Source organism: Prionailurus bengalensis, chromosome D1, assembly GCF_016509475.1.
Source record: "Prionailurus bengalensis isolate Pbe53 chromosome D1, Fcat_Pben_1.1_paternal_pri, whole genome shotgun sequence".
Classification (NCBI taxonomy): Eukaryota; Metazoa; Chordata; class Mammalia; order Carnivora; family Felidae; genus Prionailurus; species Prionailurus bengalensis.
This window is the reverse complement of record NC_057346.1, coordinates 98365956-98436101: the sequence shown is the minus strand read 5'-3', so window position 1 is coordinate 98436101 and position 70146 is coordinate 98365956. Positions and strand designations below refer to the sequence as shown.

The 70146-nt window shown below is 52.9% G+C and overlaps 1 protein-coding gene across 4 annotated transcripts; it reads left to right on the top strand.

Annotated features, from left to right (window-relative positions):
- The first annotated feature begins 12082 nt into the window (after window positions 1-12082).
- CHST1 (carbohydrate sulfotransferase 1) lies at window positions 12083-29871 on the top strand. Of its 4 annotated transcripts, none has more exons than XM_043581035.1 (4): window positions 12083-12440; window positions 25350-25471; window positions 26368-26464; window positions 27699-29871. In XM_043581035.1, the coding sequence occupies exon 4, from the start codon at window positions 27741-27743 to the stop codon at window positions 28974-28976; it is 1236 nt and encodes a 411-aa protein (XP_043436970.1). In that variant the 5' UTR covers window positions 12083-12440; window positions 25350-25471; window positions 26368-26464; window positions 27699-27740; the 3' UTR covers window positions 28977-29871. The 4 variants fall into 4 exon arrangements, with proteins under 4 accessions (XP_043436970.1, XP_043436973.1, XP_043436971.1 ...); XM_043581038.1 differs by having other exon boundaries at window positions 25344-25471; XM_043581036.1 differs by having other exon boundaries at window positions 25132-25471.
- The last annotated feature ends 40275 nt before the right edge of the window (window positions 29872-70146 follow it).

The following is a 70146-nucleotide window of genomic DNA, read 5'->3' as shown; positions in this document are numbered from 1 at the left end:
AGGCTCAGCCCCTGCAGGGAGGGTGGCAGTGTGGGTGAGTGAGTGCCGTTTGGAGAACTGGAGCCTGCGCGGGGGTCGCTGGGGCCTCAGAAGGACAGCAACACAGACGCTGGCATTTGGGTCTGTCCCTTTTCTGTCTCCCTGAAATGAAGGAGGCAGTGGTCGGCGTGGTGAATAACAGACGTGCTTGTTTGCAGTCCTGGGTGCAGGGTTCTGTCCCTGGGACAGGAGGGTTTCTCCCCCAGCAAGTGTCAGGCTGGGACTCTCGGTGCCCCGAAGGATGGACAGACGGCAGGGTGTGCTGGTTCTGCTTTGGGGTCAGTTGGAAGGTCTCACTTACCAGGTCACGTGGACCTCTCATTCTGAGGTCTTGTTCCAGGTCACTTGGCGGGTTAGTGCCTGCCTACCATGAGCCCGGTGCTGAACTGGGCCTGGGGTTTCCAGAGATGAGAAATAAGCCAGGGCCCTGACCTCCAGATGCTCCTAGTCTAGTGGGAGAGGCAGGTGCCCAGACTTCGAAAGGGGCAAAATGGTAACAGAGGGGGGTGTGCAAGGTACAATGAATGCTACTCAGGCGGGAGCTGGGGCAAAAGCCTGGAAGGGGAGGTGACCCGAAGTGAGATATCAAAGCTGAGTAGCTGCTCTCCAGACGGATGAGGGAGAGGTAGACACAGCGGGGAAGTCACCAGGTCAGGCTGCGGGGCCTGGGTTGACACAAGGAAGGGGTGGCCTGGAGCAGGAGGCGGTGTAGAAGAGCAGTGGGCCAGCCCAGACTCAGCCCTGAGCCAAGGACAGCCCTGGGGGCTGTGTCAGGGTTAGCCCGGGGTCAGAACAGGTGCCAGGGTCACTACTGAAAGCCAGAGTGCTCAAGCTCGTATTTTAAAAAGGCAGATGGAGCATGAGGGCTTGCCTGTCGTTTATTCTGGTCCCTGGGCTGCTTAGCGGGTGCAATGGGACTTAGGATTTGGCCTTCTGGGGGACGGTAGCCTAGCAACGGGCCCTGGGGTCCCTGTGCTGTCCCGGAGCACCAGAATGCGAGCAAACCAGACGGGAGGCAGCTCATCCTGCCTTAAGGAGCGTGCCCTGAGGGGTTTCCCCCCTGCCTCCTCCAGACGTTGTTGAGGGAGCGATGAGAGCTGGGCTTGGCTGGGAGGCTCCAGGAAGGTCCCCGTCACCAGGCCCCTCGTTCTCTGGCCGTCCGCAGCAGGTGCTCACAATTCTCTCTGCATGACCATAACCCGCTCCTCCCTTGTCGAGGCTCACTTCTTTTCTCTCCCCTCCCCGCGGGACAGACTTGAAGCCAAGGCCTCCACTGGCCGCGCTGGAGCGCGCCTTTGTGTGCGCCTCCTCGGACCTGGCTTTGACTGGTCTTCTAATTTTGTGGCCATCTCTCTCCCATACACCTGTCTGAGCCCCGCGCTGCTCACCCAGCTCCTGCCATGCTGGACGCTGGCCCTTATCTGCTGCCTGCAGCGGTCCCTGGGGACCCAGCCCCCCTCTTTCCCAACCCCCTCTCCTCCACTCTCCGCTTTTGGCTCCCAAGGCCTTGCTCATCTCCACGCAAGGCCTGAAATCCCCATCCCAGAGGCCCAGATTTCTTGTTTGTTCGTTTGTTTGTTTGCAAGGTTGAGCAGACATGTCACTGGTGGGTGGGTGTCAATAATTGGGAGGAAGTGGGGAAGGAGGTGGCTGAGAGACGCTTCTCAGGCAGTCCGGAAGCTAAATAATAAAGCTCATAATGATAATAACTGGCGTTTCTTGAGTAGCTGCCCTGTGTTTGCTACTTTGTTGAATGCTTTATTTAATACACTTACTTCCTTTACTCCTCCCAACAACCCAAGGAGGTATATACTATTACCACCCCATTTAAAATGGGGGGCCCAGACGGGGTGAGAAGAGCGAGCTGTCTACCTGCTTCCTCGCGCAGGGGAGCGCTCTCTGAAGGCCCGCGAGGGCCTCCCTCTGCCTGCAGCCAGGACTGCCTCGGGAAAACCTGCTGGGGAGCGCTCTGGACCAGGCCGAGGGGTCTTGTGTAAAAGCTGTTTCTTCACTCCTTTTTGGTGTCTTGTTCTCGGTCCCTGTCAGAAGGTTGTTCTTGTGGCCTGACACCCTTCTCCCGCCTCCCAGTATGTTCCCGGAGTGCCAGCAGGGCCTGGGTTGGCCACTGGAAGGAGGGACAGCACTTTTTTCCGTTAACAGGTTCTTGACTTCGGTCCCCACCTGCTCAGTGGGTGGCAGCAGGGGTCTGTACCTCAGAAACCTTTCCCGGGGACCCTACCTCAACGCTCTTCCTTGGGGTCACCCCTTGGCCCCGATGTCCTCCCTCTGCGGCGGGAGCTGGATCCCAGGCCTGGGGCGCCCCGTCCCCTCCACACTCACGGGCCGGCCAGGAGGCCAGCAGTGCCCGCTCTCTGGCCCGAGGACTGGGGCGGGGAGCTGCTGGGGCACTCTGTACCCCAGAGTGGGTGCCTCTCTGCTGTTTCTACAGCCTGGCTGAGGGCCCCGCGGGCTGTGGTTGGAAGGGTTTGCCCTTTAAAAAGATGTCTGTCTTTGAGAGGGTGAGGAGGCAATCATGAATGTGAAGAGACCCTTCTAGGGACAGATGGGTTCTGGGCTTGCTCAGAGACTGGTTGAGCAAAGTTGAACCACTTCGGAGAGGGGCAGAGATAACTCACCTCCAGGGGAGATTTTTTTTCTGGAATATCCAGAAAACCAGGTGGGCTGGCTGCAATAACCCTGGGTGTTCACCGCTCCCCCTGCCTCTCGGACTCTAGGGGGCTGCTTAGACCTAGTGAGAGAGAGCCTCCCCAGGGGCTAGGCACTCAGTGAAGCTTGATGATAATCATAACAGGGGTCTTTTGGAGACAGCATTTCTAGTGTGGAGTTGAGCAGGGGGTGAGTAAAGATGAGAAGTGGGGCTGTTTTACGGCCTGGGGAGACTCACCCCTGCGAAGGGACCGCCTATGGCTCTCACCTGCCAAGGAATGACCTCAGGTGGTAGGAAGTTCTTACCCGTACAAAGGAGGCAGGGCCGGGCCAGTGACAGTTGGGGGGGATGCGGGGGGGTGGCATCCTGGGGTGGGGATGTACCAAGTGCTGGGGAGCAGCCTGTCCTGGGAGTGGGGGCTCTGGGCACCCATCTCTGTGATGATCTCCCTCTTGGAGTCGTGGGGTGCTTACCTATAAAACAGAGGTGTTACTATTTGGCCCTCCATCCTGCCTCCTCTTGTGGCTCCCGGAGATGACAGAAGCCATTGATTTGACACTCAGAGCAGACCTGCGCCAGGGAACTTGGGGACCCCTTTTCTTAGCAGAATGAACCTCTTTCCTCCGTGTTCCACTTTTGATCACCGTGTGGCCTGGTCTGTCACTTTCTGGCTTGTCCCCGTCATTTAGGGGAGCTTGTTCAGGGCAGGGCTGCCCCCTGCCTGTGGCTGCCTCCCCTGCGCCTGGCATACACCCTGGACAACGGACGTGGAGGTGACCGCTCCTTAACGTTGCCCAGTGAAGGCTGCAGTGGGCAATGAACTTCACCTCTTACAGGGATTAGATCCAGGAGCGAGGGAGGCGGGACACCTGTGTGATCCTTTACAGATAGGAAAGATGGGGTTCAGAGATCCAGTGACTTTCCCAAAGCCACTGAGCCTTCGGTCTAGACCTGCCGTCCGTCCCAGCCTCAGGGGTCTAATGCGGTGGCGGGGGGTGGGAGGGTGAGCAGCGCCCGAAAACCCGGAGCGCAAAGGATCAGGTAAGACAGGGAAAATCAAGTGGGTGACACTGCTGAGACACCACACTGACACCTGTCCTGCCTTTTCTTCCTTGTGGTGACCCTTGGAGACCTGAAGGTGGCCCCAGCGCCCCATGAGCCTTCCTACCTCTTGGCACTGAGATCTGGAAACCAGTTTTCCAAGCCCCTCGACATCCTCCCTCTGGGTCACCCCCTTCTGGGAGGCACTTGATAGCTTTTTATATGGCTCTGCCTGGATGGTGCCACTCAGTGGAGGTGAGGAGTTCTCCCCAGGCTCAGGGCTTCAGCACCTCCGCACCTCATTCCCCCCACAATCATCCTGGCGGCCAGGATACCTCATCGTGTTCCATTTCGAAGATGAGGAAACTGAAACACAGAGCGATGAAAGGACTTGCCTGAGGTCCCACGTCCAGGAAATGGCAGAGCTGGGATTTGAACCCAGGCACTTTTGGAGCCGGCACTGATCAGCGGCAGTGAGCCACAGCCTTGCACTTCTCCACAGAGGGCTGCCTGTCGCTGCCCTCCTGCGGCCAAGTTGGGCAGATGACCTGGGTGCACCTGTGGGCCTCCTTGGGCAGGGGCCTTCCTGGGTTTCCCTGGAGAACATACGAGGCAGTGACAGCAGAGGGAGGAGACAGGGCCGGTAGGGGGGAGTTCTGGACAGGAGCCCTCAGTTGGAGGGCAGGCCTACAGCACCCGACCTCGTTCAGGGGCCAGCGGGGAGCTGGCCTCTGTGATGTCAGCTGCCACTCTGCGGCCCAGTGGGGCCAGCCTCCTGACTCTCAGGCCACAGCGGGTTTTGCACAGTCCATGGTGGAGCCCAGCCATGAACTTTCCCCAGCTGGGCAGCCACAGCCGGCTGCAGTCTGGCAGAGTTGGAGGAGTGGAGACAGGCCGGAGACAGGGCCGTTTGACTTTGGAATTAAATGCACCGAAGCAATGGACGTAATCAGCAACTCTGGCGCTCTTTCGCCACTTAATTTCTCTCGCTTTTTGAGTAAGTAATGCACTCCCGAGGGGTAAGAAAAGGGTTTATTGCGAAAGGTCTTCCTCCAGCCTATGTGTCCAGCAGTGTGACTCCTCTTCCCAGGGGCAGCCGTGGTTTCTGTGTGTCTCCAGAGATGATCTAAACACACACAAATGGATATGTATAGAGAGCATTTTAAAACATGCTTGCGTACTATCTGGGAAACATGGTTTTGCCCTTTGCAATTTTTCATTCAACGGCGTATCTTGGCAATCTATATTGGTATACAAAGAGCTTCCTTGGTCTTTAGTTACAGTGGGTAATATTCCATTCTATGGATGTACTTCCATTAAAAAAAAATGAAATATAATTTACATACAGCAAACTGCACAAATCTTCAGCGGACACAGCGCAACGAATGTTTGCCTACGTCTACACCCGTGTGATCACCACCCAGAGTACTTTCCGTTGTCCTGACAGTTCCCTTGGGCCCCTTCTCAATCAGTACCTCCCCCCAAGAAGTCCCCATTATTCTGACTTCTAACTTCTCAACTCACCCCAGTTTCCTTATCTTTAAAATGGGCTCGATGTTGGAACTTGCCGGGCACATGGTAATTGTCCAACAAAGGAAGGATGTCAGGTAGGGATTCTTTCTCTCATCTCTGCATGGGCTCTCCAGTTACCTTCAGATTCTCTCTCTCTCTCTCTCACACACACACACACTCACTCACTCACTCACACCCTCACACATCGTCTAGCCACAGAAACAGACCAAGAGGGTCATTGTGCAAAGTCCAGGCTATGTGAATGGCTCCATTGTTCCAGGTCTGAGTTCCCAGAGCCAGCCGGTACGGCACTGACCAGGGCTGGGCTGTCCAGTGGGAGGTGCCCATGGGCCCCTGACCAAGGGCTGACCACACCTGGCAGGACACCCACTTCCCCTCCTTCACCAGAGGGAGGAGGGAAAGAACCTTAGTTTGATCTACCGCTGGTCAGGGGGAGCCTAGAGGATGCCTCCCATTCTCTGCTTGGCCTCCTGGCTCTGGAATGCCAGCGCCTGGGGCACCTGCCGATGGACATTCTGAGCTGGCACCTTGGCTCCATGAGGTGGGGGCAGCAGATGAGGGATGGGGACAAGGTGAGAAAAGGGAAGTGGACATTGAATGCTCACTTGCCCCTTTTCCCTTCTTGGTGAGCATGAATGTGGGCACCCTGAGGGTCTGGGGGATGAACTGGCCCATAGGGAACCACCTAGAGGCAGGCCTCCCCTGCCAGGTGGCTCACACCCCAAGAACTGGTCCAGGAGGCAGGACTTGTGGCTGCCTTTGAACCAGACTTCCCGGTGTAGGACTTCTGTGTGCTGGTGTGAAAGATGAATCTGTACACCTACCTGCTGGGCGTCTCCTAGATTCCACAGAGGTGGCAGTCTTGGCTTAGGGACAGTCTTGGCATCTATCTTTTGACCTCATGCCTGTTAATGCCACCTGTGAGATCCAGCGTAGGGCCCACTCTCTCTCTGCTTATCACCATCTGCCCGCAGGGAATGTGCCAGAAGGGCTTCCTACTTTCTCAGCACCAGCTAGGGTTGGGGAAGGGGTTGCCTTGGGGGCCAACATGAAGGGAACCCCCATAAGGAAGAGGTAATGGGGGCTGCAGGAAGGGGGCAGGTGAGGGTTATGAGGATAGAAGGCAGAACACGGAGGGGCTGGCCTGGAGGCAAGTGAGGGAGCGGGGGGGGGGGGGAACCTGGAGGGTGGGGGCAAGGGTTCACCAGACAAGGATCCAGGCTTCCTGGGGGCTTGCTTTCTTCCTGTCTCAGTTAAGAGACCACACTGGAGTTCCTGGGTATGTTCTAGGCAGCCCTCGTCCCTAGAGTCTGGGCCAGGTTCCTGGCGGTCTCCCAAAGTCCCAGAACACGCCATCAGTTGCTTCCTGGGCCCAGACACCTGCCTCACAGGGCTTGGGCCTCTACGTGTGCCTTGCCAGGTCTCAGCTGGACCACGCACCCTCGTCTGAACCGTCTGATCCAAGGGCTGAGGCTTCTGCGGGCAGGAGCAGAGGAGGGAGCCCAACCCTGCCAAGATCCTGTCTTCTCTGGGCCAGCCTCCCTTGCCATGGAAACAGCCCAAGAGAGGCCTGGGAATTACCCAGGATGGGAGTTTTAATTGCAGCCCGTGATCCTGTTCAACCCGCCCCCCGACTCCCACCACCTTCCTAGCCCCAGGGCCTGTGAGATATTCCCTGTGCCTTATTTTTAGATCAGACACAGGGTCCGCAGCCCTCCTTAGGCCTTGTTTGCCTTTGGTCAGTCTGTCCGTCTCCTCGTAGTTCTGTGGCCGAGTGTCTTGGGTGGGGTGCCCTTGGGTGGGGAGCCTGAGGCGGAAGTTTGCAGATGAACACGGGCCCTGTGGCCATGTCTCTGCTCCCCCAGCAGGCAGGCTCTGGGAAGCACTGGGGCAAGCGCGGGATCTCGAAAGCACCACCTGAGTCTCCCCCAGCCTGGGCCTCCAGGGTTGAGCGTGGCAATGGCCAGCAGAGTGGCTTAGGGAAAGGTCAACATCTATACTGGACCTCTTCTTCCTCAGAGGGCCGCTGGGGCAGGCTCCTCCCTCAGCAGGAAATGGACATCTGGCCTTCTCTGACCTCTCCTTCCTCCAGGAAACTTTGGGAGACTTGGATGAGACTGGCCTTGGCAAGACCTGGGCTGGACCACATGAAGCCAGAGGAAGGACGACGAAGCCTGGGGGAACTGGCCGAGGACCAACACAGACCACTCCTGCCTCCCACCCGCCAGGCCCAGAAGGCCCGGAGCCCTGGGCAGGCGAGGGTGGTCTGGGCAGCAGGTGTTTTGTGGCTTTTGGCTACTTACCAGGAGTAAATCACTTCGTTTCCCTGTTTCCTCCCCTCCACCAAGATTTGTTGACATCCTCTAATTTACTTGGGGCATTTTGTTCTGTAACTGGAGAAGGAAAGAGACTGTCTGCTGGGAGCGTTTCCAACAAGAGGAGTAAGGAGGGAACGGTGCCCTCTTCCCCGGCCCCTCGGCCTGCATTCAAGGCCAGTGGTGAGTGGGACACCAGCAGGACAGCGTCTCTGTTGGGAGGTCCTGAGGCCCAAGCAGATCTGCGTCAGGGCCCTGGGGACCAAGGGCCCCTGTGTTGGGAAGACGCTGCTTTCCCAGCCTCTGACAGCCCAACGTCTGGGGCTGGGGGTGCATCAGGAGTCACCCGCTGGCCTGGACATTAGCTTCCCCACCAGGGTTATCGTCAGGGAGGTATGGCAGGGGGTGGGGCGTTCTTTCGAGCAGCCTCATGGCCTCTGGCAAGTTGTAGAGGGAGAGCAGGCAAACAGGCCAGTGGTGACTGCAGCAGGTAGGCTGGTCTGGGAGCAACACGACATCCTTTTGAGGGATTTACAGAAACCCCGGAAGGGGAGGCCAGCGGGGGTGGTGGCTTTTCCTAGGGGCGTCGGCTAAGGACTTGATTGGGCAGAAAAAGGCAAGAGCAGGAATTTTGAGGTTTTGCCACAATAAGGTGGTCTTTTGTTTCCAGGAGCTGGTACGGCCTGGCAACATCTGGGCTCAGTGACCCACGGGGATCTTATGAGGAAGAAATGGGTCATATGTAGCTGAGGGACCAGTCCAGCATCTGGCCTGAGGTAAGGTCCTCAAATATTTGTTTCATTTCAACCACAAAGAAGTCCAGGTCCCTTGATTTATCCAGAAGAGGGATTCATCCAGAACAGGGCAACAGTGGGGGATAAGAGGCCTTTTTCTTGAAAAGTGGGGAGACCCAACCGAAGGCGCAGCTCATTTCCTGTGTGGCCTTGGGGGAGTCTCTCCACTTCTCTGAGTCTCAGTTTGCTCATCTATGAAATGGGGGGGTTGGGTACGCTTGCCTCGGAGGGCTCCTCCCCCTCTCTCTCGAATGGGCCTCCTCAGCAGGAGGGTTTCCACGTGATCTGTAGGGGAAACCAAGGCTGCAGAGGACGGGTCCACTGGGCCCATCTACCTCTGCCCAAATCTTCTCGTCAGAACTGTCTTTACAGGTGCTGTGGGCTCCCAGGCCTGCTGTCCGGGGAAGAGCCAGGAGCCATCCTCTCTGAGCTCGCTGCCTTGTCAGAGTCACTGGTGAGACAGGGGAAATTGAGGACCACAGCGGTACATCTTAAATCAAAGCCCGGGCCATCAATCTCCCAGAACAGACTGAAATCACAAGGTGGGTGGCCCAGACTGCCACTGGATGGACAGGCAAGCGATATTAAAAAACTGGAATCTTGAGCCCCCAAATCCCTTAACCAATTTCCAAACACCCCAGAGGCCCGCACGCTGGGGAGAGGAAAGGGCATGCTTCTTATTAGAGTCCTCCAGGAGGGTCTGGGGGCTCTATTTCAGGAACCATCCCCCCCCCCATCTGGGGGCTTCTGAAGGGCCTCCTCCCTGGCCCACTAGACCTCCTGCTCTTCCCTGCAGGCACCCCCACCAGCCAGACTCACGGAATGTGGCACAGCAGCGCTGCTCGCTCAAGTGCTGGCTGCATTGCTGTTCAGCTCTGCGGCCCCGGGGCGAGCTGCTTAAGCTCTTTGGCCCTCAGTTTCCTTATCTGTAAAACGGGACTGAGAACACCCCTTTCACAGGGTTGTTTTGCAGGTGAGACAAAACAATCCACCCAAAGCAAACAGCACAGTGCCTGGCACGGGAGGTAAGACCTCAAACATTAGTGGTTAATATTAACCTTCCTATTATCACACAAATCAGCTCAATTTGGCGGCGGCGGCTGCTTCTCACAGGCTCCCCTGGTCTTTGCCTTTTTGCACCCTATCCATCCCTCAAGCCTCGGTTTGACTGCCACCTCCTCCAGGAAGCCCTCCCTGAACAACTCTCCAAGGCTTCCTCCTCCTCCGGCTTTCAAGGCTACCTATTCTGTACTTGATCTCATTTGCGGCAATGGCTCTTTCCCCACTTCACTGTGTGGGATCCAAATTCCCTGAGCAAAGGCCTCTGCTTTAGTTTTCACCCTCTTCTTTTCCCCCTACTGCACTCGCCACAGTACAGTGCACACAGTAGGTGCTCATGAAACAGTCATGCTTGTTACCAGCTGGGACATTTCGGGAAACTGGAAACAGAATCCCGGTGGTCCTGAGACCAAGACCTATGTCTATTTTTAGAGCTTAAATATTCTTCAAAAAAAAAAACAAATTCAAATTCCACTCCATCTTTACATTACAACCACACCGATCTTTTCACGTCAGCCAGATGTACATTTCCCTCCTTTCTACCCAAAATACACCAGAATTTGAAAATGAGGCACTGGGTCTGGAAGTGTGAGATAGAGAAGGTGTTCTCTAAACCCTGACTATTCTTGTCAGGCCGAAGTCTTGGGGAGGGATTAGCTCTGGGCGAAAGGGAAGGTTCTGATGGCTCAGCTCTGGGGTGTTAGAGGTTGGTTTTCTACGGAGGGACAAATGGGATTCTGAAACACGAAGTCCTTGCTTCTAGAAGGTCAGCACTCTTGTCAGGCATCCCCCAGCACTGCCACTCCGTGGGGGGCAGGCTGGGGAACGGATCTGGTCACCTTGAAATCACTACGACGGAGGATTGGTGCTGCCCTGGCTGCTGGGGGTGGAGGGCAGGCAGGGCAGAGGCAGGGCGGGAAAACCCACTTAGAGGTGATCTCGGACCACACCGGGTCCCACCCTGGCTTGATGGGGATCCGCTGCCAGGTTCGAGGCGGGGCAGGGGAGTTTACGATGAAGAATTTGCAGTTGTGACCAAGATAAGTGACCATTTGGTCTGGTGGGGCCCCGGGGTGGGGGGGGGAGGGGCCTTCCTACCATCTGGTTCTGGGTGGAGAGAGTTTCTTGATGGTCTGAGTCCTGAGTCCCCCGGAGAAGTACAGGACCCACATTATCCTCTGGATGAGGGAGTGATGGCTGCCCTGAACACCAACCTGCCAATACCAGTAACAACACGGTGCAATTATTAAGCACTTACCAAGTGCCAGCAGCCCCTGTGCTGAGTGCATTTACATGCATTTTACTATCTGGTGTTCCACAGCCGCCCGGAGAAGTGAGGACCAGTATCTCTGACTTCGGGATGAAGACAGGCCCAAAGCCTCTCTCAGGGTACCTGAAGCTTACAAGTCCTCCATGGGCTCTCGGGCCAGGAGTGATGGGGAGGCTTGGGCCTGAAACCGGAGGTTCAGATATGGGTGCAGGTGGAAGCTGACTGCTTTTCCTGGCCTGAGAAGATAATTGTTTGGTCAGAGCTGAGGAGCAGCAGGAGTTCGGGCACCGCAACCACCTACCCTCTGCAGATAAGGAAACAGGCCTCGGTGGTGACCTGCCCTGGCACCGTCAGACCCCGTGGCCGTGGCGGTGGAGCAGGGATTCTCTGCGGTCCTCTTCCGCCCAGGGGCCGCTGAGCACGTGGTACTCTGCTGCTCCATTCCACTCGGAGAGGCCAGGGGTCCGTTTGTCTTGTCACCAGTGAGTCCCTGGTGCCCATGTAAGCCTGGCTTGCGGGAGATGCTCCGTCAATATTTGTGCAAAGAACGACTGAGGTGCTTGGCCTGCGGCTCTGGCCGTGAGGGCAGATCTCCCCTCCCGATGGGCGGCAGTGGCTGCACGTTGCCACCTAGGAGTGCCAGTGGTAGGCTGGTGGGAAGGGGGTGGGACTGGCCTGGAGACGGTCCCCAGCAAATCCACCTAGGGGTGCCCTCCCCCCGCCCGAGAGACACAACTGGAACAGGGCAAATGATTCGTTTCCACATCTGAGAAGTAAAGATGGGGGGCAACGGGCTAGGGGTGTGTTGGGGGTACTAGCCCCTAAAGGTGGTTGGCTCCCGTTCGGGGTTCTGGAGTCCCTCCTTTGCGCTGGCCGGGGAAGGGGTAGAGGACATGTGGGCTCGGGGCCAGGCGGCTCCGGCGGACTTCTTGGGGGGGGCGGGCGGCACTCCGGGTGAAGGCCCTCGATGAGCGCGCCCTCGGTGGGAGGGCCGGGAGGGTATGGGAAGAGGTGCCAGTGGGCGGTCTGCGCCCTCGCTGACCCCCTCAACCCCGGGGTGTGGGTGTGGCTCCCTCCAGGGGAGTGGGTGGGGGCTGGCACGCGAGCCGGCCGGCGGAGGGGGCGTCCGGGGCGCCGGAGGCTGGGGCAGCGCGGGGCGGCGCGGGGAGCGGGAGGGCGCGCGCTGGCGGGGTGGGGAGGGGAAGGGGGCGGGCGGCCGCCGAGGGGCGGGCGGCTTCGGGGGGGTGGAGCCCGGACCGCAGCGCCCGCCGCTCGCTCGGCGCTATAGCCGCCGCCGCCGCCGCTGCTCCCGGCTCGGCTCGAGAGGCGGGCGGGCGGGCGGGCGCTCCGCGAGGCTCCGGCGCCTGCGGCTGCTGCTCTCCTCCGGCGCCCGGGGCTGCGGCGCGCTGGGTCCCGGCCCCTGGCCCGGCGCCCCTCGGGCCCTCGCGACCGCGTCCCCGGTCCCGCGCCCCTGCCCGGGAGAACGCTCTGCGCTGGCCGGGCCGCCCCGGGCTCGCGCCCCCAGGCCATGCAGAGGGGCCCGTGAGGGGCGCGCGGAGGCGGTGGAAGAGGAGGGAGGAGGGAGGCCGAGGAGGAGGGCGCGGAAGGCGGAGGATGCCGCCGCCGCCGCCGCCCGCCGGCCCCCGGCGAGCCTGACTCCAGACCCGAGGATGGAGCCGGCGCTGGGCGCTGCAGCGGCTCCCGGTGCGCTCCCCCACCAGGTATCGGCCGGGCGCGGCGGGCCCCGGGCGGGCGGGAGCGGACCCTCGCCGCAGCAGCGGGAGGGGCGCGGGCGCGGTGGGAGACGCCCCTCCGCTCGTGGACAGTCGCTACCGGCGGTGCGGGCCGGGGGCGGGGGCGGGGGCGGGGGTGGGGGGGGGAGCGGCGGGAAGGACGGCAGCGCGTTGGGCGCAGGAAGGGCTCCCCGGGCCGGCGGCGGGCGAGCGCCGCGACCACCCCAGCCCTCCCCGCCCCCATTCGGGGAGGGCAGCAAACTTGAGACGCGCGGCGGCCCCGAGGCGCCCAGCTCCCCGCGGCTGCGGAGCGCACTCGGGGGCTGCCCCGGGTTTACCGTCCCACAACCTGCCCGGCTCCGGGCTGCTGAGACGCCTCGAGACCCCGAGGTCCCACGCCTGCACCAACTTTCCAAACCAGAGCTGCATCCAGAGGCAGGGGGGTGCCCCCTGCTTCCTGCGCCCCCCCCCCCCCCGCCACTCCCCGGCTTGGCTCCGAACCCGCATCGATCACCCTGTGATGAGCCGGGTCCCCGTAGGGCCCCGGCCGCCGGATGGTGCAGAGCCCTCCCCCCCCCCCCCCCGCCCCCATGGAAAGGCAGAACCACCCTCTCGCTCTTCTCTGGGTAGGACCCCGGGCACAGCCTCTCCCAGGCTCCAGGAACCCAATGCTTGTTTTCACAGTTAACAGCCGAGAGTGGCCCTGGCTGGGAAGCTAGGGGTTAAAATGTAAGCCCTGAGGATCATCCTAGGGTGGCACCTTGGCCTGATTTGCCATGCCACAGGGTGCCCCCTCCCCCCATCCCAAGCCTGCCGTTTCCCAGGATTAGGTACCTCACCTCTGGTGCGCGTTTCCCACCGATGGACTTAAACACTGCTCCTAAGCAGGACAGACTTGAGCCTGGCATCTTTTGGATGGCTCGTAGGGCAGAGAGCAGAGAAGGGACCTAGGATTAGGGGCAGGGGAGCAGGCACTCTGGTTGGGAAAGTAGTTGCTTTGGCAAGCCAAAGGAAAGTGTAGGTATTGAGAGGCAAGCAGGTGGGGACTAAGGTCCCAGGTATCTGCCTTCAGGGCTTTCTCAACCCCTTTCGATTGACGGGGCCAGCTGCCTTAGGCAGAGACCTTACCTGGGCAGGCGGTTCCCAGGCTCCAGTCCTCAGCAAGCGGGGACGCTCAAAGGCATCACCATGACCCTGTTTCTTTTTCCAAGTGTTCTCACCGTCATGACTCACACATTGGATTCACCAGGGAGGTATCAAGCCTCCAACCTGTTCTCTTCCCCCTCCCTCCTGGGTCTTCAGGGAGCTGCTGGGGAAAGGAGGGGGCGGATTTGCCTTTGGGTCTCAGCCCCCTGTGGGAGGCCAGGAGCCTGCTCTGTAAACTTTGATTTCCCGGATACTGTCTCCATTAGGGCAGGTGAGCTGCCCTAAGCCAGGCCAGGGTGGGGGGCTTTTGAGAGGAAGTTTCTGCTAATGATCACCCCAGCCCTGCTGGGGCCTTTGAAATAATAGTCATGCGCCGCCCCCCCCCCCCCACCCCGCCGCCACCGCCCCGGGCACATATACTTAACACGGCCTCCTCATCTTAAAGCAGAAACACATTTCCCCCCCTAAAATCCAAATTTCCCTCTTTGCTAAACATTACAATGCTTTTGGCCAGAGGTTTCCTCCTCGGCGTTGGAAGTCGAGCTCCTCTTGCAGACAGCTTTCCTCTTTCCTGGCCTCTCAGCCCCCTCTGCCATATTCAGGGCCCGAGTAGGGATGATGCAGATCCCCCTTACCTCCCTGCCCCCACCCACAGGATCCTAGTTCCGGAGAAAGGGTGGTGCTCATGCTGCTGATGTAGGGGCTGCATGTGTGCTGGCTGCAGACGCACAGAGGTATACATCTGTGCTCCACCGAGTCTGCAGAGGGGCCCAGGAGCCAGGCTCTCATGGGCGGGGGTGGGGGGGGTGGGGGGTGTGGGGGTGGGGGAACAGACTTGTACCCCCCCCCCCCGAGTTCCCCTTGCCCACGCCTCTGTCTCCTTCCCTTGCCCACCGTGGCTCTCTCTTTACTTTTCTAACTCACTCTGCATTGGTGCGGGGAGGGAGCATTTGATATTCATAATCTGGTTCAGAGAAGGTCCCGAAGCCCTGAGTCACTGTATGGTTTCCATGGAAACAGACTTGTTCTGAGGACTCGGTGTAGCGCGGCGGTGGTGGGGGAGAAGGGAAACATATAGTAAAATCGGGCTCCACAAGTGTGGCAGGAGTTGGGCCAACTCCCTTTGATGGGGGTGGGGAGAGGCTGGGCGAGGCTCTAGGGTCCCTACAGGAGGGGCTGCCTCTCCCCACCCCCTGCGGTCCTCCCATCCGGAGCTGCTCGGCTTTCCTTGAGGCTCTTGGCCGACTGCTCCTTCTCCCTTGGGCCTCCTGACTCAGTGCCAAGGCTCATCGCCGTGCCTCTGTTTCGTCCTCTGTGAAATGGGGAGAAAAGGGCACCTATCAGCAGGGTTGCGGTGAAGGTCAAACATGTTAATACGGGGAATGCACTTGCAATGGAACCCGCGGAACTGTTCAGGAAGTGTCCTTATTATTAATTCTGGGGGTCGGAAGGAGCACCCCCTGTGTGGTCACCTGGGTCTATCCTCTGTGCAGGTGATCTTGACATCTGGTAGGGCTGGCCTCTTGCTTTGGAAGAGCCTCCCCCAGCCGCCCCAGCTGGGAACCAGCCATCCATTTCTTCCTCCCACAAAGCATTTATTTAGATTGCTGAGGGCCCGTCCCCGTGCTAGGGAGCCCTGGCTCCTGTTCAAACCCCACCTGTCTAGGAGCCTTGTGGGAACAAATCCTCCAAGTCCAGATGGATGGGCAGCTTTCTGCCTCAGCCTCCTTGGGATTGGGCCAGAGGGAGAGGGACAGGACAGGTCCAGGCTCCGAGGACTGTGAGAAGAGCTTGGGGTGGGGCAACTTTTCCAGATCCTGGAGGGGCCTCTCCCTCCTGACGAAAGAGGGATCGGGAACTCTCCAGAAAGATAACGGACCCTGCCCTCCTCCTCCTGCCCCCAGGTTAGATCTATTGGTGAGGTGCTCCCAGCACACCCTCCAAGTCTGGACAGCGAGGGGCTCCAGCCTGAGCCACTGGCTGATGTGTGACTGCCCAGCTGGCTGGGAGAGGGGCCTCTCCTTACCCTGCAGCACCGGCCTCGGCCTCGGCAGTGTCAGAGCGGTGCCTCGGGGACATTTTGGGCACTGGGGATGGCTCAGCCAGCGTCTCCCTCACCAGCCAGCCCTTCTCTCCGTTGCCACCCTCTTCTCCCTGGCCTGCAGACAGCCCCTCCTTCCCTCCTGTAAGGTGGGCTTCAGCTCCAAGCTCCCTAAAGGCACTCCCTCTCGCATATCTCATCACTGCCAGCTCCACACCAGCCCCGGGGATGCCTTCCCCTCTTCCCTGGCTCTCCAGGTAGCCCCAGATGCTGCCCAGCCCACAGGTCCAGCACCCTGCCCCCAGCCCCCGCCAAAATCGCAGTTTCCTGCCAAGGTTCTTCCCCCACCCAGGTCTCTCTGGACCACTTTGCTGTCCTCATTGGTGTTCACAACACCTTCCAATTTAATATCCTCTGCAAATTTCATTAACGGACTGTTTACTCCCTCTCTCAGGATCATTAATGAAGATGTCAGATAAGATCTGACCCAGTGCTGGGTCTGGGCAGCCCTGCCCCCACTCCCAGACCCCATCCCTCCGCCCCTTCCCCCTGGGGTCGCCTCCTCCACTCAGGACCCTTGGGACCTGCCCCCTCCCGCTTTCGGCCCCATGACAAGTGCTTAGGGCCAAGTCTGTTTGAATTAATTTTGTAAGATTACTCGCGGCGCTGTATCAAATGCTTTGCTAAAAATCAAGATATATTACCCTGCCTGCATTTCCTTCATCTACCAGTCTTGTAATTCCATCAAGTTTGTCAGGCATGATTTGTTCTTTATAAATCCCCATGGTGCCACGTGGGGCACAGAGTTCCCGCGTTTTCTCAATGTTTAGAGATTCCCTCTTTGTGTTTGCTCCTTGATTAGAGCTGGGAGGCTGTGAGCTGGGAATTGGAGGGAGAGCTCATCTCCTCCTCTGGGATGGGGAACGGGGCACAGCTCTCTCCTTCTCCGGGTCTCTGTGGGGGGCCAGCGGCTTGTTTAGTGCCCGATCAAGTCCTTGCCACGTGCTTCGGGCCCCCGGCTGGGCACCGAGGGTGGGGATTGACAGAGGGCCTGGGGCTCTCCCTCGGGGATTCTGCAGGCGGATTCTGCAGGCGGAGGAGGGAGGCCAGACAAGTCTGAAGCCAACGTTCTGAAGGTATCGTTAATCGAGTGATTGCCTGGAACCAGGCACAATACTAGGATCTCATTTAAGCCCCTCACCTGCCCTGGGAGGTGGGTGTGGGTTCCCCTCCCCGGGTACCTGGGGCTCAGGGAGCGTAAGCCTGTCCATGGCCCAAGGTCTGGGTTTCGCCTTCTGCCGTGTTGGCGTGAATCTAGGGTCAGGAGAGCTAAGTGGGTTGGTTCAGACAGGGTTTTCGGAGGTCAGAGAGGGCAGGAGGGGAAGCCTTCAGGGAGAACCTGGGAGAGGTGAGGACCTCACACGCAATTCGCCCTGAAGGCTTAATCCAGTTCTCCATCCTGTCACTTCTGAGCTGTAGGAGCAAGTCACTCAACCTCTGTGAGCCTCTGTCTGTCACGGTGATATGGATCCGGCTGTAGTCCTGACTCCCAAGCTTGGGGAGAGGGTCAGATAAAGTGGTGCATGAAAGGCTCATAACATAACAGTAGACCCTCAGCGAGCAGCCATTGTGTCTTGTCGAGGCCCCTGTCGATGTGGGGCCAGAGACACTCATCCGATTTCACGTTCCCAGTGGGTGGCTCTCCCTAACGCTTCTCATCCAGGAGGCGTGGATGAGAAGGGGGCGGGGCCCTTCTTCGGGCGGGGGCGGGGGGCGTCCATGTAACCAACTGTGGGCTGGTAGTGAGTTCTGGGATTAGGGAGCAGGGAGACCTTATCCTGGTCTGGAGCCCAAACCCGAAGTTCCATTCCAGACCATCTCAGGCCAGGTAGTAATAAAGACAGCCTTTGGTGTCCTCTTGGCTGCACGGGATTTGGACAGTCCTGAGCTTTTGGGCCCAGGACACACTCACACCTCCCTCTCCTTGCCTAGCCAGAGTGTCTGTGGCACCTGCTCTCTCTCAGGTGCCACACTGCACCAGGCATGTCCACACCCATCATCTCTTACAGTCTTCCTGATAATCGTCCTTTCGTTATTAGTCTGGGGAGGGAGAGCCGCCCCGCCCCCCCCCCCCCCCCCCCCCCAGGAAGTGGCGAGATGGCACAGACCTGTTTGCTGTGCTTGGGGATCAGGCAGGCAGGGCCATAGGCAGCCCCATCCCTCCAGCTGACACCCCAGGGACCTGATCCTTAGAGATGGTCAGTAGGTGTTGGATGGGCCCCTGTCTGGGTCAGGGTGAATGCCTGGGTCCCTGGGGGCCACCTTGGCCCCAGCACTCCCTGCCCCTGCCCTCTAGTCTCCAGGTACTGGGTGATGCTCTTACTCTCGGGTGAGGCCTGGGGCCTTCTGTTTTGTGGTAAGGGTCCTCAGAGCTGAGCTCGAACCCTGACCCCAGCACAGACCAGCTTCCGCACACCTAGATGAACGCCCTCACTTGCCTGTGCCTCGCTGCTCCTCACCTGGGAAGGATGGCTTGTAGCACCCACTTGATGTGAGCCAGGGCTGGGTCACCTCTGGGTGTCTGCTCCTGCGGCCCCTCCATCCTGTGTCAGAGGCTCAGGGGAGCCTGTCCCATGCCCAGCCCTCATCCTCAGGGGCCAGCCGGGGTCCAGGCTGGAGACTCCCGGATCTGGGGACGGGTGGCGCCCCCTGCCAGCCCCTCCAGCAGCAGCTGCTGGTGCTTTAGCCTCTGCTGGACGTTTTCCGTCCTTGAAGCTGGGGGGATGGGCCAGAGCCCGGTGTCCAGGGGGTGGGCCTCAGTACTGTTCCTTCTCTGCCTGTGGCTGTTGGGGAGGGGTGGGGGGGGGGACAGGAAACCGGGGCCTTTCCGCCCAATGTCGGGGCAGAAGGGTCCGCCTACCACAGGCCGGGCTGTGGTAGGACCGGCCTGAGGGAACCGGGCCCTTCTGACTCATCCTTCCCCCGTGAGGCGCTGGGCACACTGGAGCCTTGTGCCAGGAGGTCAGTCACTCTCCCCACCGCCGGAGAAAACTTTCCTCAGGACGGGCCAGGACCCCGCCAACCCGCCGGGCCCACAGGAGGACCGGGAGGCAGTCTCTGCAGCCCCCACAGCAAGTGTCTTCCACCACACAGGCCGTGGGAGCTTCAGGGGAGGAGGCTGTGGCATCTGTTCCGACTTCTTTCCACATTTGTCAGGCCATTACAGCCGGCCCGTAGGTTTGAGTCGTCCCTGCACATCACACGGTTCTTAAGTTGCTCTGTGCCCGGGCTGTGCTAGGCTCTGGGTATTTATCGACGTGCTGTCTCACAACCCGACTATTTGGAAGGTTCTGCGACCGTCTTTCCCATTTCGTAGATGAGGACAACTGAGGTCTAGAGAGGTTAAGTGTCTTGCTCAGGTTCTCATAGCTATTTTTTCTTTTTAAGTTTATTTATTATGAGAGAGAGAGAGAGAGCATGAGCGGGGGGGGGGGCGGGAGAGAGAGAGAGAGAGAAAGGGAGAGAGAGAGAGAATCCCAAGCAGGTTGTGCTATCGGCATAGAGCCCGACACGGGGCTCGATCTCGAACCGTGAGCTCATGACCTGAGCCGAAATCAGGAGGCGGGCGCTTAACCCACTGAGCCACCCAGGCGCCCCTGTGGGTAACTTTTCGAGGAGGCTTGAGACACTGATGGGTGTCCCCCCGTGTCATTATGTACGGACATTGGAGTGACCTGCTCCGGAGATACGAGAGCTCATAAAAGGCAGCCGAGTGTCTCTGCTGAGGGTGAACAGTTGGTGGGCACTCACTCTCTGGAACCTTGGCTGCAAGAACTTGACATTGTCAAGGTGCCTGACAATGCACGCGTTCTGCCTGTGGGGTCTGTGGATAGCTATGGGGCCCAGGGACTCTAAGGACTGTGTACAAACACCATGCCTGTGTTGGTGCAGATTCTGGGGAGAAGGTCCATTGCCTCCCGGTGTTTCAACTCGAGGAGGCCTGACCGCAAAGAGAAAAGCCTCCGATCTCCCTTGGGCTGACCCAGACCACAGGGGCTGATTCTGGACCCCACGAAATCTCCTCCCCCTGGGAGGCTGCCCTGGCTGAATTATGGGTTGGCATGCTGCTCACCTTGAAGGATGTTCTAGAACACAGCCCCAAGAAACTTGTCCTCAGGCTTAGCAGGTACGAGGTCTTGAGAATGGCAGGCTATGCTCGGGGTTCTCTAGGAGAGTCAATGTCAGGAGTAGTCAGGCATCTCTTGAGCAGATGTTTTCATTTTCATCTCATGGCTCCTATGAAACATGAAATGAAATATTTCCCTTTTCCCATTGGCTGCCGGGTAGCCCTGATCCCCATGCCGGCCCAGAAGTGTCTTGGCTCTTGTATGCTAATCTGGCTTCTGGTTCTTTCAGACGTTCGTTTGTACCCTTGTTTTTCCACTTGCTCGTTCCATCACCTCACTCTTTTAAGGAAGAAAAAAAAAAAAAACCAACCTTGCTCTCTTATATGGTTTCGTCTTAACTAAACAAACATCGATGGTGGGTCAGCGCTGGCTACCGCAGACCCAGGGATTAAGCACTTCCTTTCTGCAGGCTCTCCCAGAGGTCTGTGTGCCAACTCCTCCCTCCCTGTCCAGTTCCCCGGGCCCCTTGCTCCAGTTCCTGGGGCCTCAGAGCCTTGGGCCCCTCCATCCTGGCTCCCGGGGCTGGTCAGAAATACGATGTTCAGCATCTTCATTCTTTGCTCTCCCGATCTCCTCGGAGCTTTGCAAACTGTTTTTGGGAAGAAAAAGCTGGGAGGGGAGTCCTTTCCCCAACTCAGGCTTCGGTTGCTCCCCGCAGCCCTGGGTCCCCCTGGAGGTCTCCCTCTTTTTCAGCGCCTGCCCTGTCTCAGCGGCACCAGCTGACTGCTCCCCTTAGCGGCCTGCCTGAACAGACAGAGCCCAAAGGTAGTGAGTGACTTGACCCCGCTGCCTTGGAAGTGGGGGAGGGGGGGGAGCTGGCAGGCAGTGCCCTGGGGGCAGAACAGAAGGTGCAGGGAGTTACCAGCGCTGACTTCAGTGTCCCACCCCTCCAGGTCTTGCCTGGCGTGGCTTTGCCCTAGCCCAGAAAGTTAATAAACTCAGATGGAACTGAGCGGCTCAGCGTGAACTGCCTTCCTCCCGCTCCGGTCTCCTAGTCCCTCCGGCAGGGGCGTCTACAGTTTACCAGTTCAGTGAGAGTTCTTTCAGTGGTTGTATATGCATGTGTATAAATACCCTCCCCCCCCCCACCTCACCCCCTTTTTACAAACAAGCTGTAGTATATACCATAGCACATGTGTTCTCTGGCTCTAGCTTCTTTATCTTGGGTGATAGCCCCACATCAGTATATACATATCTGTGGAGGCTTCTCTGGTATGGTCAGCTGGGAAGAAGATCCTGGGGCAGGGGAGAATGCTGCTCATAGAGGGAGTGAAGCCTCTAAGGGGCCCATGGGTGGGCTTTAGGGGGTCCTGGAGCCGTCTGCTTGTGTGTGTAAAATTATGGATACGAAGGAATCTTTCTGGAAAGAGGGACTGTGTCTCTCCAAGGGGCCTGTGGCCCAGAAGAGGCAAATGCCACAGCTCTGGGTTGCATGGGATTTCACAGAGCAGGAGGCCGGGGGCGAACTCACTAGAGGGCAGAGCCCCTTGGCTCTTAGCCCCCCGCTGGGGCTGCCGTGGACCAAGCTGAGGGGGATGGGGCCCAGCTGCCAGCCCTGATATCCTCTTGGAAGATGACTGGGGCTTTCTGGCTCCCAAAGGAGCATCCCTCTGCCTGCAGCCAGGGTGGCCCTGACTCTGAAAATGGAGCGCCAGGCCTTCCTAGGATCAGAGCTGGGAGGCCCTTAGAGTCGCTGGATCTGTGGAAGAATCGAGGCACGGAGAGGCCAGGGGATAAGTCCAAGGTCTCCCAACCAGGGAAAGCAGAGGCCGTTCCCGCCTGTGATATTAAGTTCAGCGTTCCTTCCCCTGCCAGAGAGGCATGAGGAGAGGCCCTCTGGATGAGGTGAGGCCGCTTGTTGCTGCTTGTCTCTTGGGGTGAGGGTGAGGAAGAGAGGATGCACAGAGCAGAGGCCACAGCTCAGGTGGGGGTGTCATCATCGCACCTCACTGCACCCTGCAACATCACCTCCCGCGGGCTGAATCCTCCCATAAAGCTGCATCAGCCGGCCAGGAGTTCTGAACACACACAAGGACGCGGCGCTAAGAGGCTGCACTACAGGATGTGGCCACTAGAGGGCAGCAGGCAAGCCACTGCGGCGGCTCGGCGGCAGAAAGTTCTCAGGCTGGGCAGGCGAGGAGGGAAGAAGGGGCCACGTGGGCAGAGGCCTGCCTGGCAGAGGTCCGGACACCGCAGTCAGGGAGAGTGTCTACCTCACTCTCAGAGCCAGTGAGATCTGTTCTGAGGTGCTCAGCTGAGACAAAAAGCAAACAAGACATTTCATGATACGAGTATCGTTATTTATTGAGGGCTTACTTTATGCCAGGCACTGTGTTAACCAATTAGTCCTGACAACAGCCTTGTTACAATTGTCCCCATTCTTTGGGTGAGAAAACAGAGGCCCAGAGAGATTAAGAAACCTGGCCGCCAATGGGGCTCATGCCAGAGCCCGTGTCCCAAGCATGAGGTCGTTATTCTATGCCTGGCATTGACTCAATGCTTGGATTCTTACATTCACTACTATGGCTATGCCCACTTTATGGGTAGGGACACTGAGGCCCAGAAAAAGCTAGTGAATCTCGGTCCACACACCTGCTACGTGATAATCCAGACGGGTGTGATTCCGTGGCTTGAGCTCTGAGCTCTGGATTACAGTTCTCTGATGTAGACGCGTTTTTCACTTCCACCGTGTGCCCTTATCTGTGCCCTAATCTGACGGTGGCTGACATTGAAATCTGAGCTTCCTGCTGGGAGTTCATCAACTCCCCTGCCTTCCAACAGAAGTTACAGACTCTGGGCTCCTGTGTCTAGGGTTTGTCTGGATTGTGACTAACCAGGGGTGGAGGAAGGCCCTGCTCCAAGCCCAGGGAGGGGCCGTGGGGCTCACAGTCTGGCTTGGGGGACAAGGGCGTTGGAGAGTTCCTTGCCGTGGCCAGGGCTCCCCTGGGAACAGTGGGACCTGGCCCTGGGGCCTCTGGTTTCCAGGGCAGATGCCTCCAGCATACCAAGGAAGCTTGGCCAGCCCTGAGCCCAGTTCTGCCAGGCTGGCAGGAGAGCAGGGGCCTTTCTAGGAGGGTCTGACTTTCTTCATCTTCCTGTTCCCATGCCCTAGCTTTGCCCTCCTGGGAGACAGGGGAATGGCCTGGGGCTGGGACTTTGAACGCATTCCCCTTGTTGGTGCTATACCTGCGACACCGAGTCCCCCTTTCTTAGGGATTCGTAGCGTCGGGATGCTTCAGTTACTTCTGATTTATTAGCCAAGGCAACAGTTGCTAATCCTGGCCTTAAGTTTCTCTGGGGTGGAGTGGGGGGGGGGAAGTTGTGGGGGGAGAAACTTAAACGGTCCCCTGTATGGGTGACCTCTCCTTCTGGCGCCAGAATCTTAGAGTTAAGTGAAATCTCTTCAAGACGTCTGTTTCCTGTCTCGGTGGGGACCCCAGGGGTTTAATGTCATGGGTCAGGGAGGAGGATTCGAGCGTGGGCTCCAGGGAGTAGGGCCTGGGCTAGAATCCTGGCTTTGCTTCTTACTCGGAGTGTAAGCTTGGGAAAGTTACTTAACCTTGCAGAGCCCCCCGCTTCCTGATCTGTATAATGGGGATATGGCAACGTCGACCACACAGGGTTGGCGTGAAGGCGCGAGGAGCATTTGCCTGGAATAAACATCGTGAATGCCCAGGAAGTGCTTGCCTTCATGCTTTCTCCCCTCCGTGATTCCTAGAACAGAGCCCGGGTCATGCTGGATATCTGGGCAGATCTTCACGGGTTAAGAGCAAAGGGAGCGCCACCTAATGGAATGGCATTGCAACTGCAGACCCTGAAATAACTTAAAACTCGTACCGAGCAGGGGCGCCTGGGCGGCTCAGTTGGTTAAACCTCTGACTTTGGCTCGGGTCACGATCTCACCATGTGTGAGTTCGGGGCCCGCATCGGGCTCGCTGCTGTCGGCACGGAGCCTGCTTCAGATCCTCTGTCCCCCTCTCTCCCTGTCCCCCCTCTCCCTGCTTGCACACACTCTCTTTCTCAAAAATAAGTTTAAAAAAGACATTAAGAAAATATTACGAGCACTGTTATTAACGGTATTCCCTACCTGTTCTTTAAAGGCATTTGTCTTGGGGCACTCAGGCAGGGTGGGCCTGCATTTTGTAGGAGGATCTAATTTAACGCAGAGAGGCGGTTCTGCTGGGCACCTCACCCAACCCTGTTGATGGAGTCAGCATTCTTTTTTTTTTTTTTTTTTTTAACGTTTATTTATTTTTGGGACAGAGAGAGACAGAGCATGAATGGGGGAGGGGCAGAGAGAGAGGGAGACACAGAATTGGAAACAGGCTCCAGGCTCTGAGCCATCAGCCCAGGGCCTGACGCGGGGCTCGAACTCACGGACCGCGAGATCGTGACCTGGCTGAAGTCAGACGCTTAACCGACTGCGCCACCCAGGCGCCCCTGGAGTCAGCATTCTTTACCGCAGGGGAGTGAGGTGGTGGGGGGGAGGGGATGGGGTGTGGTCAGGGGTGTGGTTTTTCTCTGATCACATTGGGGGTTCGCAAGAATCTAGACTGTGTTCTCCTATTTACTGCCACCTGGTGACGTGGTACTATTCCCTGTACGTACTAAGTACCCCCAGAGCCTCAGATGGCCCACCGTCACCTCAACCCAGCTTCTGTGCCCCTCCCTGAGGCACCCAGACTCTTTAGGTCTGTTTCTACTCCGCTAAGCTGATGGTAAAGGGTTCAAAGCACTGGCTTAAGAGTCTGACACAGGGGGATTCGAGTCTCTGCTACTCCTTGTTTGCCCATGCCCATTTGCTTAGTCTTTGAGCCTGAGTTTCTCCATCTAAACAATGGGAGTGAAGACCCTGCCCTCCCAAAGGGGGCTGTAAGGAACCGCATAGTGTTCAGAGTTGGCCGAGCCAGGCAGCACGGCAGGTTTGGGACATGAGGATCCTCGAACCCCTCCCCCAAAGGAGTCATGTCAAATAGCGGGATGTGGGCAGAATATTCACAAGGCACAAGTTCACCCCCTCAGCCACGAGCCAGTAGATCAACAAGACCAGACGGCGAAGGGAAGGAACATGCCGTAAGTCTTACGGATCGTCTGTACCCTTCTTATGCCCGTCTCTCTCTTGCCGATTCACAAGTGGGCTGGGGACATTAATCGAATGCATGTTTGAAGGCCAGGTGCGCGTAAGCTGGAGGAACAAGGTCAAATCTCCTCAGAGGGAAAGAGGGAGGGCTTTGGGAACCTGCTAGATGTGCGTTAAGCCAGGCACGCGAGCTCAGGGGGGTGACTCCGCCTCTTTGTGCCTCAGCCTTCTCCAGTGTGAAACGGAGCTGAGAACTGGCTTCCACGTGAAGTTCCTGTGAGGAATAAACGCGCGGATGCAGGTCAAAGGCTTAGCACTTAGGAAGTACTCCGAAGATGCTAACCGAAACAACGCTCGCCACGGTGTTGACGTTTTAACTTAGAATCCGCGAGCAGCGTCAAGGTCAGGGATGCTCCCTGGTCCACTTCTGCTTTGAGTTGTAGGTAGCCGCTCTTCTCTCCGCTGTGGCTGGAAGAAGAACCTCCCTCCCCGGCTGTCCCTTCCGTGCGGGCCTCGGCATCTGGGCTGTCTAGACAGAGCTGCCATTTCCACCGGGAGGTCTGAGGTGAGCCCCCCGGCGGCCCTGTTGACTTCTCTAAACCTCTCTTGGGGAGTCACTGAACGAGTCAGACTTTGAAGGGTCAGGTGGTTCTGTCGATTTAAAATGCAGAATCAGGGGCGCCTGGGTGGCTCCGTCGGTGAAGCGTCCGACTTCGGCTCAGGTCGTGATCTCACGGTCCGTGAGTTCGAGCCCCGCGTCGGGCTCTGTGCTGATAGCTCAGAGCCTGGAGCCTGCTTCGGATTCTGTGTCTCCCTCTCTCTCTCTGCTCCTCCCCCACTCATGCTCTGTCTCTGTCTCTGTCTCTCTCCTTCAGAAAATAAATTAAAAAATAAATAAATAAATAAAATGCAGAACCAGCCGGGGCTGTGCTCTGGCCTAATTCTCTGGGACAGCTTTGACTCTGTCGCCGTTCCATTCTCGGGTGCTGGGCATCTGTCTGGTGGGTCAGTCTGGCCACCAGAGCTGAACAGAGCTAGCTAGGCCTCGGGGTATTTGTGGCCAGTGGATTTCTTTGCAGCTGCCTTGGGTGATGAGTTTGGGGGTCCTCCCCGGGGTGGTTCCCCATGTGGGGCACCAGCTCTTGGTCAGCTGGTGATGGAGGCCTGCCCATCGGGTCGTGGTGTGAGGGACAGTGACTTGCTAGGAGAGGATGGCTAGGGGGTGGGGAGGTGGATGGAGGGCCCAGGACTCAGGACCAGATCTAGGAGATAAAAGATGGCTCTAGGATATTTGGAGGCCTGAGTCAGTGATCTGGGAGAGCAGCCAGGGCCCTTGTCCCATGGCCTTGGGAGGTAGTCTGTGGGGGCACAGGACACAGGACAGAAGGGGTGGGAAGGGCGGTGCTGACAGATTAACCCCCCCCCCCCCAGAACCCCTCCCCTACCTCTCTTTCTCTGCAGTCTGCTGGCCACAGGGCATCTGCACAGGCTGGGACCGCCAGCTAGGCCAGGAGCCCCGGCAGCTGTGGACTCCCTAGCTCGCAGCAGCCCCTCTTTGGTGAGTGGTGGAGCCCTCCCTGCATTCACTCTTGGAGTAGCCCCAGCCCTCCCCCAGGGCCTGGGAGCTGAGCCAGCCTCTCTTGGGGCGGGGGGGGGGGGGGGGGACTTCCAGATGCTTAGGCTGGCACCTCGCTCCAGACCTGTGACACACCCTTCATTTTCCCTGCTCTCCTGTCCCCACCCCACCCACCCACTTTCTCATTCCTTCAGGTGTCCCTTCTGTTCCACCCCTTCCTCTCCTCTCTGTCCTGCCTGGTTCTCTGGGGCCATTGCTGGGTCACAGTGGGGCCTCTGAGCTCCCCCTGTGGACAGAAGGGCTGAGAGCCTAATGGCGGAGGCCCTTAAGGATTGGCTGGGATGGGGGGCCCGGAAGAGCCGGTTCACCCTGCTGTCAGTGGGGGTCATCTGCCCTCTTCCCGGACCCCTCCCTTGCCCCTGTGGCCAGAAACAAACCTGGAGTGCGCTGGGGCCTGGGTAAGGGATGCTATTCAGCAGCGCTGGAACTGTCCTGTTCTGGGCCAGTTGGCTCTCCTAACCCGGGGATCCCAGGAGTCCTCAGCTAGAGTAAACCGGTCACCTACATCCCTAAGTTGGGGAGGTGGGCTTGACACATTTGTCCCCCTTTCCTGGGCCCAGGGGGCAGAGGTGAGTGGATACGTAGGGCATACAGGGGTCCCTTAGACACAGGAGGAAGCCTCTGACATGAGCTCTTTTTCCTCCTAGGGGTGGGCAGGGGCTGGAGGAAAGATGCCCACGTGGGGGGACCAGGTGCCTGCTCACGGGGGGTGGAAGATGCAGGCGGGCCCAGGAGGTGCTGGCAGGGGTGACAGGCAGTGGCAGGAGAATGGCTGGAGGCAGGGAGTGGTGGGCTCCTGAGTGTGCGAGCCGGGGAAGTCAGCTTCTTGCACCGCGGAGCCCCACTAAGGAACTCAAGGGTCCCGGCGGGAGTCCCCTGCAGCATTCTGTAGGTTAAACCCCGGGGGTGTGGGGAGTCCGTTTGTTCAGTGCCAAGAAACTCCCAGGAGTCCCCAGAGTTTGGAAAGTCTAGCCTGGAAGCTGCTCAGCCCTTAGGTGTGTGTGTGAGCACGGGGCAGAGGGAATCAGGTAGGTGCCAGGGCGCCCCCCCCCCCCCCCCCCCCCCCCCCCCCCCCGGAGGCCAGCCCTTCTAAGGGCGCCGAGCGAGGCACCCACGCCTGGCTGCTTCCTGAGGGCTGGCCCACCTTTGCCCGCAGACCCCGCATGGTGGAGAAGCAGCCCCATGAAGGTGCCCAGCCATGCAATGTTCCTGGAAGGCTGTCCTCCTCCTTGCCCTGGCCTCGATCGCCATCCAGTACACGGCCATCCGCACCTTCACCGCCAAGTCCTTCCACACCTGCCCGGGGCTGGCAGAGGCAGGGCTGGCCGAGCGGCTGTGCGAGGAGGGCCCCACCTTCGCCTACAACCTCTCCCGCAAGACCCACATCCTCATTCTGGCCACCACGCGCAGCGGCTCCTCCTTCGTGGGCCAGCTCTTCAACCAGCACCTGGACGTCTTCTACCTGTTCGAGCCCCTCTACCACGTGCAGAACACGCTCATCCCCCGCTTCACCCAGGGCAAGAGCCCCGCGGACCGGCGGGTCATGCTGGGCGCCAGCCGCGACCTCCTGAGGAGCCTCTATGACTGTGACCTCTACTTCCTGGAGAACTACATCAAGCCGCCGCCCGTCAACCACACCACCGACAGGATCTTCCGCCGCGGGGCCAGCAGGGTGCTGTGCTCTCGCCCCGTGTGCGACCCCCCGGGCTCCGCCGACCTGGTGCTGGAGGAGGGGGACTGCGTGCGCAAGTGCGGCGTGCTGAACTTGACGGTGGCCGCCGAGGCCTGTCGCGAGCGCAGCCACGTGGCCATCAAGACCGTGCGGGTGCCCGAGGTCAACGACCTTCGGGCCCTGGTTGAGGACCCCCGGTTGAACCTCAAGGTCATCCAGCTGGTCCGGGACCCGCGTGGCATTCTGGCCTCCCGCAGCGAGACCTTCCGCGACACGTACCGGCTCTGGCGCCTCTGGTACGGCACCGGGAGGAAGCCCTACAACCTGGACGTGACGCAGCTGACCACGGTGTGCGAGGACTTCTCCAACTCCGTGTCCACCGGCCTCACGCGGCCCGCGTGGCTCAAGGGCAAGTACATGTTGGTGCGCTACGAGGACCTGGCCAGGAACCCCATGAAGAAGACCGAGGAGATCTACGGCTTCCTGGGGATCCCCTTGGACAGCCACGTGGCCCGCTGGATCCAGAACAACACGCGGGGCGACCCCACCTTGGGCAAGCACAAATACGGCACCGTGCGAAACTCGGCGGCCACGGCCGAGAAGTGGCGCTTCCGCCTCTCCTACGACATCGTGGCCTTTGCCCAGAACGCCTGCCAGCGGGTGCTGGCGCAGCTGGGCTACAAGATGGCCACGTCGGAGGAGGAGCTCAAGAACCCCTCCATCAGTCTGGTGGAGGAGCGGGACTTCCGCCCTTTCTCGTGACGAGGGCGCCGTGGGTGGGGGTGAGGGGCACGTGGCGTCGGTTTTGATAAAATGGACCGTTTCTAACTGTTGCCTTATTTCCCCCTCCCGCCCCCACCCTGCCTTTGTGTCCTTCCTGTCCCCTGCCCACCCTCCACTTCCTTCTGCCCCCCTTTTCGTCTCTGAAATTTGCACTATGTCTTGGACAGGAATCACTGGGGCAGAGGGGACGTGAAGTGGGGTGAGCCCCCACCCCACCCCATTCAGACACACGGATGCTGGGTCTCTGCGTGGATGGTGACAATGTTTACAAGCTCGACACTCACACATTCACATGAGCGCATGCGCGCGCGCGCGCGCGCACACACACACACACACACACACACACACACGGGCGCCCACGAGGAGAGATACGTGCCCCAAACCACAGAACTTCGGAAGCTTCTCCAACGGACGAGTGGTCCGGGTATGGTAGTTTTTGCACTGTCTTATTTCCACAAGGTAAGAGGTAAAAAACAAAAAAGGCCACCTCTCTCTAATTTATGAATGGTGTCTAACCCCTCCCCACCCTGCTGCCTGCCCCCAGTGCCCGCTGCCCCCCTGGGAGCAGAGAAACTGCCCCCTCCTGCCCGCCCTTGCCTGTCGGTGAGCAGGTTTTTACTGTGAGGTGAATGTGGACCTTGTTTATTATTTTCCAGTCTGTGGCGATGCTGTCTGTCTGTCTGTCTGAGTCTCGTGGCTGCCCCTGGACCAGTGACGGCTGATAAATCTTAGGGGTTTCCGATTGATCTTGGGGTCCATCAGTGATATTTCTTTGTGCCAAAAAGAAAAAAAAAAAAAAAGAGTGGATCAGTTTGCTAAATGAACATTGAAATGCTTTATCTGTGTTTTCTGTAAATAAAAGTGTGCAATAATATCTGGGCGTGATTGTGGCACATTCTGAATCGGCAAGGGCAGGCCTTGGTGGGCCAAGTGTTTCTGGTTTGGGGGAGGAGAGGCAGGGAGGGACGCAGGGAGGTGGAGGAGGGGACTCAGCGGCCAGTGTCCGGCTTTCAGATCTCCTGCCACCCTCGTCACCCTCAGTGCTGACTTCGGTGGTTCATTTCCATGCAGTCAGTTCAGACCAGGCACCTGGTGGCCAGGGGTCAGGTTCAAACCATTTAACAAGCAGTAGGGCTTGCCGAATCGACGTCCAGGGGTCAGGATGAGGTCCTGGTGACCCCTTTCCGGGCCGGGCGTTGCCCCTTTAGCTTCTGGGTCTGGGGCCTGGATAGCCGGGGAAGGGGACCCTTCCAGGGGTGGGGTGGCTCAGGGCCGGGGCTGTTTATCAGCTGGCCTGGAAGAATTTCAGCGTTTTAACAAGTCGTGCAGGTGCGCTGGTGTCTATGCTGGTGGAATATCAGCTGTGTTTATTTTTCTTCCTATCCTTGGCAATCTAGCAGCTTCCTCCGAGCAACTTCCCCAGCTCTTACTTCAAGAAAACAGCTGGGCCCTGGGGTGGAGGTCACAGCTCTGTTGTCCTGGGACAATGAGAGCCCCTGGGGTTGGGCAGTCCCAGTGGTCCTGGGCTTCCTGAGGAAACTCACTCCTGGGCTATGTGGTGAGTCAGGAGGATACGGATTCAGTGGCTGCAGCAAATAGCTTAGGTAATAGTAGCCTCAGCGAGACGGGCTGTTTTATCAACAGTGTGTGCAGCGTAAGCCGGTCAGGGCTGATAGGGTGGCCCCAGGCCGTGCGCCCAGATATGAGGGGCCGAGGCTCTTTCCATGTTGTTGCTTCTCCATTTTTCTGAGGTGCTGCCCTCGGCTGTGTTGTCCAAGATGGCTCGCTAGGCCTCGGAAGGAGAAGAACAAGAAAGGAGGCCGCAGCTCTGCCATTTGGGAGCAAACCCCCAAAGTCATAGACATCACTTTGCCTCACGTCTCATGGGCTAGAGCTTGGTCAGCATGGCCGCCTGTAGCCACGAGGGAGGCTGGGAAGGGCGGCTGTGACTTCTGAAAGGGGCCGATGAGTCAAAGGCTTATCTCCCTGGGCTTCAAGTTTCCTCCCTGCAAAAGGGAGACAGTGTGATTTACACTCTCAGGCTCCACGAACAGTAGGCTAGTTTGGAAAAGTCTGTCAGCACTGGTGGGCGGGGCCTGGAGCTTTCGAGGCCCGCTTTTCAGCCCCTGGTTCACAGGCTCTGCTTCTCCAATCTGTGGTGAGTGAGCCAACCTATGAATTGGCTTCCGGGCATCAGTGCTCCGGTGATCAGTACCTCCCTCAGGGCCCCCGGCCAGTTGTTCTAAGCACCCGGGGAAGGCCTGCTCCAATGGAGGCCATGGCCGGCCGGTTCTTTCTCAGTTACAGTAAATGGTGCTGTGGCACTTTTCTCCCAAGGAGGTCCCTTCCCTTTACTTTCCCACCGCCCTGCCTTGGATTGTCCTAGAGCTGGGGAGGTTTCTCTCTTCTGGAAGGGTGGTTTCCTGGAGGAACTGGAAGACACCAGAGCTGCTGGCCTCGTTGGAGAACCTTTCCCCTCAACTGCTGTGACAAGACTTTCATAACGCTGACCCGGGCTTTAGAGGAAAGTCCTGTTTGGTGACAGAATCACTCATTCATTCGAGTATTTCTGACTCTTCTGTGTACGGGCCCCGGGGTTGTGGGTATTCCTTCAAGAAAGACAGGCTAGTGGGGGGCACGCACATAAAAAGATGGCTCCAGCATTGGTAAAGCATTGTGCCCCCAGGCGTGTGCCCCACAGGCGGGCCTGGGCCCCATACACACTTGGTCCTAGAAACCACCAGGCCATTGTACTAAGTGACAGGCTTATTCCCTAGGCCTTATGGTGTCATTTGATGTGTATTGGGTCTTGGGGACTTAGAGAAGTCAAGGAAGGTTTCTTTGAGGTTGTGTTACCTGAAGCGAGTCTTGGAGAGGCAGGCACCGGCCCGACTCGGGGTGTGAGAAGATCATTTCCAGCTGAGGGAGGAGCAGGTGCAAAGGCCCAGAGGTGAGATGGGATGAGGCATTTACCGCAGTGTGGGCTGTGGGCGGAGATGTGTGGGGGTGGGGGCAGACGGCGCTCCACATCCTGTCCTCAGCTTCTCAGGCTTGGAAAATCCATTTTACTAGTTCACCCAGGGCAGTTCAGGCTTCGGGGGATTTATTTATGATGACCAAATACACACGACAGAGAATCAGGAAACAGAGGGCTCGCCTGCTTTTAGGGAAAAGACCAAACTCCTCCAGGGCTCCGGGAGGTTCTGCGGGTCCTGGCTCCCCCACCCCAGCTTCACCTCCGCACCCGCCCCCCCCCCCTTCACTCTCCACTCTTCCTCTTTCTTTCAATTCCTTGAACACACTGAGGTAGGTGGTTGCGGTTATAACCCCTAATTTGTTCACACCCGACTCTGGGCTTAGCCGTGTCCCTCGCTTTGGCCAATGAGACAATGACAGCAAGCGTGATGGGAACAGAGACATGGCACGTATCTGTCCGTTTTGGCTGCCTGGTGGGAGCCTTTCGCTGCACGCGAAGGAAGGCCCAGCATAGCTTGCTGGGGAGCGCAGACCACGGAGGGAAGAACCACAGCTTCCCGGGCAAGGCCTGTCAGTTCCTCAGTGGCTTGGCCGCTGACTCAGCTGCACGAGGCAGTCCTCGCCAAGGTCAGCCACTCGATGACCTGGATCGTCGGAACTGTCTGGCTGAACTCAGCCCGGATTTCTGACCCACAAGACGGTGGGTTTAAAAAAAGAAGAAAAAAAGTGGTTGTTAAGCCACTACGTTTTGGAGGGACTCTCTATGCAATAAGAGTGAACGCCAGTCTCTGTCTCACTGTGACGTTTGCACAGACCTCTCCTTACGCCTGGGTCACTCCTGGTCCCCTGTTTTCCTAATTAATGCCCACCCATCCTTTGCATCTCAGCTTAGTTACCGGCCCTTGCTTGGTTTGACCGGATCAGTTCTGCTGTCTGGAGTAGAGGCCGGTATGTAACTGATTCTAGCCCTCACGGCGCTCTGTGCTTCTCCTGTGTGGTGTTTACCACAGTTGTAATCACGCCTTTTACGACGCGACCTGGCACACAACAGGTGTCGAATAAACACTGGTTGAGTGAATAAAAGAATGAACGAGACAGGTGCTCCCCACTTACTTGCTTGCCCGGGGTCCTTCATGAAGCAGTGAGCAAGGCCTCCGAGGGATCTGCGTGGCAGGTGGAGAAAAGTTATGGCGGGGGTGGGGAGGGAGGTTGAGCCGAGTTTTGTTCCAGGAGTCCACGTCCAACCTTTCTCCCTCCCCCCACCCCCCCAGGCCCCAACCCTGGTCAGCAATTCTTTCTAGCTGGACGTTGACTTTCCTGTTTCTTTGTTGGGGTGCCTCACCTGCCCGGCCACCTGTTACAATTTCCAAGGTAAACAGTTCCTAAGGAGGAGAACAGTGAACAAACATGTGCACAGAAGTTGACGCTTTACAAAGCGTGCTTCCCTTCCTACTAGACACATCTCTACAGCGCTGTTTTCTGCTGACGCAGAGGCACGCTTTCCTACCCAGGAAAGGGTGCTCACAGCACCACGTAGGCAGGACTGGCCCTGCCCCACCTCTTCTGTGAGTAGCGCTTTGATGGCTTTGGTCCTAAGGAGTTACTTCCTGGTCTCGTCCCCATGCTCAGGGCCCCACTTCCCTGTGGCTCTAGGGGACTTGTCTCGTCGGTTCTTTTCATCACGGCTCGCCTCTGTTTGGGTGTTCCCACCTGCTCACTCGTTCCTCTTCTGGCCAACAGCAGGTGCTCTTGGGAGCACCCTGGGCTCCACTTATCATCCCAGAGGGAACTGTCTAGGAGAAACCTGCCCTTCCTGGCTCGTCCCCTCCCTGGGGAGGAATTTCTCCCTGCTGAATGACTTCCCTTGTCGGGAAGGGAAAGATGTGGAGGAAGCACGTTCACAGACATATTGGGAACGCACACACGTTTCGGTTTCCTGTGGGCTGGAAAAGAGGTTGGCATCAAAGCCTCATGGGCAGGTGGCCAAGGTTGGGACCCATCAGGGAGTCTGGCTGAAGCTGTGGGCTGAGCGGCCACTGGGGCAGACTGGGCTTCATGTGTACGTGTAGGTAAGACTGGGGAACTAATGCCCAAGTTGAGGACCCGGCTGGGGTGGGGGTCTGCAGTCTGCCCGCTCGGGGCACACGCAGACAACTAGCAAGGCTTCACAGAGCCCCAAAGCGCTCCATCGAAACTTCAGTTCTGCCAACCTGCCTGTCTCCCCCTCTGTCACTGATCTGTCACTGTCTCCCCCTCTGATGTCACTGTTTGCATCCGGGAATTGCCACCTGCTGGTGACTTGTATTTGCTGTTGGGTGGTACTCACCTTGGGGACCATTGTGATAAAAAGCGTGGCTCTAGGTTCCAGTCCCATCTTTGCCCCTACTTGCTGTGTGACCTTACGCGCACATCGCTTAACCTTCTGAGCCTCCGTGTCCTTATCTAATCAGAGATAATCATTGCAATACCTGCCTCACAGGACTGTGGGGAGATTGCATAAGGTAATGCATTCAAGTGCAGACTGCAGCCTGGTGCTTTGATATACAGGGAGTGCCCAAGAAATGCTGGCCGTTAAGGCATCTAGTCTTCACGATAGATCGTCACCATCATCATCATCACGATCATTACCATTTTGCCCACAGTTCCCAGCAAGGTGCCTGGAATACAATAGCTGCTCAATGAACACTTGTTGAGCAATTTTTTTTTTTTTGGTAAAAAAAAAATTTTTTTTTTTGACCCCAAGCCAGCTGCTCAGCCACCACCTCTAGGTCAGATGGACTTGGCCTTTCTGCCCCCTTTAAGGTCTCTGCATCCATGCTCTTTTTCCATTCACAAAGGGCCATTATTAGCATGGGGACCCAGAATATTTTCTTTCTCTGGAAGGCCCAGGGAAGCCCACGGGTTGCCAGTGATAAAGGGTATAGAGTTTTCTTAAACCTGAATATTCAAGCTTCCTGGAGGGGATCTGGGAACAGCCTGACAACCACACCCAGCTGTTGGAGGCTTCCTCCTCTGGCAAACGATAGTATCACAGCCGCAGGCAACAATACCTTCTTAAGGCATTGCTTCCTGCTTTCTTCCTTCCTTGGTAACACCTCAGCCTTCAGCAATGTCACCCTGGCCTTGAGCTGGCTTTGGGAAGCCGGATATGGCTTCGGGACAAAGCCTTTGTATGGGGGGGGGGGGAGGGGTGGGGAACAGGAGGCATTTAGAACCATCCAGGAAAAGCAGAAAATTAAGGATTCAGGGACAGGAGACTCAACTTGAGACATTGTTGCACTGCATCTTGCTGGACAAATCAGAAATTTACCCCGAGCCTCAGTGTCCCAGCTATAGCCTGAGCACAATGATCAAAAAGAACGTGGCTTCTGCAGTAATTGACAATGTGGATTACATATGTCCATCCAGTCAAGTTAAACATATTGGCCAAATATCTTTCTTGACTTAAAAAAAAAAAAAAATCTGTTTATTCTAGTGATTACTGAGAAAGGTTAATGATTTTACCCTATGATTGTGGATTTATCTATTTCCACGTAAGTTCTGTCATTTTTCTTTCTTTATGATTTTTAGATCGCATCCTTAGATGTTTACAATTCTCAAATTGTTATGCATTTCTGGCGATCTGAACCTTTTATCATTATGAAGTGTTCCTGTTTACCAGGCAATGCTTTTGCTTTGAAGTCCATTTTGTCTGATGTCAAGAGAGCAACGCATGACTTCTTTGGTTAGAATTTGTTTAATCTGCGATTCCAACTTTTGGCTCATATACATGTCTTGCAGTTGCTGATATGTTTGAATTTATAGCTACCAACTTATTTCATGCTTCCTGTTTGTCTCACCCATTATGTGTGGGGGTTTTTTACCCCTACTTTTGATTCAGTATATATATATTTTTATCTATTTTATCTCTTCCCCTCCTCTGAGTAGAAAAATACATATCTGTTTCTATTCTTTCAGTGGTAACTTTAGAAATAGCAAATTCTTTTCTCAGTTTATCCAAATCTGAAGTTAATCAATATCTTTACCCTTTTCTTGAAAAACACACTTAATCCCTTAATACCCTTTAATTCCATTGGCCCTCTTTTTAACTTCTCTGTGGTTGTGATGCATGTTTAAAAAAAAATTTTTTTTTTTAACGTTTATTTATTTTTGAGACAGAGAGAGACAGCATGAATGGGGGAGGGTCAGAGAGAGAGGGAGACACAGAATCTGAAATAGGCTCCAGTCTCTGAGCCGTCAGCACAGAGCCCGATGCGGGGCTCGAACTCATGGACCGCGAGATCATGACCTGAGCCAAAGTCGGATGCTCAACCGACTGGGCCACCCAGGCGCCCCTGTGATGCGTTTTTTTTTTTTTTTAAATTTTTTTTTCAACTTTTTAAATTTATTTTTGGGACAGAGAGAGACAGAGCATGAACGGGGGAGGGGCAGAGAGGGAGGGAGACACAGAATCGGAAACAGGCTCCAGGCTCTGAGCCATCAGCCCAGAGCCTGACGCGGGGCTCGAACTCCCGGACCGCGAGATCGTGACCTGGCTGAAGTCGGACGCTTAACCGACTGCGCCACCCAGGCGCCCCAGCGTGATGCGTTTTTTAAAACGAAAGCATTACATACGGTTTTCTGTACTGATGTAAATAATCAGCTTTATTAGGTTATCATTTACCACAATAAACTTCACTCATTTTAAGTATACAGCTTGAGAAGTTTTGACAAATGTGTAGTTAGGCAACCACAATCACAATATCCCAAACTTCTCCATCAACCCAAAAGTTCCCTTGTGCCCTCTTGTAGCCAGTTTACTTCCTCTGTTCCCAGCCCTTGGTAACCATTGAACTGATTGCTGTCATTACGGTTTTTTTTTTACCTTTTCTAGGATTTTATGTAAATGGAATCATACAGTATGCAGCCTTTTGCGACTGGCTTCTTTCACTTAGGTGACACTTGAGAGTCATTCATGTTGAATGTACCAGTGGTCTGCTTCTCTTCATTGTTGAACATTCTTCGTCCCCTTGTACAAATCCAAATTTCCGCCTGGTATCATTTGCTTTCAGCCTGAAGACCTTTTTATTTAACACTCTTTTTTCTTTGCACTGGAGGCTCATGGGAAATTCTCCCAGATTTTGTCTGAAAGTATTTTTGCCTTCATTTTTGAAAGATAATTTGCATCGGCTTTAGAATTCCAAGTGGGTAGTTTTCATTTCACCAATTCCAAGATCTTGAAAAATGTTTAGTTATTTATTTTGATAGAGAGCCTCCGTGCGCGTGGGGGAGGGGCAGAGAGTGCAGGGGGAGAGAATCTTAAGTGGGCTGCACGCTCAGCTCCATGATGCAGGGCTCAATCACAGACTGTGACATCATGACCTGAGCCGAAATCAAGAGTCTAATGCTTAACTGACTGAGCCACCCAGGCGTCCCTCAAAGAGTTTGACTCATTGTCTCCTGCTTTGTATTGTTTCTGTGAGAAGTCTTCCATAATTCTTAATTTTTTTCTCCTTTGCATATAATATCTCTTTTCTCTGGCTGCTTCCTTTAAGACTTTCTCTTTATCACTGGTTTTTAGCAACTTTGATCATGATGTGCTTTGGTATGTTTTTCTTTATTCTGCTTGGGGTTCATGGAGCTTCTTGATTTGTGGGTATATAATCTTCATCAAACCTGGAAAGGTTTCAGCCTTTTGTTTCTTCAAAAAATTTTTTTTCTTTCCTCTCCTTTCTGAGACTCTGATAATACATATGCAAGCCACCCTGACATTGCCCCATGGATGACTGATATTTGTTCATTTTTTTCCCCTAGCCTTTTTCCTCTCTGTGCCTCTCTTTGGGTAGTTTCTAATGCTATATTCTCAAGCTATCTAATCTTGTTTCCTGCAGTATCTATTGGTAATCCCATCCAGCATATTTTTTGCATTTCACACTTGTATTTTTCATCTTTATACGTGGCCCTTGGGTCCTTTTATTTTATAAATTCTATTTTATATCCTCATTGTATTCATGTTTTCCTTTACATCTTTGAACATTTGTATAAGATTTAAAATGTTTTAAAACCCTTGATGTCTAATTCTATCCTCTCAGCCACTGCTGGGTCTCTTTTTATTAACTAATTTCTTTTTCTCCTGGTTATGAGTCCTATTTACTCAATGCTAGCTTTTTTTTTTTTTTTGTATGCTGAGTAACTTTTGATTGGATGCTGGATATATCAGCCAAGGGCCAGGCAAAGACAGAAATCTCATCAGTAATTTGAACAGGGTCAATTTAATATAAGTAATTATTAACAAGTCAGATGTGGTTAATTACTATAAGGGTTACAGGAGACCTCTAAGGAATACAGGAATAACAAATACAGGAAGCTGTTCTTCCTCTAGGGCTGAGGGAAATTAGACAGGAAGGAATTAAGAGCTTGAGAGAGACAACTCCACCCCTGCCCCCTTCAATGCAGACCTTGTTGGAGAGGGTGTGGCTGCCATATGAACACACAGCCTTGCCAGTGGAGAAGAAACTTGCCAGAGGGTTGGGCCACAGACTTCCATTGCCACAACTTACCTGATGGCTGAGACATCCATTAGAGGATGCAGATAGGTCCTAGGTGGTCTGCAGGGTCTACCTGTCAGGTAGCCAATATGCCAGGGTGCCAGTGGGCCGGTGCTGGTTCAGGAAGTGGTCTATTAGGTGTTTGGACAACTTGGAGAATGAGTGCCACTAGGCATCCTAAACAACACTGACATGTGTGGAGGTAAAATACACCAGGGCCAGGAAGAGAAACTTCTTCTGCAGCAATGATCTTGCAGTGAAACCTCCCCACTTGCCTCAGCACCTTTAAAGACCAACTTTCACATAGCACCAAGTATTCAATTCCCAGCTCCAGTGTCACAAAGCAGGGCAAAGAAGGGTGCATTTAGAGCCAAGAAGCAATAAACTGGCATATGGACATTATGTGTTTTCTGTTGTTGAATGCTGGATTTGGGTGGATTCTTTTATAGAGTATTGGATTTTGTTCTGGCACACAGTTAAGTTACTGGGGATCCTTCTGATCCTTTCAGGGCTTAATTTTAAGCTTTGTTATGGTGGGCCCAAGGCACAGCTATTTTAGTGCCACTACAAAAATGTGACTCTTCCAAGGACCCTATCCAATATCTCATGTATTGTGAGGTGTCACCACTCTGGAAAATGAGAACATGAACTCTTCTCCTTTCTGTGTGGGCTCCTTTGGTCTGCTACTTTCCAGTGGTTCTTTCTTGACCTTCCAGAGTTTCATTCTGTGCATATGCAGATCAGTACTCATTCAAAGATTCAAAGAGACCTCTCTGCATTTCCCTGAATCTCTCTCTCTCTCTCTCTCTCTCTCTCTCTCTCCCTCTCTCTCTGTGCATGTCCCTTTTCTCTGGCAGTCTGCTTCATAAATTTTAGCCTCACTTCTTAAACCCTGATATCCCTCTATTCAACTCAGTGAGACCACTGAGGTTTGTTTGCAATACCTGTCCCCAAACTGCAGTCTGGAAACTGTCTCCAGGCAGTTTGCTGGGACAGTCATGGGGCATATATCTCATTTGTTTATCTTCTTTCAGGGCACAGTTCTGTGCTGTTCCAATGTCTGAAAACAGTTGTTTCTCTCTTTCTTTCTCTCTCTTTTCCCCCTCTTTTGGTATATTTTCCTAATTGTTTATGGTGATGGAGAAAACCCTGAAGCAGTTTAATCCTCCATGAACAGAAGCAGAAGTCCCTTTCTGTATCATGTATTTTAATTCTGTCTTTAAAAAAATTTCTTGATACATTACCTTTTATATGTTTTAGGGTAGTCAGTATTTGATTAGATTTACCCACACAGTTTTTTCTTTCCTCGCAGAACTTCTGGAATTCCTTTTCATTTTCTCCTGTTATACAACTTTCAGTAAGGGTCTGCTAGTGGGAAACTCTCAATTTTTGTATATTTGAAAATGTCTCTTTCTAACCCTTGATCTTTCAAGATATCTTCTCTGGGTATGGAATTTTGAGTTGACATTTATTTATTTTCTCAGCATGTTGAAAAATAACATTCTGTCTTCTTCTGGTTTTCCATGGATGCTGATGAGAATCAGCCATCATCAAGTGGTGCTCCTTTCAAGGGCAATCAGTATTTCCTTTATGGCTTAAAAAAAAATCTTCTCATTAACTTGGGAGTTTGAAGGTTTACTAATGAGCCTAAGTGTAGGCTTCTTTTTATTTAATCTGCTTGGATTCACTGGGCTTTTGAACCTGGTGTCTTTCATCAGTTCTGAAAAGTTCTCAGCTATCAGTTTTAAAAATATTTCCTCTGCTTCATCCTCTTACATTTCTCTTTCTGGAATTCTAATTAGCCACACATTACACTTACTTACCCTGTCCTTCATTCTTTTTTTCCCTTTAATATTACATCTTTTTGCATGTTGTGTTTAATCGTGGCTATTTTTTTTGGTAATTATTTTCCAGTTCACCAATTCTCTCTTCAGCTGTGTCTAATTTGCAGTTGAAGTACTTCATTTCAGTTGTAATAGTTTTTATTTCTAGACATTATCTTTGTTTCTTCCTCAAATCTGCTTAGTTGTTCCTTACTGTTTCTTGTTCCTTGCACATATTTTCAAGATTGTTTTTTTATTTCTTGAAAAAATAGCACACATAATTATTTTACAAATTCTATGATAAGTTCAGTACCTACAACCTTTGCAAGTTTGTTGTTTTGCCAGTTGTTTCTGTTGGTTCTCAGTCATGACGCCTTGTTTCCTTGTGTATTTGGTTAGTTTTATACTGTGGTTTGCTCATTTTCCTTGGATTTCTATTTATGGAAATTTGTGAGACCTGGGATTGCAGAACGTTTTTCCAAAGAATGTTTGTTTTCATTTTTTGGCATCTGCCAGGCCACTGGGGGCACTTACTGGCAGAAACCATTGTAAATAAAATTCTTGGTTTGTGGAGTTTGGGGACCACCCAGGTTGTGTGAATTCAGGTTACAAACTTGTGTAAGGGATGACTGAAACTTCCAAATTCTCAGTATTTTTTTCTATTTTCTACTTAGTGCTCAGTTTTAAGACAATCCATTCTTCTTGCAGTCCCCATGGAGGGGATTGTTGGTATTTCTCCTTTGTCCTTAACCTGAGAGGGTAGCCTTTTGAAGCCTCAGCTATTTGAGGGGAGAAACCCCTATCAGACTCTGCACCTTGGGCAGTCCCTGGGCTTTGTCAGCTTAGCTCTGGGACACCAGAGAAACCAAAGCTATGTTTCTCAGGGTTCAGTGAATGCCCTCTGGGTAAACACAGCTGCGACTCTCCTTATCTGTTTTGATTCTTGCCTTCATTCCCTGCATTTTTTGTCTTGTGCATTATTTATTTTCTTGCCAGCTTATTTTACATTCAAGAAAATTTTTCCTATTCTATAACAGATATTTTGGTTGTTTGCAATGTGAGGGTCATCCCAGGTATTTAGTACTTTGTATCACCCCAAACTGCAGTGCTGAGGTTACCCTTAGCATCCTTCCTTAGTACCTAGAACACAGGTTCTCAGGCATTATTTGGCAAATAAATGAATGAACAAGGGAACGAATGAAGACATATGCACACACTTTGGTTGCATGAACTGTTGGTCAGTTTAGAAACACCAGGAGGTCAGGGACCTTGCCTGATGAGTTCACCATTGCCTAAAACTTTCTGTAATGACTCATGCCAGGGTCCATTTGATGTCAACTGATTTTGACACAGAGCCACCTAGGGGTAATGGGAGATGCATCCTCATAAGTGACATTTGCCTAATACAGAGAGCAATTTTCCAAATCCATGGGCCTTTGGGAATAGTTTTCTTTTTTCTTTTTTATGTTTTTATTTTATTTTTGAGAGAGAAAGAGACAGAGTGCGAGTGGGCGAGGGACAGAGAGAGAGGGAGACAGAATCTGAAGCAGGCTCCAGGCTCTGAGCTGTCAGCGCAGAGCCCCACATGGGGCTTGAACTCACAGACTGCGAGATCATGACTTGAGCCGAAGTCAGATGCCCAACCCACTGAGCCACTCATGTCCCCCAGGAATGGTTGGTTTTCAAATGGAGGGGAAGGGTTTCAGTGGCCCTTCTTCTTCTTTTTTTTAAAGGGCTGAAATACTCAGAAGATTTTTTTTTTTCTATTTTGAGAGAGACTGTGAGCAGGGGAGGGGCAGAGAGAGGGAGAGAGACAGAATCCCAAGCAGGTTCTGCATTGTCAGTGCAGGGTCTGATATGGGGCTCAATCTCATGAACTGTGAGATCATGACCTGACCTGAAATCAAGAGTTGGATGCTTAACCTAACGAGCCACCCAGGTGCCCCTCAGTGGCCCTTCTCTTCTCTCTTGCCGGTTCTTCTGGGGCTGCTGTCCACAAACATCTGCTCACAGTGATGGAATCGCCTTTGATTTCAGTGTTGTGACCCAAGCCCTTGAAGCTCAAAGTGTGACCCACGCACCAATGGCATCTATATCACCCAGGCATTTGTTCAAAATATTTTGAACAATATAGGCACCTGGCTGCCTCTGTCAGTGAAGCATGTGACTCTTGATCTCGGGGTGGTGAGTTCAAACCCCACGTTGGGTGTAGAGATTACTTAAAAATAAAATCTTAAAAAAAAAAAAAAAAGGAAACGTAGATCTTAAACCCCACCCAGACTCCTGATTCGGAATCTTCATTTGCAATAAGATCCCCATGTTATTTATATGCACAGACATTTCTCTTACCCAGAACTCTGCAACGTGTGTGTGCGTGTGTGTGCATGTGCACAGAGAATGGTTTATAATAAGGCAGTGAAGAACTGATTGTTACAGCCTTCAGGTAGCTCGCAGGATGACCAGCTCCTTTCGGATTGCCTGGGGCTTTCCCAATTTTTGCACTGAAGAAACGACATCCCTGGAAACATCTCAGTCCCAGGCAAACTGGGATGGTTGGTCCCCTTACCAGACAGGGCACCCTGGTCTCCCAGAGGGAAGCAGAGAAGGGCCCTGCGGTTCCGTTAGGCTGCACACTGAGGAGCGACATCTGGCACCATGTTGGGCCGGGCATGGCTTAAGAAGTATTTTGTCACCTACACACCTGTATCAGCAGCCAGCTGCAGAGCACTGTGATCCCCATGATGGACAAGGGGTCCTTGGACTCACAAGAGAAGTTCACATCCCTGTGTCCTAGAAGCCCAGTGTCTAGTCCAGTGTGGGCCAAGATATGAAGGGGGCGATCAGGAAGTTGGGCAGGATCTCCAGGGTGGAGCTGCTCTGGGAAGAAGGTTCCAAACCCCTGTCTTTATGTAAGGTCGTCGCTTAAGCCTATTTGCTGGTAAGGTGCCCTTTCACTGGCATCCACATTAGCTGCAAGGAGAGAGTTCTAACAATACATGCACATTCTGCAAATTAGAACTTCATCATTATTTTGAAATACTGGGTATGAAACGTTTGATTGTATTCGCAATCCATTCACATTATCACAAGAAATTCCAACATTCCATTTGTCAAAGGAAGAAAAGGAAGAGCTGTTAGATTCTTTTAATATAATTTCAAGTGTTACACATTTTTGAATGGTTATAAAATGCTTTTACATTTTTTATCAGGTACCGTGCGAACAAAAGTTTCCTGTCGAGAGTGACTTCCGAGAATTTCAAGAGATCCTCATTAAAAAGCCCCATCAAGAATTATGTATGGCCATTTCGTGTGTAAAGCCTGATATTTAAAAAAAAAAAAAAAAACCCAACAACAACAAAGAAACCAAACTATGTTCATGGAAGAAAGCGTAGGTTCTCATTAAATTTTTTGCAAAGGATTTATTGGGAAGTTTTATACATATCCAATATTTAACATTCCCCCTATTGCATCGTACTTTTATCAAAATTATATAACAGAAAAAAAAACGTAATAGTTTTTTCCACCTCGTTCCCTATAGACGCTTGCAAGTTACCTCCCGTTTGCCCCAGGACCCGGTGCAAATTTGACCACCTTCTCTGTCTGCCGAAGCGTGAGGCATCTGGGAAGACTTGAAGTAACCCTCTGTGTTTCCAGTTCTCCGAAGTGACTGGGGCCCCTCTCCCCCTCACTGGGGGTGACAACAAGGTGAATCACCACACCCTCCAAGACTTTGCTTCCTCACCTCTCCCCGCTGCCACCTTCCTCCCTTTTCTTCTTTAGTGAAAATCCAGCCGCCTCAAGTGGTTGCTATGGCAACCCTAGGGATGGCTGGAGCAGGGCTGTCCTGACTGGGGGCTGGGCTGCCATGACACAGCTGTCCCTCCTTTTGGGGGCAGAATTATGATGGTGGGTAGATGGGGTCAGGGCACTCAGGGGCTGGCCCAGTCTTCTGGATCGTGGGACCTCTGCCCTCAGAGCAGCTGGGGACACGCCCTTCCTTGGGGTCCCTCAGACCCCCGGTTCTCACACTTGACATAAAGCCTCAGGGTCTCTCCAAAGGTTAAGCCATCCTAAGGCCACACTCTCTGATCACAACTGGTTTCAACTGGCATTTCTTCTAGGGCCTCAAGCAAGGTACATCTGACCTCACCTCTCGCACAGTTAGCAGCTAGAACCTGAGTCTGGTCTCCAGAGTTTTGTCGTGTGACTTGACCTGTGTGGGTGGTGTGGGGCTTGTGTCCAGGCTTTGGAGTCAGAAGGATGTGGGTTCAAGTCCTGGCTCTGCCACTTTCGAGATCTGGGAGATTGGGCAAGTCACTTTCCTATACCGAGCCTCAGGGGCGCCTGGGTGGCTCAGTCAGTTAAGCCTCTGACTTCGGCTCAGGCCATGATCTCTCCATTTGTGGGTTCGAGCCCCGAGTCTGGCTCTGTGCTGACAGCCTGGAGCCTGCTTCGGATTCTGTGTCTCCCTCTCTCTGTGCCCCTCCCCAACTTGTGCTCTGTCTCTCTCTCTCTCTCTCTCAAAAATAAATATTAAAAAATATTTTTTTAAATAGATAAGCATTAAAAAAAAAACCCATACTGATCCTCCGTCTTGCTTGCATTTCTCTTCTCTTCTATTTATTTATTTTCTTTACATCAAATCCTGCCAGACACCTGAGGTTCAGGTGGCTGTGACCTCTTTACCTCTTTGTGTAAACCTGACTCTCAAAGAAAACAGTATCCCGAAGCAGAAAAAAAAAAAAAAAAGAAAATCAAACTTTGTGCACCTAAATCAATAATTCTGCACAAAGTGAGAGTAATTAATAAATGAAACCACTGGGAAATACCCAAGAGAGCTTATTACAGAAAATAACACGAAACCTATTATCTAACGTTCAGAGCTGCACACGCCCGGGTGTACTCGAGGGTTTGAAGCTGTGCTCGGTCGGTCACGGGCATTTCATGGCTGACCCTGGCTGTTCTCACCGACTGCTGTGGCTACAGGGGAATTTAGTCTGTTAGTTCTGATGTTTGTTATTTTTTGGCCGCGGACTAATAATAACTGACCGATAACAAATAACGTTGATGTTATTGTTCTTGGTACTTTCTAGGCCGGTTTTAATGATCAAATAGCGCCTGCTGGCTCCTCCAGGACATGGGGCTCTGAGACAAGTTTTGTGTGCAGGGTGTTTATCAGGGAAGGTCTGTGGGATGAGAACCCTTGGGGAAGCAGCAGCAGAGGGAGAGGTCAGGCTGGGACAGCCCAGGCCCACCCCCGAGGGGGGCTCTGTAGCTGATGGTGGCCCATCAGAGCTATCTCAAGGGGCCACGATGGCCAAGCCTTTCCCCCACCAGCCTCTTTGGTCAGGCTTGGATGTGGCCACCCTGGGAGGGGCGTGTCCTCGCATGATGGCTCTTTGCAGCTGAAGGGAATGCTCAAGGGGCATCAGGGACACCACACCCTTCCTTGGAGGAGGGCCTGGACTGCACATGTCTGTGTTCATCACAAAAAGTAAACTGAGGCTGGGATGGGGGCCTGGAGCCTTGCTGGGTCACTCTGGATAGTGTAGAGGCTCCTCAGGCAGATTCATGGAAGTCCCAATTTAGCAACCCCCTTCTCCCCCCAAGTTAGAGCTCAGGTTGGGAAGGGACCTGCCAAAAGTCCCTGGGGGGGCAGAATCACTCAGTCAGCCTGTGCCCCTTGTTTGGGTCTCTGCTTGGATGTCATCTCCTCCAGCAAGCCTCACTGACCCTCTGGGCTGCATTAGATGCTCCTGTATGTATGCCCTGAGGCTTGGTTGCTTTCCAGACTCCCCATCAGGCCCCGAGTTTGCCAAAAAGCAGGGACAATGAACGAGACAGCTGTGTTGGGAGTCCTATCCTTAGGAAGAAAGGAGTACACAGACCTAGTTAAGATCCTTAACTGGCGCACGGAATCTGGGCCCATCGTTGGGCACTCCTGGAGAGGGATAACAGGGCCTTTCCTCTTTCAGTCCTTGGTCCCTCTCCCTTGCTCCTAAGTGATGAACTTCCAGGCTTCCGGGGCTTCCGTCTCAGGAAACTCAGAAGTGATTTAAGCCTACTTCTCGGTTCCTGGTGTGCATCGTTGGCCCGTGCAGGGAGATCTGACTGGATTTCTCTCTTCTTTCCCTGATTCCACTGCTGGCTCCTTCCTCTGCACCCGGTATGCTGGGCCTAATTGCTTTTATTTTTATGATTTTATGAAACCTATACTATTTTATGTGCATGGGTTTTAATTTATGTAGATAGTGTTGTGCTAAAAACCTAATTCTATTCCCCACCCCCCTCAGCATTTTATGTTTTTAGAGATCTATCCAGGCTGCTGTATACACCTCAAGATTGTTGCTTCTAATTGTTGTATCTATACCGCATTTATCCATCCCTCAGCAATGGAGGCCTAGTTGGCCTCCTCTTTCCCCATCCCCTGCCTCAAAAAGCCCCACAGCAGAGACTCTCATCCTCTCCTTCTAGATCTGCGTGACCATCTCTCTGGAATCTATATCCAGGGGGGAGTTTCTGGTAAAGGTATGTATGCATGCTTAATTTGCCTAAATAGACTCCCATTTCCCACTCTGAAAGGACCAAGTACTCATCAAGCCCCGGGGCTCACTAGACCTTGAAATCTCTTAATTAGAAGATGCTGGAAAATAATTTAATTTTTTTTTTCCAGGCGAAGCTCCTTGCCAGCCAAACAAAGCACAGAAAATGGATTCAGCCCATGGTCTCCAGTTTATAAACTGTGAATCGGAAGCCCAGACCTGAAGTAGCCTTCACCTTGGCCTTTGCACGCAGAGGGCACGCATTCCTGACATCTCCTTTGTCTCTCCAGGGCAGAGTCTGCATTCACGCTAACCAGCCTTGAGCAAAGCTTTGGCCCCTCTTCCAACAGTCCCTGTGTCAGAGGCCACACACACAGGTTCTGTGTGTCGTGAGGAAGAACATTCGTGGCCCAGCTGACCTTACCTCTCTCTCCAGCCCCAGTCTTCTGGGACCAGCAGCTGTCAGAAGAGATGGGGTTTATCTGGGGGGTGGGAGTGCTCCCCACCTGTGCTGCCCTAGACAGCCGCAGCTTCCTGCCGCCAGCCCCTCCTCCAGCCGATGAAGGTGGAGGGGAGAAGACTCGGGGACGGGGGAGCTGTCTTGATTTGGGGTGCTATAACAAAATGCCATCAAAGCTTGCAAATAACAGAAATTTATTTCTCCCAGTTCAGGAGACCGGAAGTCCGAGATCAGGGTGCCAACACGGTCAGATTCTGGAGAGACTGCCCCCCTCGGGCTGTGTCCTCGCGCGGCAGAGAAAGGGGGTAAGCTAGCTCTCTGGCCTGTTCCTACGAGGGCACCGATCCCATTCCTGGGGGCTTCACGCTCTTGACTTAATCACCCCCAAAGACCATCACACTGGGCATTCAATTTCAATATATGCACTTTTGGGAGGGACACAGTCCGTCCTTAATAAGGACCCCTGGTGCTTGCCCCTGGCCCTCCAGCAAAAATAAAGATCACTGTGGCTCTGAACCTCTTGAGTTTGAAAGAGCCCTTGATAATAGTGGGAAATGTCCAAACCATTGTGTGGCCTTACATAAGAGCTGCAGGTGTTCAGAAATTCTTTGTAACATTCTCTCTCTTTTTTTTAATTATATTAAAAATATTTTTTTAAATCTTCATTTATTTTTGAGATTGAGAGAGAGAGAGAGAGAGAGACAGACAAAATCTGAAGCAGGCTCCAGGCTCTGGGCTGTCAGCACAGAGTCCGACCCAGGGGCTCGAACCCATGAACCGCGAGTTCGTGACCTGAGCCGAAGTTGGATGCCTAACCGGCTGAGCCACCCAGGTGCCCCTGTAACATTTGCTTTTTAGAAGAGAAAAGAATATTAGCTTTAAGTCTTCCTGTTTTCAGTCAGAGCATCTGGGGCTCCAGCCTGTGTGGCTATTAATCCCTGCATCTCCAGGAGGGCTCACAGGAGTTGGCCACGTTCCCCTGCTGGCATCTGGACTTCCTAAGGCCAGATGCCCACCTCCCAGCCACGCTTCGCACAGCAGAGTGAAGCGGGTAGGATGTTCAGGTTCTGGAGTCAGACGGCCCTGGGGACGAGCCTGACCCTGCTGCTTCAGACTGTGACCTTGGACAAGCCGCTTCACGTCTCCAAGCCTCAGTTTACTCACCTGCAAGATGGTAAACGCTATTACCCACTTCACAAGGTACTGTGAAGGTTAGATGAGCCAATGGTCGTAAAGCCCTCTAGCAGAATCTGGCATGCGAAAAGGATGTGATGGATGGGAATCTCAAAAAGCAGCTCAAGGGATCCTGGGATGCAGGCGAGGGGGAGAAATGAAACAATCAATAACTATTTCCTTGTGCCTATCGTGTGCCAGGTGCCACAATGCCTTGGGCTGTGTCCTGCTTGCGTGGGTGGAGGCTGTCGAGGGACTCAGGCATCTAGCCACGAGGCAGAGAGAGGCGGAGGGGCCAAGACCCTACACGGAGGAAACTCCTCTCCGGCCTCGAGCGTGAGAGGTGATTTTTAAAATTTCTTTTCTTTTTTCCAAGAGTTTACTGAGTTGCAAATATTGGAACCCACTGGGGCTAGCTTAAGCAGAAAGGGGACTTATGAAACTGTATGAGATAACACACAGAATCACTGGGAGGGCAGGAGTGACAGACTTGAGGCGAGGCTCCCAGAGAGACCCAGAATTACGCTGCAGAGCTGGCTCGATGGGGGAATGAGGGCAGCTGCGGGCCGGGAGCCGATTTCACTGCAACCACGAGCTCTTCTGCCACCAGAAGGTGACCTTATAACTAAGCCCACCCGGAAAGCCGGGCCATAAAACAGAAGTTTCTGCCCAGGCTTCAGTTCTGAATTAGGGACTTCCGGGGCAGAGCCCAGGCCACGTGCCTTCTTCCTTGCTCCAAGGGAGCCTGGGAACTGAGTTCTGAAATATACTGGGGAAGACAGAACTGCGAGGGAATTTCCCCAAACGAAAAGCTTTGCAGAGGATGCAGGGGCACGACCACAAAGAAGGCAGATGGCCCTGTGTCCCTACCCAAAGCATCATGTAGGGAATGTGGGGGCATGGCACGGGAGGGGGGTTAGACCCAGCTCTTGGAGGTGCTCACTGTCTGGTGGGGCAAACATCTGCATGAGTAACACGGCAGGTGAATGGAGGGGCTCCCGGGGGCATGGACCACCCGTCCATCCACTGCGTGTTTGTGCCCGGCTCCAGTGACCTGGTTGGTATGACAGAGAGCGCATCTGTGACCTCTCCAGCGGTGATGCGGGACGGTGGAAAAGGGAGGGTCAGCCAGCCTGGAACCAAGTCTCAAGTTTCTTACTCCTTACCCATATGATTTGGAATTTCTTAATTTCCCTGAGCCTCAGGTTCTTCATATGTAAAAATGAGAACCGTCACCGCCCCCCCCCCCCAATCCTGCCTCCCCTGCCCCATTTAAAGGCTGGTGTTGGCATTAAAGATAATGTATGTAAACTGCCTGGTGTAATAGACGTCCAAAGAAGGTAGTTATTTTATGGTTATTGGCATGAGCGTGGTAAGAGAGGCTTCTTTTGGTGGGGGCCTGGATGCAGTGTTTCAGGGGGAGGAGGAGAGGTTGGGACAGACAGGTAGGGGTGGGGGTAAAGCAGGCAGGAGCTTTTAGTAGCCCAGAGGGGAAAGTTTAGTGTACTAAAAAGAATGGAGAAGGTTTTGGAGTTGGGCAGACTTGCTTTTGATCTCTGGCTCCCTATCTTATCTTTGGAGTGATCTTGGGGCGAATGACTTACTGTCTTAACCTGTAAGATGGACATTTAAATATTTCTCTGATGGGGTTATTATAAGATCAAGTGTAATGACATATGTACCTGGCAGAATTTCCTGGTCAAGGAAGCCTGGCCAACTATTTGTATTCTGATCTATTCTCTGTCTGTCTCTCAGAGAAACAAACAGCTGCAGAAGAGCCACCCTGAGTCAATCCACAGAGGAAAAACACTGATTTAGATTTAGTTTACTGAGATTTTAAACGTTCTGAAAAAGATGCGAATGATAGACAAATTTGGTGAATGATACAAATGATTCATGGCATTAGATCCTGAAGGGAAGAGTGCTCAAAAAAAGGGTTTTGAAGTTCTAAAAACTAAGCAAAACACACTTTAGGCCATTCGATTCCACATAATTCAATGAAGTTGAAAAATAACGATGTCTACAGACATTAGGCTTGAACGGTCAAGTTCAAATTGGGGAGAAAAGATACAAGTAAACAGAAAACCCTCTTCAAGCTGGATTAAAGGACAAGGGACTTTGCCAAAAAGTGAAGAGGTATTCTGGGTTCAGGGATGGCTGGATTCAGGAGCTCAAATGATGTCATGGGGCACAGCATAGAAGTCCGTGTTGGCTCCATTGTCACATAGGAAGTTCTTTTATGATGGCCAGAAGGCAGCAACAGTTCCAGACTTATAGGCTCCTAGGCTCAAGTTCAGCAGGATATGGAGACCAGCAGTCCTGGATTGGTTTTTGTAGCCATTCCTGAAAGGATCACTGTGGTCAGGGAATGCAATGCTTTTATTGACCAGGTTGGGCATCCCATGCCCACCCCGGGGATGGGGACAGGGTGAGGTCAACACCAGCCCTCTCCATGAAGCGAGAGTGGGGAAAGGTGGCCCCCCTCCCCAGAAGAAAATTAAGCACCATTACCAAAAGAAGGCAAAATGGATACAAGGTGGTCCAAGAATCAAATGCTCGCTCTGTAGGTGTGAGGGGACAGTTTTAGGAAACAGAAGACCAAATGATCTAAGTCTTTCTAAAAAACATCAAGGATAACAGAAAGGAATTTTTGTGAAATTTATAGCAAAAAAGAGAATCAGGAATAAATGATCTACTCCTTGAGTTAAAACGATATATTTAAAAGTATTTCTAAATGGTGACGTTTAAAATTTGTTTTTTAAACTTTTATTATTCGTTTCTAGTTTTCTACATGAAAGCAATCTGTATGCTTCCAGCTCTTTGGAATTTACTAGAGTTTGATCTCTGACATGGTACATGGTATATAATCAATTTTGTAAATGTTGCACAGATAGATACTTGATAAAAAGATACAGTCTGTGTGCAGGACATAAGTTCAATGTCTTAATAGACATTAGCTATTAATTAGACATTCAGCTATTAATGATACTGTTTGAATCTCTTATTGCTTTATTAAGTTTGCCTTCTTGATCTTACATGAATTGTGACAAGTATGCTAAAGTCTTCCACTGCAATTGAGTTTCTGTCAATTTCTATTCACACTTCTAAGAGTTTATGCTTAATATATTTCAATACTATGTTCTCCGGTCCATTAAAGTTCATGGACCGGACTACGATTTCATTATTGATCATAACTTTTATCAATATCAAATGACTCTCTTTGCCCTATTTAATGCACCTTGCCTCGAGTTTTACACTGTCCATGTTCCATATTGCCTTTTTCTCTCTTTGGGGCCCCATTTCTCTGATATATTTCTGCTCTAGATTTGGTGGAACTTGGGAAGATGGTATAATGTCTTTTGGGGATGGACGAAACAGAGCTCTCTGTCTCCTGTTTGCTCCCATCCCTTCTCTTTGGCAATACAAACATGGAATGGAGGCATGAGACAGGTGACAGAGTTACTCAGACTCACCGGGCTGCTCTGGTTCCATGCTCCGGGCTGAGCAGAGAACTCATGGTCCTAGAACACTGGCAGAGGAGATCACGGAGCCACTGTCTCTGTCCTTGGGAAATCAGAGTAGCCAGTGTTTCTGAAGATGGGCGAGGGGTGTATACCATTCTGTCTTTCAAAGGGGGGGATAATGTGGACTCTGAAACTACAGACCGATAGGCTTTTCTTCATGGCAGATCTGAAGATGGATTATTACATCTGTGGTTTGTATCTGGAAAAGGAAGTGAGCATCATTGGGACCCAACATGGGTTCACTGAGAACAGATCTTGTCAAATAACATAATTTCTCCATCTGACAACTCTACGGGACTTGAGCAAGTTTTTTTTAAACTTCAATTTTTAACAATCAGAAAACATATAAAAAGAGAATAGCATAATGAACCTAACATATCCATCCCCCAGCTTCAACAATTTCTACATGTGGCCCATCTTGTTTCACTCCCCACCACACTCTTTCCCTCCACCCTTATTATTGTGAAGCAAATCTTAGACCCTGTATAAATATTTCAGTGTCCCCCAGAAAACCATAACCATAACACTATCACAGTTGTCTATTGCTGCATATAACAAAACACCATGAAATGTCGTGGCTTAAATGACGGTTAGATATAGAGACTTGATCAGATTCAGGTTCAATTTTCTTTGTTTTTTTTTTTTCTTTTTTTTAAGATCAAGTTTTGGCAAAGTCCCGTACCATTTAGGGGTCCATTAGGGAAAACAGAGACCACACCGGGCGTTTCAGCAGAAGTAATAATTGTAGGATGCGGTCACCATCCCTAGGGAGAAGGAGCAAGGAGAAGAGATTGGGATGACAGAATCTAGATCTGCAGAGCTGGGGCTCTGATTTCCCGGGGGCCACCACCCAGCTGCTGCTGCTGTGTCCTCTGAGGGGGGACAATGAAGGGTTAGTGCCAGAGCGATGGTGTTAGAATGCAGCAGGCCAGCAAGGAGTAGTAAATTCTCTCTCCCTTATCCTGCATTCCAGTCTCCTTCAGTGTCCGCACAGGCAGAGCTGAACATAAAGTCAACCTGTAAAGAAGAAAGGTGATTCCCAGAGATCCAGTGCCGGCTTCTCAGAGCTGGGAGGGAAGGGGCTTGGAGCTGAGAGATTATCGCTGAATAACTAGCATCCTTCTGCATAGGCCGTGTTATGTATTCATCAGGAGGTATATAATGCTTGGACGATTCTCTTTTATATGTTATCAGTTGTTGATAATGATTACCTTAATCCATGAGTTCATTTGGGATTACAAGGTCAGCCTAGTATTTGACAAGATATGTCAGGATATCTCTGTGGCCCAGATGGAGAGATAGAGAATAGATGGAGAGCTCTCTGGGTGGGGTAATAGTCAGATGAACACCTGCAATGTTGATGAAGGGCTCAATGCCCACTTAGAGGGAAGTTTCTGGTGGTTGGGTTTTTGTCCTTGACCCTGAACTATTTAGCATTTTTACTAATGACTTGAATGAAGACAGAGTATGTGGAAGTCATTCAAAGCTTTTTGTTGAGGGCAGCATTGCAGACTTCCCCGCTCCCCCCCCCCATCATGACACTGATGGAAATTATTAATATTTGTACAGTCTGCTAGGGAAACCCTGGGAGATTGCTCACAGCCTCAGGGGGCTGGCCTGGAATCTGGCTGTCCTGGGCTCTGCTGCTCTGAGGACTGAGGGGATCAATACCTCAAGGCCTGAGGGGATCGATTTGCCAGACACACTCAAAACTTACTCACAGCTCACCAGCTTGGAAGCTCTGGTCTAAAGAGGTGCTTATTGGCCAGAAATCTGCCTCACATCACAGCCAGCCTCTCCGCCTGAGGGTCCCAAGGGAGGAAAGAAAATGGGTAGTCAAATTATCACTTTATTATTTGCTGTGTTGGTGTCTGAACTTCCAGTGAAGAGCTCTCTGACAATTTGGGCTGGGGCTCACGTTATCATGGAGTAAACTCAAGGCTTAAGTGGAGTGGGTAAGGAGGTTTCCCTCTTTTTAAACCCCAAACTAGGAAGTCACCTGAAACCAGATCCAAAATGTGCCAGAGTTCTAAAACATACCTAGGGACTAAACCTTCTCCCATGCAAGACAGGGTTATAACCTCTTGCTTCTGTAGCACAAGTGGGAGGAGAGGAGAGCCCCAAAGACAGAGCTAGAGGGTCTGGCCCCCTCCCATAGTGAGGCTAGGGTGAGGGCAGGCAGGAGGGGAAGACCCTAGGCTAACTGTGCAGATACGTGACTGAAAAGGAAGAGAAAAGAACTAATCCCCTGTGAGTAATCTTTTAAAATGCATTGTGCTCATGTTTTGGGACCTGCAACCTGATTGTCAACTCCTCCTCTCTATATGCAAGTGTATTAGTTACTCAGTGCTACGTAACAAAATTACCCCAAATGTAGCGGCTTAAAACAACAAACTTGTATTATTTCACAGTTTCTGAGGGGCAGGAATCTAGGAATGGCTTGGCTGGGTATTTCTGGTTCTCTCACAAAGTCACAGTCAAGATGTGAGCTGGGGTTGCCATCCCTTGAGGCTTGACTGGGGCTGGAGGGTCTACTTCCATCTATATTTACCCACTTGACTGTTGATAAAGGCTTTGGTTACTTGCACTGTGGGCCTTTCCATGGGACTGATGGGGCGAGAGAGAGAGAGAGAGAGAGCCCCAGATGAAATCTCGGAAGTGAAATATTGTCACTTCTGCTGTATTCTATTGGTCACACAGACCAATCCTGATACAATGCAGGAGGGGACTATACAAGGGTATGGATACTAAGAGGTGGGGATCAGTGGGGGCTATTTTGGAGATTGGCTACAACAGGCAGTTAGTAGGCAATGGGGAGATGATATGCCTCCTCTGGAGCCCTTAAAGCATATGGCAGGCCCATCAAATTGGGGGAAGACAGTGCTGGGAGACATGATGAATTCCACTCATAACAGAACCAGGATCTGAAAAGACCTTTATGGCATTAAACCAAACAGGATAAAATTTAACAGAATCAATGAGGGGTCCTGAAATTGCAGTACTAAATAGGAGGATAGATAGATCATCAGTAGCAAATATAAAAATGACCTAGGGTTTTTGCAGTCAGCAGGGTCATAATGAATCAATAGTATGATATGGCTAGCAAAGCTGCCTCCATGGTCTGGGCCTGTATTACAGCAGGATAGGGGGAGAGAGATGTGCTTGCCTCCAGTCTCGTCTGCCTCTCTGGGAGTCCTACTGCCTTCCAGAAAGGAGATGAACTGGAACGTATTTAAAGGAGGGGCCTAGGATGGCCAGGAGATAGGAAACATTGTCATAGAGAATGAAAGAGGGTGCGTGAGGTACGTGGCTCAGAGAAGAGGTCGTGGGCGACACTAGAACTGCTTCTGTTTTTAAGAGGAAGCCAGCCTGCTTCTGCACACAAGCCCCAGAGGTGAGAGGCAGGAAGGCGGGGTAAAAGGAAGAACTGTTCAACTATTAGAGCACTTCTAGGATGGAGAGCTTGCCCAGGTAATTTCTGGGCATGTAGTCACTGGGGCTGCATGTGAGCTGAGGCTGGGAGGCTGTGCAGAGGGCTCACACACGTATGGGGAATTCAGCAAGATGACTTCTATGCTTCTGTCTGATCCTCACCTTCCATCATCTCCAGGCTCACAGCCCTGTAAGGAAACACTCCTAGCATTGGAAGAGGATCCTACAGGGGGAGGAAAGAACCTTAAGCTAGGGGGAGTGTGGCCCAGGGGGAGGGGAAAAGACAACCGTCCTTGGGGCTCCTGTATCCAGCCATAGGTTTGTCCCCTACTTCAAATACCCGTGGGTTCTGTTCTGCTGTGCATGAACGCTGCCCCCTCCACCCTTTCTCCCCCACCTCCAAAGATGTAGAGCAACAAGCTTCTTTGGTCAGTGTCTTGTCACCAGTTCTTGATAGATGGCCCTGATCTTTGGCCCCCAACTGCTGTTTGAGGCCCAAGTCTACCCTAGAGTGTTCCTCACTGCCTGGGTCACAGACAGAGGCAGCGGGGTGGGGATTAGTTGCAGAAGCCCTTAGTATAAAGATTGGCTTTGTGCTGCAATGGACAACAGAAGCCAGTCCTGTCCCTCCAGGTAAAAGGATAATATAGCCTGAGAGAGTACTTGGGCTTGGCTTTCAGTAGAAGGAGGAAGACCTCCCCCTTCGCTCCCCCCAATCCCTCCTGGTATTAGTCAGACTTGTCTTTCCTCTTGGCAGTGCAGGGACTTGCCTTTCACAGCAGACCCCTGGTGTCCGTGTTGCTGCCGACTGCTCACTTGCTGATCTCCCCACCTTCATGCTTGTCATGGGCCAGTGATCACATCTGTCTTAATAAGTTACAGGCATTTTCTGTAGATCCAGGCAACAGTCCCCAAGAGCCTCTCACATTGTGTGGTGATGCTGGAGCGTTCTCCTTCACCTTCTAGATCATGTCACTTGCTAAGGTTGCTATTTGGGCTTCCTCCTTAAATCTGCCCAAGGGAAGAGGAAGAAACAGGTGAATAACTGGGAGGATCCAGTTACTTAAAGGACATGAAATGTTGAGAAAACATCATCTATTCATGCATCCCTTGCCAATAATGTACCCAACCATTCATCATCCACAAGTTCATGTATTTATGAATTCATCCATCCATCATCCACGCATCTGTGTATCCACCCATCCATTTATTCATCCATCCATCATCCAGATACCCATTCACTCAACTATCCATCCATCCATCTTTCCGTCCATCTATCCATTCTTCATCCATCCATCCATCCATCCATCCAGCACCTAGGTGTTAATTCATCCAGTCATCCATTCACATGCCATCTACGAACCCATCCTCTATCCATCCAATCATTGATCTACCAAACTATGTATTTATCCACTATCCATCATCCGTCACGTCCAGCTGTGGTGGACAGTGTGATGTGCTGCCCAGATCCCCCTGCAGTGAGGGACTTGTTGCCTCAATTGCTAGCAGTGCTGGTGTTAAGGAGCCTTTAGAGGTCATTTCCTTCGAGGATTATCTCAGCTACAGACAGCTGCCTTGCCGAAGGTCACGTCCCCTCCCAGGGCAGCTCACATCCAATGACTGATGGATGCATGGGTACTAAAGGCTCACCATCCTGGCCCATCAGAATAACCATGAGTTCTTGCTTCAGGCCTCCTCATGTGTCAGCCAAAGCTATTTTTGGGGGCCTGCGTTGCAGCTTGACTTCCCTTCTGCCCAGTCCTGCTTCCTTTACCTCCTTTCCACAGGTGTGGATCCTTGAGGCATGCTTTAATAAACATCCTGCACATTCAACTCTGCCTCAGGGTCTACTTCCTGGGGAGCTCAGCCTAGGATAGATGCATTCCTCCACCCACATGTCCTTCTATCCAGTCAATAAGCATTTACCTTGAACTTGCTATCTGTATGGCGTTATACAGGATACAGACATGACTCAAACATGGGTCCTACTCTTCAGAGCTCACAGTCTAATAGGAATGGTTGGATCCATCCACCAATAGTTCCAACAAGGAAATCAGTATGAGGAGGGGCCTGTTCAGGCTGAGAGGATCAGGGAAAACTTCATGGAGGCGGTAGCACCTGAGATAGGCCATGAGGGATGGGTGGTGGGAAACGGAATTTGGTTACGAGGAATTGAAACAAAAGTGGCTTTTTATGTAACAGGAATAGTCTGTGCAAAGGAGTGTAGTGTGCAAAGTGAGAATTATCTCCCCAGAGGGAAGAGGCAGGTATGACAGCTGGGTGCAGCTGGACCTTGGGTGACCTCATGATGTCCACTTCCTCTGCTCCCCACTGTGCCTCTCCCTCACAGAGCCCTTCCTTGGCTCCCAGCTCTTCCTCCCACCTGCCTCCCCTTTGTACCCACAGGAAACATGGCTCGGTCACCAGCCAGTGCTTTGTGGTCTCGCCATGGGGGAAGGGCTTGGAGGCCACCGTCAAGAGGAGGGCAGGACACTCTCCTGGCTGCAGGGAAGAGGAAGCGATGACATACTGGGCAGGCCGTTTTATCCAAAGCTGCCTGCTCCCCAGAAGGCTGCTTGCTACATCTCACTTTTAGATTAATAAGAAACCAGATGGGCTCAGCTGGTTGGTGAGAGTCGCGTGCTAATGAGGCCAAGGTTGCAGCATGACCCCTGGAAGGGCCTGGAAGCTTTACATGCAGAAAGTCTGTTCACAGATCTCTGACCCAGGCACAGATGGTAACCTTGACCTTGGCCAGGTACACAGCCCCTGAGCTCTGCCATCAGCTGAGCCTTAACCCTGAGCACAGACTGAGCCCTGGGTCTGGTTGCAGAATGAGCCCCAAATACCAATCAATCAACTAATCAGCCCTCTGACAGCTGTCTGTGGCAAAACTTCTAGAGCTGCTGAGTCCTATTCCAGGATGATGGAGGATGAAGGCATCTCCTTGGGGCTGCAGCCCAGCAGGCACCATGCCAGGCTCCATGAAGTCCCAGGTGGCACACCTGGGTCCAGGGAAGGCATGCTCAGGGATGCCGGCTTCTGGCTTCTGCTCACTGTCAGGAAGGACTTTCTGTCTCTCGGTTCCCCCACAATGCAAAAGACTGTTCCTTCAGGCAGTGAGCTCTCTATCAGAGACAGCGTTCAGCAGTAGCTGTCGGATAAACATCCCTCAGCGACTCTTAACGGAGGGGGGCCCTCCTTGGGCACACTATTTGCTGATTGCGTGACCTGGGGCAGGGGTCTGTCTCCTCAAAGCCTTGATTTCCACACCCGTGCAATGGGGATAAAGAAGAATGTATTTCCTGGCCCTGCAGGGAGTGCTCCGGGAGACTGTGCATATGAAGCACCAAGTGCGGTGCTCGGTGAGTGCTCACCACGTCATAGGCATCGTTATTATTGCCCTAAGATTATCCCCAGAAGGAGGACTGTCGGGTATGTGTCTCAGGCATTTGAGAAGGGTCACAGTGATTCTTGCCCCTCTTAGCAGACAGCCAGGGTTAGGGGGTGAGCCTGTGGCCTAGAGAAGGGGCAGGGTCATGGACCCAACAGAGCTCATTCTCTGCACCCCAACCCCTATCCCATCACGCTCGTCACAAGCCCGTGGGCCCTCGGCCTTTTGTCCTGAGAGGTGAGTGGGGCCAGGACTCTCCATCCGAATGGGGAATGCCAGGATACATTCCCACCCTCCCGCCCACGCTCAGGCAGGATTAATGTCATTCTGCAGCCTCAGCGAGAATCTCCGCCACCTCTAATGGTTACCATGGCAACGCTGCCCAGGGAGGAGCAGGGCGGGCCTGAATTGGAGCTGGGAGGCCTGAGTTTCCAAGGCAGCGCTGCGGTCTGGTTTGAGGTGCCTGAGCCAGCTGTGGGGTGGGGGGTGAGGCGAAGGGCCAGGGTGCTCAGGGACGACCCAGCTTTCCCGAGGCCCCTGTCCTCGTTGCTGCCGGGGTGCCCCGGCTGCCTGGCTCTCGTCCTTCACAGGTCTCTCACCAGGAGCCTGGCTGTGATCTGCCCTTCCTCCCGGGTCCCTGCTCTGTTCTCAGACCTCGCAATGATTTCCCTGTGTGTCCTCCACAGCAACTCTGACTCAGGATGCTCCCGGAGGCCTTCCGAACTGCCCTCGTGCCCAAGATGCTGCCAGGGAAAGAATGTGAGAGGAATGAGTTTACTCAAATTCAAATTTGATCAGGTGTCTCCTCTATTAGGAACCTTCAATGGCTCCCTAGTGCCCTCAGGATAATAGCCAACCCTTTATCACTGCTTACAGACTCTTGGCACCTGCTCCCTTCTACTCCCTCGTCTCCTGTCCTGCCATTTCTCACCTCACCCCCTGGACTCTGTCCATACCAAAAGTCTTAGTGCCCCTGGAGGGGTGCACACTCACCCCTGGGCCTTGGCCTGTGCTAGTTCTCTCTTCCTGGACATCTCTGTGTACTTACCTGGCCGCCTTCCACTCATTACTCTTTTCTTAGCCTAGATGGTGTGTTCCCTGGGAAGCTCATGGAAGGATCCGGAGCCCCTCTTTGCTCCCTGCACACGGTCTTCTCATCAGGGTACGTATCATCCTAGGATAGAACTGCCCCTTGACTTGTTGCCTTCTCCCTCGGGGGGAACCGCACCTTCGGTGTGTGGCTCGGGTCTGGGCACAGGAGGAGTTGTGGAATGAATGAGCGAATGAACGAGGCCCCCATCTGTCCTGGGCCAAGTCTCCTGGGGGAGGTGGTGACATGGGCAGAGTACGGCGCCCCCAGAGGGCCGGAGGGGAGGCTGGGAAGTGGCCGCTCTGACAGTGTCAGCTCATCAGGCTTCAGAGAAAAACACACGAGATCCTAGACAGCTGGGTCCCCTACACCAGTGAAGAAACGAAACCATTTAAGCATCGGGCCTTTGGGCATTGGGTCAGCCAGCTGGGTCTGTCCTCTCCATGGAGAATTATGCGATGATTGTGCCAAAGGGAAAGGGAGCCCAGGGGATCGTAGCTATGACGATGCAGACACGTGGCAGAATGTTGGGGTAACGTGAAAAAGCAGACCGTGAAATTGTGTGTGCCCCGGGATTGCCTGTGTGCCTGGGCAGTTGAGACCTGGGAGAGGAAATAAAGAGCCGGTGAACAGTCCACCCGCGTTAGAGGCTAGCAGAGACAGGGGCCTGCCTGAGGGAGGAGGCAAAAGTGAGAGAAACAAGGGTGGCTTCCCAGCTCTTGGGAGAAAAGGATTCGCCCCTAAGAGGCCAAGAAAGAGAGAGGACACAGGGAGGGAGGGAGAGAACGGGAGGGTATCAGAGGGAGGGAAGGACGAGAGGGAGGGAAGAAGGGAGGAAGGGAACAGGGGGAGGGAGGCTTTGTTTCCCATCTCTCCTGCCTCTTCCCTTCGACTGCCTTAGGGCCCTGCTGGGAGGGGCAGCCCACATTTCCGCCCTCGCTACCCGGAGAAGATATTGTGAGCAGGCCTGGGGAGTTCTGGGGTGGGACACACGGATCCATGGACCAAGGGGGCTTCTTCCCTGAATCCAGGCTCTGTCCCTGCTGCCCCCAGCTCCTCTGGCCCTGAGAAAGGAGTGCCGGGTGATCTGAACTCCTCCCTGGGGCTGGCTGGCTTTGTTCTGGCTTCTCTCCTTCCTGCCTCAGGCCTGTCCGGGCTCTGGCCATCCCCCCCCCGCCCCCCCCCCCCCTGCATCTGCCATCCACCCACAGAGGGCCGCTCTGAGGCTCATTTTCTCCCAAGAGCCACCCGCTCCCCTTCCTTTCTTGCCCTCGGCCCAGGTCGTCCTGACACTGTCACGGGGCAGGCGTCCTTCTCCCCCTCCTCCCCCTCCCGGAGAGCAGATGGGTTCCACCCCCCCCCCCCCCCCCATCGCAAGGACCTGGGCCCCACCTGTGAGCTTTCCAGTTTCCCTCTGGACACTTGTGAGTCTCAAGCAGGGGTTCGCCCTCACCACAGGTCCCAGTGAGCTGTTGTCAGACTAGAATATGAAGCCTTTGTGTTCTAAGAGAGGCCCAGATGGGCTTTGTGGTGGAGGAATGATCACCCAGGGCAAACAGCAATCTTGGGGGCGGGTCAGTGGGGAGGTGTTTGGGGAGCACGGGGCCAGCTCCGCCCTCCCAACATCATCATCCCCCAGGGAGGGGGGTGTGGGGGTGACCTTCACTTTCTCCTGTGCATCATTTTGTACTTTCTCAGTCGTCTAAGATAAACGTGTTTACCTTTAGAATCGAAAAAAAAATGCTAATGAAAGTTTCTTCCTCTCCCATCTTGGACTGCTTCTATTTGGCCCCTCTTGTATCGACCCTTAAGCCAAGGAGGGCCCGGCACAGTCACGGCAGGTGTGAGAGCAGAGCCTTCGCCCAGCCCTCTTTCCAAGATCCAGGTAATAGAGACCATGGGTTTGGCGTCGGATAGTTCCGGACTCGAGTCCAGACCCCACCGTTGACCTGCTGCGTGACTTTGGGGGAGCTCCTTCTCCCCATCTATGTCACGTAGTCAACAATATCTGTGTCAGAGAGTTCTTCTGGGAATGAAGTGCGTCGCCAATTTTCTGCGCTCAGCACGACGGTGTCTTCGTTTCCCACGGGGAGCAAGAAAAGTTGCTTTGTAAAGAAGGCCCCGCGTGAAAAACCTCTATTCAGGGTAACTGTGTTCCAAGCCTCCAAGTCTGACTTGAAGGACGATTTCCTGGCCCGGTGTCGCAGATCAGTCGTCCTACCCTGGTGCCTGCAGGTGGACGGGGCTGTCCTCAGGATGTGGGTGTGCGGGCTGCTGGCCTGCGGTTGGTCTGTGTGGAGGTTCTGTGGATGCCTCCCATTCCACCTGCCGACAGGACCCACACCGCTATGGGCAGGAAGTGTTGCGGCAGGAGCAAGGCGGCCTGGCTGCGAACCCCCACGCGTCATTTGGATTCCACAGGATAGGGAGGAAGGGAGAAAAACATTGGAAGCTATGGCCCCAGACCTTCCAAATGTGATGAAAAGTACATATCCGTACATCCAAGCAGTACGATAAATCCAAACGAGACACACACATGCGCGTGCACACACACACACACACACACACTTATTGGTATATCGTTATCACATTTGTCAAAACCAGTGTTAAAAAGAAAATCTTCAAAGCGGCCAGAGAACAAGAAAACAGAGGAACATGATCAAAACGATCACAGACTTCTGGCCAGAAACTATGCAAGTCGGAAGATGATGGAAATTGCGTTACCTAAGAGTTGTACAGCCCTCGAAACCATTCTTCAGAAACGGAGGCACAAAAAAGTCTTTTCCCGACGTACAAAAGCTGAGGGAATTTGTCTCTGGACAACCTGCACGATGAGAAATGTGATAGAAAGTTCTTCAGATGCAAGGAAAACAATGGCAAAGCTGAGCCACATAAAGGAACCAAAAGTGTTAGAAGTGGTAACAATATGGGAGGGGCTCCTGGGTGGCTCAGTCGGTTGAGTGTCTGATCTCGCGGTCCGTGAGTTCGAGCCCCGCGTCGGGCTCTGTGCTGACAGCTCAGAGTCTGGAGCCTGCTTCGGATTCTGTGTCCCTCTCTCGCTCTGCCCCTCCCCTGCGCTCACTCTCTCTCTCTCTTTCTCTCTCTGTCTTCCACTCTCTTAAACATAAATAATAAACATTAAAAAAAAATTAAAAATGTTTAAAATATGGGTAAATATAAGGTGTTTTTTTTTTCTCATCTTAAAATTTCTTCAGAGGACAGTTCATATCGGGGCGTTTATAGTACAGATAGAAATAAAGCGTTTTCAGCAACAGCCTAAGGGACAGAGGGAGAAATGAAAGTGTATTGTTTCAAGCTTTCTTACACAAATGTAAAGCTATGCATTTTACACCTGAGAGCAACCACTAAAAATAAAACAAAGAGGTACAGGTAATCAGCCAATGGAGATAAGATGGAATAGAAAAACGCTCACCTAATCCGAAAGAAGGCGAGAAAAGAGGAAGGGGGAATAAAGAACGGACGAACATTTCACTCAGCATTTCAGAGACTGGATGGAAAAGCAAGACCAAACAACGCGCTGCGTACGAAAACATTATTTCCGGTAAAAAGACACAGGATAAAAGGCAAAGGATGAAAGACGGGGTGCCGCGCAAAAACTAATGGTAAGAATGTTGGAATGGCTATATTGACATCAGGCCAAGTAGATAACTCATTCAAAGTCAGAAGGAAGAATATTACCGGGGATGAAAGAGGGACATTTTATAACGATAATGGTTTGATTCTCAACTCTGCTTTTCCAGTTGGATGACTTGGAGCCATTCTCTTAGCTTCTCTGAGCCTCAGTTTCCTCTTCTGTAAAATGGATTGCCTTCCTTGCAGGGTCAACACTGGTATAAAGCTTCCAGAGCGTGTGCCTGGTGTCACGTGATCTCCACGGTTCTTACTGTTACACATGAGTCCCGGGGTGGCGCCCACCTCTTCCCCAGGGCACAGTCCCTTCTCCTTCTCAGGCCTCCCACCCTGGGCCGCTTGACGATTATTTACGCCAGCCGTCACCCTCTGGCGCATGAAAAAGGGTTGCTGACTCCGCGGACTTTTCATTGATTCTAGAAGGAGGCTCTTCTACAGCTAGTGGGAGCCCAGGCTGGTGAGTTATGATCCAAGCAATTCCTGGCAGTGTGGGCAAGGCTTGTGAGTAGCTGGTCACAGGAAAAGTTTAGGGGATAAGTCATTTGCTTTCTCTGAGGTCCCTGCAAGGGACGTGGAGTCAGTCTCTTGGGTTTTCAAGACTCAATGGTTACCTCTGGACTTGGATTTTTTTTTTTCATTTGAGCAAGAATTTCTCCTCTGCGATGGCCCAGATATGTGGTAAGAAACAAAACCCCAAAGAACTAAATTTTAAGACAACTTCAAAGTACTTTTCTATCGGGGCGCCTGCGTGGCTCAGTCGGTTAAGCATCCAGCTTCGGCTCAGGTCGTGATCTCACGGTCTGTGGGTTCGAGCCCCGCATCAGGGTCTGTGCTGACAGCCTAGAGCCTGGAGCCTGCTTCAGATTCTGGGTCTCCCTCTCTCTCTGCCCTTCCCCGTCTCGTGCTCTGTCTCTGTCTCTCAAAAATAATAAATAAACGTTAAAAAAGTGTTTTTTTTGTTTTACAAAAGGACTTTTCTATTGAGAAATTATTTGCCAATAATAACAATTTTACAAATACGGGAAGAAGGACATTTCTGGTGCAATGACAATATTTCTGGGCTTCAGAGTTGTGTAGACACTGCATTCTTTTGTTCTACAAGTGTTTACTGAGGATCCCGGGTCCTGTCGGGATTAGAGATGCAGCAGGAAACAACAGGCACGTCGTCTTGTTTTCATGGAGCTTCTATTCTGGTGGAGGAGACAGTAAATAAATAAACAGTAAACTAAATAAATCATTGGGCATAGTGGAAAGTTTACGAAGGAAATAAAGGAAAATAGTGGAATGGAGGGTGTGTGGATGGTTGGGGAGGCAGGATCCCTTGGGAGTTCGGAGTGATACCTGAACGAAGGAGATTCCAGCTAGGACAAAACGAGTGAGAAAGCAGAGGGAACAGCAAATGCAAAGGCCCTGGGGTATGGTTGGAGGACAAAAAGGGAGCCGATGAGGTTGGAGAGAGGGGTGTGAGTGAGAGGCTGGGCCATGCAGAGCCTCATAGGCCATAATAAGGTAGGCAGTGGAACTCCTCGGAGGATTTGAAGCAGCCACTTACCAGCTGGGTGTCTCTGTGTCAGCTATTTAATCTGCCTGAGCCTTAGTTTCTTCATCTGCAAAGTGGGGTGATGCCAAGGCCATTTCATGGTATTGGAGTATCGGCCAACACAACGCATATAAAGAACTAAAAAATGGCACATGAGACCTTGCAGGTACTTGACAGATGTTAGTCTTCTTCCCTCTCCGAGCCTCAGTTTCCCAGAAGCGGAAAAGGTAGGACTTGGTGGTTTCCGTGGCTCCATCTAACTGGAACATTCTTAGTGCTTACAAAAGGAAGGGGAGTTCTAAAACTAAAATGTTAGGAACATTACTTCAAAATGAAGACAAAGTATCTCCGAAATAGTGTTGTAAATCATTGCCGAAATAGGATTCCATTTATAAAAATTCAATTTGAGTGCAATTTTCTCGGGAACACACACTTACCGTACAGAGTAAGGTCAACCTGTGAGCAACACTCTCCCTTTCCATTCTCGCCTGCATCTTGGCACAGGGCCTGGGGCAGCTTTGGGATCGTCTACAGGTGACCGTTTGAGGCCCTTCCATTCAAGAGCTCCCTCTCTTTGCGTTCTGACTGGATGGATGATCCTGAGCCTCCGGGTCAGGCAGATGCCGGCGGGGGTTGGGGGGGGGGTGGAGAAAAATCTGCAGGGGAGAGGGAGGTCTTCTGAGAGGTCCTGGCACTTCCAGGGGGTTCACACGAGTCCCCTGAGCCAGTGCCGCTGATTCTTATGGTCCACGTAACTCTATGTGCTATAGATCTGGGGAAAGGTATAGCCGTGTCACCTTCCCGGGGAGCTCAGATGTAGTCTCGGTATCCTTTTCAGCAATCTCTCCAGGCAGTCTCCACCAATCACCTACTATTGACAGGTGAGTAAACCTCTTTGCCATCCCTGATCTAGTCTTACTTCCTCAGATTGGGCAAACTGCAGCCCAGAGACGTGAAGCGACTTGCCCAAAGGCACACAGCTAAGTGGCAGAGCTTCGTCTCCTGGCTTTCCTGTGCCACCTGCTGACCCCAGGGTGGGAGAGGCCATGGTAGAGGGTCTGCTTCACCTCCACATTGTAGATATGGCCGCGGAGACGCGGGGACGTTGGTCCAATAGAACTAACAGGAGCTTCTAGGACTATAGTCCTGACTCGGTCACCTCTCCCTCTGGTGCCTCTTTCCCCTCCATAACCAACAGTCCACTGACATTGTGTCAGAATGTCACTGACCCCCAGAGGCTCACCGACCCCCGGCATCAAGGGCGGGCCCTGACGGACTTCAGGTAATCAGCCACCCCCCCTCCCATGGCCACAACGATTTGTTCGTGATGGACAGTCAGGTCAGTCAAGGCCAAAGGGAGGCCACTCTGGGGCAAGTTCTGGCTGTAATTTCGTTTGGCCTCCAATGTACTGTGTGCTCTTGGGCCCATTGTTTCAGCCTGAGCCTCCTGAGTCCAAATTTGAAAAACGTATGTCCCGGGGGATCGGATGGGAGCAAGACTGCAATTGTCACACGGAGGTCATGGAATAGCAAGGTGGGGTCTCAGGGCATCGGGGAGCCCCTACTTCCTCTCCCTTCCTCGAGTTTACCCAGACCTATTCTTCTCTTCTCTGGGCTTCTGAGGAAGGTTTGGTTTGAGGAAATCAAAGGCTGAAAAAGTGTGGTAGCTTTAGGGACACAGGTGCCTTCTCAAACTCCTCCCTGCCTGCCCCACCCCCAACATTCCAAAACTTAGGCACCTGCGCAGGAGCTGAGAGTCTGGGGGCACTGTGACCCCCATTTTCAAAAAAAGATCAACAAACATTTATTATTTACTAAAACACTATTGAGTGACTATCCCAGGCCAGTTGAGTCTGTCTGAGATAGTACGTTTGTTCAAAAGGAACATTGGCACATGCTCAATGGAGAAAATTTGGTAAACAGAAAATCACTAAGAAATAAGTAAAATTCATAGATAATCCCACCCAAGCACATCAATTTCCGTGAGTCACTCCTTTTCCTCTCTTCCTCTCTGTCTCTCAGTGTTTCTGTCGGCAAGCCCAGTTTTCAGTCAGGACCCTAGTGCTGTCCTTGGTCCTCTTCCCCTTCCAAATTTTCCAGAGTGAGACCCAACTTACAGATGGAAAAAACACTCTGATTTCCTCTTCAGTTCTGGCGGAAGCCACTCTCAGTGTTTCAGGGCCTGGGCACGTAGGGCTGGTACGTCCCTCTTTCTGCAGAGGCAGAGATCTGAAATTGGAGGCTAAGAGGAGAAGGTCCTCTAATGCCATAATCCAGTCCGGCAGGAGTCGGTGGGCAAAGGACATCCACATTGGTGAAGCAGGCATAAAATAAAATACCTTGAGAGGCACTGGAGAGATCCCGTGGGAGGCAAATCCCAGCTCTCTCCAGGGGCCAGTGCAGAGAGAGACACACATCCTTGCAGAAAGTTAAAGATCCCAGATGATGTTAGTCATTTACACATTAGTATGAACGAGGTCCTTAGATCTTCCTTGCGGTGGGATGACGTCTCAGGCAGTGGGCTATCCTATGTCCCAGAATCACCATCCTGGGTGATCCTTCCTCTATTCTTCTGTTCCCCTTTCCTCTGTTATTGCTTCTTTCACAGTGCAGCAGAATTTAAATGTCTGCCAGGTTCATGAGGCTGAGTTGCTGAGTCTTCAATCCCCAGTGGCTGGGCCAAAGTGAACATCACGAGAAGCTCCCTGGATTAGCTCTCTTCACCTCACATTGTGCCTCGCCACTGTTTTGTCACTACATATCTCGATTTACAAGTTGGGATCATACATCTGTGTCCTCAAGGGTTCATTTCCTGCTGTCTCCGCCACCAGCCTGTAAGATCTATGAGAGTAGGGGCTGTCTTAGCTTGGGTTTCCCCCAAAGGTAGAGCCTGAGACAAGGACTTTTGTGCAAATATTTTATTTGGGAGGTGATTCCAGAATGACTGTACTGAGGGAGTCGGGAAGGGAGGAAAGTCAGCCAAGCATCCGTTAGTCAGGGGGTGACTGCTGTGGGCAGCTTGGACCTCAGTCTCGTTGGGGATCCTCCGAGAGTTTGCAGAACTCTCCCTAAATTTTCCCTAAAAGCAAGGCAGCCAGGATGTTTATTCATCAGCTCGCATGCCTTGTTAGTTGAGGGTTATGCCTGGGGTGTTAATGCTGGCCTCTGGCTGGGGAGAACGTGCTCCCATAATTGGAAAATGCGTTCAGGCAAGGCGAGGTGGGAATAGGTAGGGATACATGGGAAGTGAGGGCGTAGGGTGGGGACTCACAGCATCTGTATTTCGTGCACCTCCGCGTACTCTGCCTGCAGCCCAGTGGCTCAGACGCGGATGGTTTGTGGTCCCGGAAGACGTGTGGAGTGACTCAGTGAGCAGGAAATCTCTGTCTTCAGGTAACATTCACGGAGCAGAGAAGGCTGGAGCTGAGTGAGCCCTTAAAAAATCCCTCTCTTCCAGTGCGTCCCAAATTGTACCACGCCTCTTGGAAAAAAGGGTTTCGTGGACATGAAGCCTAGTGTTTATTATGATCACCTTTGGAGAAATATAATGCATAGTAACATAGTTAATGTTCTGAGAAATCCTACAAGAAAGAAACCTGGTCAGCTCAATGGTTCCAATCACTTTGGTAGTTAAAACTTTTTTTTTTTTTTTAAGTGAAACTCCCTCCCCTTTCCCCTTGAACCCATTTTGGGAGCTGTGGCTGGTCCAAGGCCCTCGCTGCTCAGATGGAAGGCTGAGGTCCGGAGAGGGGAGAGGACTTTCCCAAGGCCAGGCACCTGGCCTGTCGACTCCCCGCCCTGACCACGCTCTGTGGCACAATACATTCTTCACCTCTCTCCACCTGCTTCTTGACCTCCTGAGCTTCAGCTTCTGTAACAGCATCAGTGGCGCCCAGAGTTCCGGGACGGGTCGTGGCCGACCATTACTCATCAATCGGCCCACCACACCAGGAGTCCTGGATTTTCCCAGGTGGCCTGGGGGAGTTTCCTTCCTGGTAGGATGGGGCTAGGTTCAGGCCTGACGGAGGGGCTGGGAGAGCCAAAGAGGACAGGAGACTCGAAGTGGGCCAGAAATTTCCAATATGTTTACCCAAAGCTTAGGCTGAGTCTCAATTTATTTACATTGAACATTTCGGTAACCATCTGCTCTTAAACTAAACGGAAAATTATCCTTCTCCTACTGTGATGGCAGCTCCCTCGGATGTTTTTAATAAAAAAAAATCTATCATTCTAATGCAGACAGCTCAGCTAATAAAAATGATCTGTGTCATTAGTAATTATCCCACAAATACAATGCAAACTCGCAGAGACGCCTGCAGCCCCCCCCCTCCCCCCCATGCCTGGAGCTGTTCCTCCCTGGGCCTGGAGCAGGGTGGAATGGCCCAGCGCCTGTGGGAGAACAGGTGAGTGGGAGGAGGGAGGACACTTGGAATTCAGACAAAGACCAGCACGGAGCATACCCACAGAGGGTCTGGACAGGCCTCTGGTCCAGACCTGCAGTGTTAGAGCAAGAAAAGGCAACAGAGGCAACAGAGGTAACATATCCCACTGGGGCTTAAGGATATAAATGATAATTACTCGTCTCCCCCCCCCCCCCGCCCCCTCCCAGTTTCTCCCATGTAACACTGTGAACCAGAAATCATCAACCATATCAACCAGTCCTTCCACGGGAAAGGCAGCTAGAAGGTCTCAACCAGGGGTTGTACGCTGGAATGCCTTGGGGGGGGGGGGGGTCCTCGCGTAATATACATGTGTGGAGCTTCAGAGGTGTAGAAAAAATGGAATTGTGGGCCCTTGGTTAAGCCAGAAGATGCATTTCTCACCTAAAGACTTTTGAATTGAAAAAGAAAAAAAAAGGGGCGCCTGGGTGGCGCAGTCGGTTAAGCGTCCGACTTCAGCCAGGTCACGATCTCGCGGTCCGTGAGTTCGAGCCCCGCGTCGGGCTCTGGGCTGATGGCTCCGGAGCCTGGAGCCTGTTTCCGATTCTGTGTCTCCCTCTCTCTCTGCCCCTCCCCCG

Excerpts from the sequence above, each read along its gene's own strand:
- CHST1 (XM_043581035.1), top strand. The coding sequence starts at position 27,741 with ATGCAATGTTCCTGGAAGGCTGTCCTCCTCCTTGCCCTGGCCTCGATC.